The following is a 57083-nucleotide window of genomic DNA, read 5'->3' on the forward strand; positions in this document are numbered from 1 at the left end:
TCCTGATCGGCACCTGCTGGATGGAGGGAGAGGCACCGGGCAGACCAGACTCCCAGGGGAGGTGAGGGGCGGGGGCAACAGGAGGTACTCAGCCCTGGAAGAGCTCCTTGATAATAGCCAAGCCCCTCCTCTGGGACCTGAGGAAGATGAGTGCTTATGCTCCCTCCACAGTCACTCACCAGATGTGTTTGCAGCTGGGAGGGGCGCCGTGGCTTAAAGCTCTTATCCTCTGTCTCCTTAGGTGTCTCTCGGTCTCCAGTTGATTCTTCTGGAGCTGGGCTTTGGTTCCTGCCCTCTGGACTCTGCCTCTGCCTGAAACAAACACCATGGGGACACACGGCAGGAAAAAGTCATGCTCGCTGCTGCTGGTGCTGGCTACAGTGGCCCTGGTCTCCTCTCCAGGTAAGAGTGCCTGATTCTATGGTTAAGTCATTACTACCACTTAGGCGGCAATTCCTCTGCATTGCTGAGGCCATTTTCTTGCTGAATTATTCCCATCTGTGAATCTTACCTGACCTGTGGAGTTGGGAGGAGAGGAAATGGATCCTGGTTATGTTGAAGATGAAGAAAAATGGCCCAGAGAAGCTGAATGGTTTACCCTGTGTCAGAAAGCACAATGCGGCAAAGCCAGATCTCCATGCCAACCATTGGAGCTGTGACCTCTAGAACAACACTGCTCAGTGTGGTAGGCATCACCAAGTGTCACCCCTGAGCTAACATGTTATTTAAATGAAAATGATGCATTTGGCTGTACTTGCCTCATGGCCAGTGTTCAGTGGACACCTTGGACACCCCAGGCCATAGGACACTTCCAGCATATCCAGATGTTTTTCCCTGTAGAATGCTCCAGGGTCCCGGACCCAAGGAGTTAACAGGTACTTCATAGAATCCTGAGAGACTTTCTTGAGGTAACCTGGATGGGAGGGGCAGAAAGGGACCAGATGAGGCCGAGCAGAGTTGCTGACAAAGGGTCCCATCTCCATGGTAATCTCTGTACTCAGATCATAAATGAGAAACAGCTGGCAGAAGGCAGAGAAGGGAGCAAGCAGAGCTGGAGAGTTCGTGCCCAGGAGCTGGGTGTCTCCAGGGCTTGTGCTGAGGGACCAGCTAGCTACTGTTTGGCTGAACCCCAAACCCAGATCAACAGGAGTTTCTTTATCCCCAAGAACTCCATGGGAAAAGGGGCACTCATCCCGCAGTCCTGGAATCTAGACCCCACCCTGGAGTTTTGCCCACAACCCTTCAAGACACAGCCATGCCTTTTAGATCTTTGTCTAGGCTGGCATGCTCAAAAGCTCTCACTGGGTCCCTGCTGCTCTGATTCACCCTGCACCCAGCTTGACAGGGGTGCTGAGGAGTTGGGCTCACTCCAAGACCTGGGGCCTAGTTATCTGCCCCCAGGGTCCTCCAGACCGGGGGAACTAAAACCAAGAGGTGGGAGCACCGCTCAGGCTACCCTGATCTAAATGGGTCAGAAGGCAGTTGCCAAAGGGCCAGGACCTGGGATGATGTCTCCCATGTGTGGCCCAGTCCTCGATCTACTCTTATCTGAGACCCAGAAAGTGCTTCTCTGTTCTTGGCTTGCTCACCTGATCCTAGAGAAGAGCTCTGGACCACTCACAGCCCAGGGCAAAGAGAGGCGTGGCATCTTGCTTCACACAGCATCTCTCTGGCTCTGTCCTCCCACTGCAACATATCTGATGTCTTTTCTGGGGAAAACAGTAAACAGGGGCAAAGAGTGAGGTCATGTGGGACAGGTGCTTTGCCCAGGACTTTGTGTCCGTGCATGGTCACCTGTGGGATGGGATATACGGGTATGTCCGTAGCTCTGGAGGGAAGTGTGGGCCATGTGACGTTGTCTGTGCACCAGGGGCTGTGGGGGGTGTGGGTGTGAATGAGGTGCAGCCTGTACCCTGATACCCTCCACTGCAGCCCCTTTCAAAAGCATTTTGTTTTTCATTCCCGGAACTTCTGCTGTCAAGTCTCTGGGGTGGAACCAGGGCCTCAGATGGTTCCAAAACCTGAAGTCAGAAATCATGGCCACTGTGGTTAAAAATGCTGGCTGCAAATGAGGCTGGATGAGGCAGATCTCCGGCCCCCCCTTGCTTTGAGGTGGGGCAAGTTGTTAAACCTTCCTAAGTCTCAGTCTTTGTTGGTGAGATAAGAATCACCCACCCCCCTTTTTAGAATTCAGAGTGTGGCATCAGGTGACAGTGAGCAGTTGGATTGGCAGCACTATTCTTATTGTGGCTTAATTATTACCAGTGAGTAGAGCTACTTGTGAATACATAACATACATATGGAATGAGCAAGCAGGGATGAGTTCCTGGAAGCTGCTATTGTGTAAGGTGGTTCCCAGCAGCCGGCCACCGGTCGCTGTCTCCACATCCTTCCGTTTTCTCCCTCTGGCCCTCCCTCTCCCCTCTCTGCAGGTGGTCCCAGCTGGGACTGGGTCCCCACCCTCCGCCTTCATCATTAACTCTGGATTAAGCTGGGCTTTCCAGGGGGAGATGATGCCGTTGCTGTCACACGCCACCTCTGAGGCCTCGGGCAGCGGCAAAGGAGAATGACAAGCACTTGGTGTGGGGTGGGGGTGGGCAGCACGGACAGGTCTCAGGAGAGGTCTTCCATAGACCACTCTGGAAGTCTACCTCATTCCTCAGACAGGGGGCTGCTTGACAGATGTCCCCACTCCCAAGAGGCCAGAGCTGGGCCTCAGCTGCAGCAGAGGGACCATGCTTAGAAGAGGGCTGGCAGCTGGATGTGCCCAGAAAGAAGCCACTAATTGGTTAATGGAGTTCCCTCCTCCCATCCCCCCCACCTGACAAGGAAGGTCTGAAATCAGCTGCATGAGAGATAGGAGCCAATTAATGGGCCTGGCTCCCATCTGATCCCACAGTGGCAGAGCCCCCACTGTGCTGATGCAGGTGCCAAGTACTGTCCAGCACCCCTCCACCTGCTGACCCTGTTCTAGTGAGATAGGACAATGGCATATACAGAGCAAGGTGGTGACTGAGATGGGGCTGGCAAATGTGAACCCCGTTTACTAAGCAACACTACCTGCCTGACCGGCTGTGTGGCCCATTGGGTCTTTTTTTTCCCTGAGATGTGACACAGTTTATAAAGTTGTCCCACTTGACCTGCTACCACACACCCAACATACAGCCTTCCATCTCCCCTGACCCCCATCCCCAGTTGGGTCTAATAGCCGGTGGCTGAGCTTGCTCGCTGTGCCCAGGCCCTCCTTATTTCCTCCTGCCATGGACCTGGGAAGTGAAGTCTTCCTCTTTGCGTGGGCAGACCCCAGATCAATACCTGGGGAAGGGGGCTAGAACTTGCCCAAGGAGGCCCAGCCCAGCCTCCAGATGAGCACTTTTCACTGGATACACTGCCCTAGGAGAGCACCGGACTCCAGGAACACACACCCTTTTCTGCATTTCCTGCTGGTGACTTCTCGTGTGCCACACCTGGGTGAGGTTCTCTCAGAGTCTCAGTCTTGTCCCTAATGCTCTCTGTGACGTGGCCCCCTGTGCTGTCTGCTCACGGTTTCCTTCCCTGTGCTGCAAGGTCCTTCAAGGTGAGGGAGCAGAGCATGTGTCTGATTCGTTTTCACAGCCTGGTGCCAGGTACAGAGCAAATGCTCACTATGTGACCGTAGGTAGGTGACAGACAGTGCATACATGGATTGATGGGACTTGCCCAGCTTATTTAAATTCATGAAAATTAAAATTAAATTTTGGTTCCTAAGTCACATTCCAGATCCTCAGTAGCCACGAATGGCCACCTACTGGACAATGCAGAAAGTGAGGCATCCCCACTAAGTTCTGCTGGACAACATGCCCTTAACATTGGACTTTGACCGTCTCATACCTTGAGCCTCTTGTGGTATCTCCTATTTGCAGGATGGAGTTTTGTCCAGGGAACCCCAGCAACCTTTGGACCTGTTTTCGAAGAGCAGCCTGTAGGCTTGCTGTTCCCAGAGGAATCCACAGAGGATCAGGTGACATTGGCATGTCGTGCCCGAGCTAGCCCGCCAGCTACCTATAGGTGAGCCACGATGCTGGGAAGACCTGGGTAGCCACACGGGTTCTCCTCACATCAGCCCCACCTGTTCAGGCCTGAGGTCCCACCCCAATGACACTCCTCCCTGCTACAGATGGAAGATGAATGGCACTGTTATGAACCTGGAACCCGGTTCCCGTTACCAGCTGATGGGGGGCAACCTGGTCATCATGAGCCCCACCAAGGCCCAGGATGCTGGTGTCTACCAGTGCCTGGCTTCAAACCCAGTGGGCACTGTCGTCAGCAAGGAGGCGGTCCTCCGCTTTGGCTGTGAGATCCGTGGGAGCCAAGATGTTGGGTGTGGGTAGATGGGGCTAGGGAAAGGTGCCCAGGAAGGACAGGTGGCAGCCCCAGGCTTTTCTGCCCACAAATGGCATGCTAGAAACTGCTTCTTTCCCATGGGAGGAGGAGCTGGGGAGTCCCAAGCTCGAAGACAGTGCCTGAGCCCTGTTCTCCTTCTCCAGTTCTGCAGGAATTCTCCAAGGAAGAGAGAGACCCAGTGAAAACCCACGAGGGCTGGGGGGTGATGCTGCCCTGTAACCCACCTGCCCACTACCCAGGTAAGTGGGGCTCCTGGGCCACAGCGGGGGGGGGGGGCGCCTGCATCAGAAAGGACATCTAGATGCTCAGGAGAGGAAAGACAGGACAGGAGATGGTAAGTCTCGACTTTAAAAGGTTCTGCTATTTGCTAGCCAGATTGTGTGCTCCCAGTACCTGAGGAAAGAGCTGAAGCCATCCCTTCCTTCTACATGTCTCCTCAGCCCCTGTTTAGAGCTACAAACTCTCCTGAGCAGGCAGAACATTCAGCATGTCAGGGTCCTGCCCAGATTGCCTGTAAACCTAGTCTCCTTACACTCCCTTCCTTTCTAGGTTTGTCCTACCGCTGGCTCCTCAATGAGTTCCCCAACTTCATCCCAACGGATGGGCGTCACTTCGTGTCCCAGACCACAGGAAACCTGTACATTGCTCGGACCAATGCCTCAGACCTAGGCAACTACTCTTGTCTGGCCACCAGCCACATGGACTTCTCCACCAAGAGTGTCTTCAGCAAGTTCGCGCAGCTCAACCTGGCGGCTGAAGGTCAGGACCATGTGTGGGCTGTGAGCCTGGGCTGAGAGAGGCAGTAGGCTTTGGGAGTTCCCTTGAGCCCACGAAGAACAGCTCCGAGGGCCTGGGGCCCTGCTGTCAGAGACCCAAGCACTGGTTGGGCAGCTGATCTTCCTGGGGTGCCCCGCCCAGGCCCCCAGGGGAAAGGGAATGTTTACAGATTCCAAACATTTGTGTTTGGAGATTTGTGGTCTTTGGAAGGCATAGCCCCTAAACACAGACCACCTCCCTGGAGTCCTTTGTGTGTGACTTCCATGTCTCTCTCCCCAGATCCCCGACTCTTTGCTCCCAGCATCAAAGCCAGGTTCCCCCCAGAGACCTATGCACTGGTCGGGCAGCAGGTCACCCTGGAGTGCTTTGCCTTTGGGAAGTAAGTACCATAGGAGGGACAAGAGTGCCCTGGGACTGGTCAGAGTTTCATTTCAAAGCCCCTCAGGAGCAGGAGGGATCCTGGGATGAGAGAGGGCAAAGTCAGCAGGCTAGCAGAGTGCTGGTCACTCAACAAGCATCACCCACCACCAAACGAAATCAGTTCTGCTAGGAGAACATTACATACGAAGGCTTTATAGGCATGAGCAAATCCTGGTCTTCCTGACAGTAAATGTAGTCCTAGGCAGTTTGAGGAGCACCCAGGGCTAGAGGTAGAAAGCACAGCGTGCAAACCCCATCCTGCTGGTTCAAAGCCCCGTTTCACCGCTTACTGACTCAGAGACCTCTGGCAAACGACCTAACATCTCAGCCTGGGCTCCCTGGCTGGTGGGTGGTCATGGTAACAGTGCCTGCCCTGTAAGATTGTTACCAAGATTAGATGAGTTAATGGATGCCAGGCCCTGAGAATGACGCTTGGCATTTACAAGTGCCGCATGAATGTTACATTAGGTCTTTTAAAAATTACAACGGAAAGCCTCTCTCTTGCTCTCCCAGAAAAAGGATCCATGAGAGCAGGGCTCCTTGGCCACTGCTATGTGGGAAATGATTGGGCCTCCAGAAAACATGTGTAAGGAGCATTTGGCGGGGCAATGTGTTGATTTCTCTAGAGTCAATGGCTCCCTAGCCCATTTTAGTATACAAATTACTAATAAAGTGTCTTGGGAAAATGGGGCGATGGGAAAGGGGACCTGTAAAGACCCCGGTCATAGGCCACTGTTGACCGCTGTGGTGTGAGGGCAAACTGGCTTCAGAGTACAGACCACATGGAAAATCAGCTGCACTGGCTTCCTGCTGTGGTTGGGAACAGGGGCCTACGATAGGGGAGCCCTCTTCTTGGCCCTTCCTTGTGGATGCTCCTAGTCTTGTTTGTGCCCACTTTCCCTCTGTCTCCTCCCAAGCGAGGCCCCGTCACCTTGCCCAGCTCTTCAGGAGGACCCGTGAGTGTGAGTGTAGGCTCTGGGGACACATGAGACGTGCACCCAGCTCAGCTCACCCCCTTTGGCTCTTTCTCCCCTGTCAGCCCTGTTCCCAGGATCAAGTGGCGTAAAGTGGATGGTTCTTTGTCCCCGCAGTGGGCCACAGCAGAGCCCACCCTGCAGATCCCCAGCGTGAGCTTTGAAGATGAGGGCACCTATGAATGTGAGGCAGAGAATTCTAAGGGCCGTGACACCGTCCAGGGACGCATCATTGTGCAGGGTACAGAGCTGGAGACACCTCCCTTCTCTTTGAGGAAACAGCATGAAAAAATCAAGAAACTGGAAGGCCCTTGCCAGAAGCCCTTGCCAGGGCTGCTAAGCATAGTGGGAGAGGCCATTGCAGAGCTCAGCAGGGGCATACAAAAAGCACACATCTTTCAAGAGATTTAGTTGCTAAAGCAGTCACTGGCACAACCATAGAGTGCCAGTTTTTTTCTGCCCCCAAGTCTTTGTCTCTCCATCCCAGAATACCAACAGCGCCCTCTGCTGTCGCTTACAAATACTGCAACCTTCTAATTCCCTATTTAATGAGCCTAAGGCTCCTCCCAGCCAGTCCAGGTTTTTTTCTCTCTTACTTCCCCCACAGCTCAGCCTGAGTGGCTCAAGGTGATCTCAGACACAGAAGCCGACATTGGTTCCAACCTGCGTTGGGCCTGTGCAGCAGCAGGCAAGCCTCGGCCCATGGTGCGCTGGCTGAGAAATGGGGAGCCTCTGGCCTCCCAGGTAGGAAACCGGGGCTCCCTCTCACACCACCACCCTCTTCTGCTTGCCTGGCCCTCTTACTGGCTGGGCCAACCAGGAGGTCTTGGGATGTTTTGTTGCTTCTTCCCATCTCAGAGTCACGTGGCCACAGGTGGGTCACCTGTGCACAGAGATCTGGGATCCCACCAAACGGGGGGCGTGATCCTAAGTCTGGCTCCCAGGAGGCCTAAGATACTAGGGAGGCCTGCGCTCATGAACCCCCAACCTGATGCTGGCCTACAGCCTCTGCCCCACCCCTCCTGCCCCTTCCGTACCCCCAACAGTCCTGATCTCCCTGCTCTGCCTTGGTTCTTCTGCACAGAACCGAGTGGAGGTCTTGGCTGGGGACCTGCGATTCTCTAGGCTGAGCCTGGAGGACTCTGGCATGTACCAGTGTGTGGCGGAAAATAAGCACGGTGCTATCTATGCCAGCGCTGAGCTAGCTGTGCAAGGTAAAGGAGTGGTCCTGGGACATGCAGGTTGTGCTGGGTGGTGTGAGCCTTTGCTTCCCCAAAGACACACTTGCACGCATACATCTGAGCGTGCGCGCGCGCACACACACACACACACACACACACACACACACACACACACATGAGTTTTCTTTGGTTTTTCAATAGCCCCTGAGCAGCACTAGTTTTAAGATACTAGATTCAGAGTTCTCCAAGGATATGGCTGGACAAAGCGTGCTCGCCACAGTGAGTGGTGATCTTACAGCTCTGTGGCCTGTGGCAAGTCACCTGATTAGCCGCCTCAGCGTCCAGATTTCAGAAATGCTTTCCTGCGGGTGGTGGTGGGGCACGCCTTTAATCCCAGCGCTTGGGAGGCAGAGGCAGGCGGATCTTTGTGAGTTCAAGGTCAACCTGGTCCACAGAGCAAAGTCCTGGACGCCAGGGCTGTTACACAGAGAAACGACGTCTCGCAAAACAAAACAAAGAAATGCTTCATACCACCCTTGACCACCGCTCTGAGGAGAACTGAGACGCAAAGGGCGAACTGTGAAAGGCCTGATCTTCGTTTGACAGGGGCCGAGGAATGTGAGCCTCTTGAGCTTGCTATGCAGGCTTTTTCTGCTGTAAGATGGATATGAGGATCCTTTATTAAGTTTTTAATAGGCTCAACAAAGACCTTTTTTAAATTTTATTTGTATAAATGCTAATATTTGTATGTGTATCACATGCCCCTAAAAGTCAGAAGAAAGTGTTGATTCTCCTGGAACGGGAGTTACACATGTTGTGAGCCACCATATGGGCATTGGTTCACTGAACTCAGGTCCTCTGTGAGAGCAACCATGCTCTAAACCACTGAGCCATCTCTTCAGTTCCAAGACTCATTCTTTCTTTCATTCATTTATTCAACATCTTCTGAGAAATTAACAAAAAATATTACTCTCTGCCATCAAGTACTGTCCAATCCAACTGAGGGAGAGGAATAAGTAAACATGAGGTTCATCCAGATAACTCTAAGAATGTGGTATAAGGAAATCCAGCAGAGCAGTGGTCCTGGGGTGATCCAATGAGATGGGTGGTCAGGGAAGACTCTCTGAGGAAGCCATGTTTGGACGTGACCTGAAGGAGCCAGCCTTGGAAAGATCCGGGGAAGCACAAAGATCCTGAAGCAAGAAAGGCTTGGCAACTTCAGAGGATTAGAAAGGAAAGCTGAGGGTCGGGGTGGGAGTGTGGGGGGCTGAGACCTGGCTTGACAGGATGCTGGCTGCTCTTGCAGAAGACCCAGGTTCTATTACAAGTACCCACATGGTGGCTCACAAATATCTGTAATTCAAGTTCCAGAGAATCTGATAACCTTCTTCAGGCCTCCTCATGAAGGTGTTACGTAGACATGCATGCAGGCAAAACACCCATGCACATAAAAGAAAGATAAACAGATCTTTCAAAGGAAAAGGAAAAAAAACTGAAGGCAAGACAGACGGTGGGAGCACGTGTGGAGGGAGAGAGTGGGGAGAGACGTGATAGTGCAGGGGTGGACTTGCGCCCTAGAGACGCTGCTGCCACTTGAGAGGCTGGTCTCCAGTGGCACCTGACGGTCCTTAGCACATGGCCAGGTGACATCTTAATGGGGGTGGCTGTGGATATCACAGGGTGAGTGTGTAAGTAGCCCCTCTCCTACAGCCCTGGCCCCCGACTTCAGGCAGAACCCTGTGAGACGGCTGATCCCCGCAGCTCGTGGGGGAGAAGTCAGCATCCCCTGCCAGCCGCGCGCAGCCCCAAAGGCTACTGTGCTTTGGAGCAAGGGCACTGAGATTTTGGGGAACAGTTCCAGGTAGGTTCTGGGTGCCACAGCTGAGACGGCTTCTTGTTGGTCAGTCCCCTTTCCATGGCCACGGTGTACCTATCCCTGGGGTGACTAGATCTTCTGTGTCCTTGCTGCAGAGTGACTGTAACCTCAGATGGCACCTTGATTATCAGAAACATAAGTCGATCGGATGAAGGCAAATACACCTGCTTTGCTGAGAATTTCATGGGCAAAGCTAACAGTACTGGGATCCTGTCTGTGCGCGGTAAGGACTGTGGTCTGTTCAGATCCTTGGTCCGTTGTCAGGGTGCTCTTCTGCCAGCCATCTGCTCCTGGCTCCGTATATTTCTGCTTCCAAGGCTACCTCAGAACTCAGTTTCTCTTGGGACCACCCTTGGCCAGTCTCCAGAAACTGGTTGCTTATGAATTTTCTTCTTGGGGTACAGGACAGAGCCTCTCCCCTGCCTGGGGCCTTTCCATCCTTTTACACCAAAGAGCCTTATTTTGTTGTTGCTGTCTTTCTTTGTAGACGCAACCAAGATCACTCTAGCGCCTTCGAGTGCTGACATCAACGTGGGTGATAACCTGACCCTCCAGTGCCATGCCTCCCATGACCCCACAATGGACCTCACCTTCACCTGGACCCTGGATGACTTTCCCATTGACTTTGATAAGCCTGGAAGTCACTACCGGAGGGCCAGTGTGGTAAGGCCAGAGGTCTCATAACTCTCCCTTCTTCCAGATAAGACAGGGGACCTGATATATCCTCAGTCATCACCACCTTCAAGCCCTCGAAAATTCTCCCTAATGCCCGAGGCAGCGCCCAGCAAGCCCATCCTGGGACTGACGGCCACCATTCCTAAATCCCCCCAATGCCTATTCTTCTGAGTTAGAATCAGCTTTAGCATTCTGAGTGACCTAAGAGAAGCTCTCTGCTACTACTGTCCCTCTTCCCCGGTACAAATGTCATCACTAACTTGGCCCATGCAGGCTGTTTTATGTGTCACATTTTATTGTTCAATGGTACCAAGTAGTTGATTCTTCCCATTGAACAGATAGGGAAACTGAGGCACAGTGGGCATACATGCCATACAGCCAGAGAACCCGGGTTCTGTTGATACTAGTCAGGGCTTCCTTCTGACTTATCATACCTTGCTGTTCCCTGTGCACAGAAGGAAACTGTTGGGGACCTGACTATCCTGAATGCCCAGCTACGCCACGGAGGGAAGTACATGTGCATGGCCCAGACAGTGGTGGACGGTGCATCCAAGGAGGCCACAGTCCTGGTCCGAGGTGACGGGAGTCAGCTACCCCAGTTCCCTGAGAGGTTCTAGGCCGCTTCACTCTCCCCACCTCCCGTCCCTCCCTGAAAGCTGACAGAAGCCACAGAGATGGACACATCTGTTTAGTTCTTCTGTGGTTCTTTGTGGATCCTAAATGAATGGAATGTTTCTTCTGAAGCCATACTCAAGAAAGAAAATGTCTCCTAAATGCCCCCACAAGACTCTACCAAGTCCAGGAGTTCCAGATTTGGTGCTGGGAAATCTATACATCCCCTTATGGACAGTCTGTGATCCTCCAAGCCTGAGACATGTCCCTACCCACCATTCTCCTCTGTCCCTAATTCCTGGCTTCCCACCCAATCTTTCCTGCCCTCTGATGTTCCATCTAGATATCGAGCCAGGCCGAGCTGGGTCCGGAGAAAACCCACTCACATTGGGAGCCGTCCACGTCTGACCCAGTGTACTCTGCTTCTCGGTACAGGTCCTCCAGGTCCCCCGGGAGGTGTGGTAGTGAGAGACATCGGAGACACCACTGTCCAGGTTAGCTGGAGTCGTGGCTTTGACAATCACAGCCCCATTGCCAAGTACACGCTGCAAGCTCGCACTCCTCCTGCTGGGAAGTGGAAGCAGGTTCGGACCAGTAAGTGTGAGGCCCCACCTGGAGCAGTATCAATAAATCACCGACTGGGTGCACAGCAGGAGACGGGACAGAGGGTCAAGAGCTGAGCCCAAAGCTTCAGAGAGAATCAAGTTTTGTTCTCTATCTCCAGGGAGCACCTAGGCAGGCAGGGAAGCAGTCATAACCAATGGGAAAGTAAGGAGAGGATGAAGGAGGCACTTGGTCTGTGCCCTTGATGCCTTCAAAAGATCGTTGCTGGAGATGCCAGCATGCTCAACATATGTGGAATGAGGGAGCACACAGCATTAGCAAAGGCCCTGAGGCATCCGAGCTCAGCAGCTTTTCAGTCAGAGTGATTGAAAGCTTAGCATGTGGTAGTACATGATAAGAACAGAATACGAAGGTCACACAGGCCCAGAACCTGCCCTCATCCTGGCCACAAATGGGTGCTAGCCACTGACACCTGGGGCCTTGCAGATCCTGTGAACATCGAGGGCAATGCCGAGTCTGCCCAGGTATTGGGTCTCATGCCTTGGATGGACTACGAGTTTCGGGTTTCAGCTAGCAACATCTTGGGCACAGGGGAGCCCAGCGGGCCATCCAGCCGAATCCGGACCAAGGAAGCAGGTTAGTGTCTGGAGTTTCAGCAGAGGGTGCCCTAGCAGAGCTGGAACGAAGTCCCAATCTGCTCACCAGCCCTGGGCTCTGATGTGAAGTTAGAGGCTGCTGCATGGACAAATGGCCTGATCCAAACTCCTTTCTGGAAAATACACCTGCCGGTGGCAGATCTATAATCATTGTTTCAGCCGAGTCAGGAAAACTGATTTGAGCAAGGGAAGAAAGGTCACACCGGGAAAGCCTGATCTTGGACCTAGGACAAGAACCTTGAGCCATTTTTAAAGGTTACACAAACTGCAGAAATCAGCTAATGAGGAAGATGTCTGTGAGCATGTGTACACTGTGTGGGAGTGTACACACGTGCTGGGGGGGGGGGGAGGAACAGGGGAGCCGTCAGATTCCAGGCCCGTTTTAGCTGGTATCTGTGGAGCGGAAGGGATAAATGGGGATGTCCCATCTAAGATGCTCTCTAGGCACATGCTGGGAGATTTCCTCGCTAACTGCCCGCTAACATAACACATCTGTGTTCCTTGGCCCTAACAGTTCCCTCAGTGGCACCATCAGGACTCAGCGGAGGGGGCGGAGCCCCTGGAGAGCTCATTATCAACTGGACTGTAAGTGGGCGGGGACAGAGCAGCAGGCAGGCATCTTACCTCTCGGGAGTCATTCTCCTTTCGTTCCCTTCCTTTCAGCAAGCAGAAAGGACCACTGAGTCTCTCTTGGAGGCTGGCGGCTTCCCTCCCTCCCTTCTCCCCTTGCACCCGTAGCCTCTCACGGAACTCTTGAGAAGGCACAAGCATCCCAGGGCCACTCCTCTGGGTGAAGACTGGGCGGAGCCAGATGAATGGGCAGGGCCACATACCCATGACCCCTGGCCCATACCGTGCTCTTGCCCCCAGCCCATGTCACGGGAGTACCAGAATGGAGATGGCTTCGGCTACCTGCTGTCCTTCCGCAGGCAAGGCAGCTCCAGTTGGCAGACTGCCCGGGTGCCCGGTGCTGATGCCCAGTACTTCGTCTACAGCAATGACAGCATCCATCCCTACACACCCTTTGAGGTCAAGATCCGAAGCTACAACCGCCGGGGGGATGGGCCTGAGAGCCTCACTGCGCTTGTGTATTCAGCAGAGGAAGGTAGGCTGGTGGGCCTGGGAAGAAGGGATGCCCTATGGGAGGAGAAGCAAGCCTAGGGTATGCCTGGGGTCCCTGGGATCCCCCAAATCCTAAGCAGGTGTAGTCCTAGTCAGGGCAACTCTGTGGGACACTGAGGTGTCTTGGGAATGTATGCCCATTCTTTATTGGTCCCCAGAGCCCAGGGTGGCCCCTGCCAAGGTCTGGGCCAAGGGGTCCTCATCCTCAGAGATGAACGTGAGCTGGGAACCTGTGCAGCAGGACATGAATGGCATTCTCCTGGGGTACGAGGTGAGCACCAACTGGGGCTGCGAAGAGGTAAGGCTGGACTCTCCAGAGTGGGCGGGAACATCGGCCAGCTTACTAGTCATTCCTCTTGGGATCGCTAATTCCTCAGCAAGAGGATCATTTCCCCGCCAGCCACCCACTTCCTCTTTCACCCCATACACTTGGACTGGACACTCGGTTGAGTACCCACAGATGCAGGGCCTCATAGCCACGTGACCCTGCTTTCCGGGTCTGCTGACCTAGAGTGCCGGTTATCAAGCTAGAGTCTACCACAGGACCAGCCTGGGTGGCGGAGAAGTCTGAGGACTGGGTCGCCAAAAGCTTCGCCGTACACGTTAGCATAACTTGCCTGTTTTAGATCCGCTACTGGAAAGCCGGAGACAAAGAAGCAGCCGCTGATCGTGTGAGGACCGCGGGGCTAGACACTAGCGCCCGAGTCACTGGCTTGTACCCCAACACCAAGTACCACGTAACTGTGAGGGCCTACAACCGCGCTGGCACTGGACCAGCCAGCCCTTCAGCCGATGCCATGACCATGAAGCCCCGTGAGTGTCTGCCAGGGTTAAGGAAAGTCGTGTGCCATGTGGTAGGGACTTGTAGGGGCTTTGTTTATCTAGTAAGCCACTCGCTATTCCTGCCACGTGGTCTGCACCAGGCAGAAGCATGTCAGGGGACCTACTGAAATATGGAAGTAAAATCACGGCTTCTGGGGCCTCTTTCCCGTCTTACACTTCTGGAATTTCATGGTGACAGCTTGTTCTAAGAATTTCTGCTATATGGGCAGGCATCTGAAAGGGGTTGGCTAGTGGGAAGGGGTGGTGGCCATGGAAGCATATGGCAGTGTCTCCCATCTCCCCTCCCCTGGCAGCACCACGACGACCTCCTGGCAACATCTCCTGGACTTTCTCAAGCTCCAGTCTCAGCCTGAAGTGGGACCCTGTGGTCCCCCTCCGAAATGAATCCACGGTCACTGGCTACAAGGTGAGGCAAGAACCACAGAGCTGCCGTCAGGAAGTAGTCATAGCTGCAATCCCTAGCAAGAAGGTCTGAGAAACAGGAGTGTGCCATTTGGGGTTAGGAAGCCATGAAACACGGGCGCTCTGGGTGGAGGTTATAAAAACAGGCGCAAGGTACAGCGGCGGAAGGGGCAGGACAGTGATGGGCTGGGAGTCTGAGAGTTTAGCTGCTTGCACGCTTGCCTTCCACCAATGAGAAGCCTGGCTAGTGGGAAACTGAAGGGGGCAAAAAGGCAAAACCTCGAGGATCCGGGAAGCGGTACCTGGAAACTTCTATCCTGCAGATGCTGTATCAGAATGACTTCCACCCAACTCCTACGCTCCACCTCACCAGCAAGAACTGGATAGAAATCCCAGTGCCTGAAGACATAGGACACGCCCTGGTACAGATTCGAACCACAGGGCCGGGAGGGGATGGGATCCCAGCAGAAGTCCACATCGTGAGAAATGGAGGTACTGCCCCTCTCCTCTCCCTCTACCCCTCAGCAGTCCTGGTCCCCCAGATACTGGTGAAGTGATTGTCTCCAGGAGCCAACTCTAATGTAGACTCCCAAAGAGAAAGGGAAAGGCAGGCAAGAATGAGTAGTCACTGTCCCGTCCCCTCCTCAGGACCACCCACAAGGCACAGAAGGGAGTGTACCTCTTTTATGGAATGAAAGGGGGCTGGGAACCAAGAGCAAAGGCCTGGGCCAGTGCTGCATGTATGGGTAAAGCCAAGAACACCGCTGGTGTTCAGCTCTTCACCTCTGCGTGCTCCTCAAGAGTGCTCTCGGTCCTACTGCGAGGGTAGGGCTGGGGGCTCCTCAAGAGTGCTCTCGGTCCTACTGCGAGGGTAGGGCTGCGTGTTCCTCAAGAGTGCTCTCGGTCCTACTGCGAGGGTAGGGCTGCGTGCTCCTCAAGAGTGCTCTCGGTCCTACTGCGAGGGTAGGGCTGGGGGCTCCTCAAGAGTGCTCTCGGTCCTACTGCGAGGGTAGGGCTGGGGGCAAGGGGCTCCACCCCACAGTTTTCACTGCTGGTTTCAGGCACAAGCATGATGGTGGAGAATTCTGCAGTCCGCCCCGCCAGTCCTGGCCCCTTGCTCTCCGGCGTGGTGACACTCATGCTCACTGGCCTCCGGAAGCTCTGATCTTATCACTGCCTGCCACACCCAAGCTGGACACCCGCCCTAACGGACACAGCCCCCCCCCTCCGACGCCAAGGTGGTCCAACACTGTGCCTGAGAGTGGTTGGCTTAGACCCAACAGTACCCTTTATGTAGGAGGTAGGGTGTCTCTATTCTGCCACAGGATAGAAACCATGCAAGGAATTTTTTTTTGAATCAGGAGGCACTGGGCAGCGACTTCCATGATAACACTGGGCCCAATGCCTGGACCCCTTGGGGTCCTGGACAGAATGAACAGGCCTTTGGACAGAAGGCATTTGATATACATCTTCAGATCAAGCGGATGGCCCTCTGGGGTCACACGTGGGCACTGCCATCTGAGACAAAGGTTCCAGGCCCAGCAGGAACATAGACAGCAGCAGGCTGAAAACATGGTCTATCAGTTTCCCTCTCTGAAGCAGAGGGAACTGGCTTCTAGTCCTCGCTGGAGAAGCAGCACAGCTGCTCCCGGCCTGGTCTTCCATGGCTCCCTGGCAGTCCTTCCAGGTTACTGGGGAGAGGAGCTCAAAAGGGTTGAGAGGCTACAGCACCTGATGGAAAAGGTACCAGCCTGGGGCCAAGGTCTATTCATCATGCAGGTGGCCCTGCCCTCTCAGCCAGCACTGCCAACCCAACCCTGTCACCCTCCAGACTGGATGATGGAGTGACAGAGCCACTCTAGGTGGCTAGGGGACTAAAGGGCTTGTCTTGCGGTATTGCCTTGCCCCATCGAGATGCCTCCTTCCTGGCCCCTCCAGGGTATGGGCAGGTGCCCAGCTGAATGCCACTCTTCCCTTCAGCTCTGCCACAGACGTATGCCTGCCTCCACCTCCCGTAATTGCAGGCCCTGTAAACCAACCCTCAACACAGCATCCATCCTCCGTCCTGGGATGGAAAGGCCTCTGAGATGGGCCAGCATTAATGTGGCCATGCCTGCTTCCAGGAGTACCCTCCACCACCTGGCCACAAATGCTCCCTAAGCTGCCTAAGATTACTCTCTCAATTCCCCAGAAGAAAAGGGGGTTAATAAAGGGGGCAGCCTACCTTGAGTTCGGGGTACATTACCAGTGACAGACCAGACTACCAGAACTGAGGAGGCCTTATAGCTCGGCTGGCCCACACTCCGTACTTAACAGATGAGGAAATGGAGGTTCAGAGGGGGTTAGGGATTTCCTACGGTCCCATGACCTGTAAGTGACAAGACTTGGTCAAGCAGCAGAGTCTCCTGCCTACCTGTGGGAGGCACTGTGGAGGAAGGAGGCGTGGGGCTGAGCGTGGGTCACTAAGGTGGCCGAGGCCCCCGGAGGATGAGCCCTCTGCTTTGAGAGGTCCCAGCTGTGAGATCGGCGTGGATGAGCCAGTCCGGACAGGAGTCGTCGGCCAACTGAGGCAGACTTCTGCTGGGAACTCAGGAAGTGGTGCTGGCCAGAAGCTTCTCAGGCCCTACAAGAAGAGAGGCCAACGCAAGGACAGAGTTCCCGAGACCAGGACCCTGCGGCAGCTTGGCCAGGAAACCCCAGTGTCCACACCTAGGCCCACAGGAACTGCAGGGCAGGCATCTCGAGAGGCAGCTGCCTTGTTGCTCCACGGCCCGTTTCTGTAGTTTACAGTTAGAGCTCTATTTTGTTATGGGTTTTTAAACTTTAAGCCTTGCTCTGTTTTCCTGGGCAGGTTTATGTTAGGATTTACCCACTACAATTTTTTAAAGACGTACACTCACACACCTCCTCCCTGCTGCCCCCAATCCAACCCCTAGCTAGGGACTGCTTTCCTGGAACTGATCAAATTCCCCTCTCCTGCTCCCGGCACCTCACATACAAGGGTGCTAGGGGCTCAGCCATGTGATCATTCTCCCTCACCAGGACCCCAAAGTTAGTGTAGCATCCTTCTCTACCCCATGCTGGCTAAGATTTGGCTTGGGCCTAGCCCTGGAAAGGGGAACGGAAAGAAACCTTCCAAGGTTTATCTATTTCCCACTGCCTTAGGCTGCAGGAGGGGTGCTAGAGAAGGTAGCCAATGGCTGGGCACTTAGGATTGTAGAGAAGCGGGTATCTAGAGCAAGCTGGTTTGGCGCTGGACCTAGCTCGGGAGGTGGGAGGAGGCTGCCCCTTTTCTTCTGACAAGGTCCATGAAAAGCAGGCAGGCTGCTGGGAGACCCGAGAAGACTTAGCCCTGGGCAAGCAAAATTTATTTGGGGGGGATGCGGAGCAGTGCCAGCCGTCTGGGGTAGTCTGGGGCTCCAAGACAGTGTCACAAGACCAGAGGTGACTCACTTGTAAATAGAAAGACTCTTGTTGAGGAAACTTGGACCCTAACTGGCTTAGAAAAGAGGGCTAGATTAAATGGCTTCTCAGAGACTTCCCGGCCGGGCTTGGGAGGCTGGTGGGCTTGCTCCCGCTGTGGTCATGACTGTTAGGCTACATCCATTCACATTAAACCACAAGAGGTAAAAAGGGACAGCCACAGATAAGTACTGTGCCTGGGCTTAGTGGGCAAGAAGTGCCCCAAGGGCTAGGGACGGAACTACCTGCAGATGTCTCTTGAGGGACAGGGAGGTGCTCTCTGTTCTGTCCATAAGGGGACTCAGGCCTCCACTGAGCTGTCTGCTCCTTGCCATGTGATGGTGTCTGATAAAAAGAGTGGTTCTGCCATCCCGGGTGGCAGGTGACTCCCGACAGCAGGGGAACAGCAAGGCTATGGAGCTTGACAAAGGACAGGAGAGGACAAAGCCAAGGGTGGAAGAGCCTGAAGGAATGAGGAAGGGGCTTCTTTTGAGTAAGCTGAGGAATTCTGAGTGCTCTTGCAGGATCTTGGATGGGTGAAGTCCTGACTGAAGGGGTGGGAGGTGCTGAGTCCTTCTGGAGCTGAGATCTTAAGAATCAAAATGCCCAACACAGGAAAGCCTTAGCGGTGCCATCTGCTATGGTCCCCACAGCTTAACAAAGCCATCAAAGGGACTCATCCACCACAGAGCAGTCCTTACCCACTAGTGCCTTCCCCCATGGGCATTGCCTCTCCGCAGTCCCCAAAGCCATCCTTGCCTGTGCTCTGGCCAAGAGCTCAATGTGGCTAGCGAGGTTTTCCTCCCCTCATGTCTTTCCCAGAGGGCACCTTTCTTTTCCTAGTGTCGAATAGCCAATAGGACTCCTGCATGCCAAGGGACAGCGGTGTGCTCATACCTGTTACTAGTTCAAGTGTGGTGTACTGTTGACCAAACCTGGCGAGGGGTCTCTGGGTTCGGGATTAAGTGGGGCCCTAAAGGATGTCAAGAAGCTCACCGGAAACAGTGCTGGGAGCTGGGAATGGGGTTGTACCTCTTGAACCTGTACATATGATCACAGGCTCTGGGAAAGCAGGGCTTTAAAGGAAAACTGTAGAGGAACAAAACAGGCCAGCCAGCTTTGTCCAGAGTCCAGGAAGCCCCAGATGCCTACGGCCTACAGTTTCCGTAGAGGAGACTCCACCTGCCTTGGCACCAGATGCCTCCAAGTCAGCCCCCGCTTCAGAGCCTGGTCAGCTCTGATCTCAGGGCTCCGCTGGCCCATGGATGACAGTTCCTGTTCAGATGCAACCCCTCCACCCCAGCCCGCTGTTCACTCTTGTAATAGTTATTTATTGACTCTGGTAGCAAGCGGTTCTTAAATAAAGGTGTTTTCTCAACCTGCCCAGGCAGCTGGCAGTGGCTGTGGTCCTCATCACCTCACTAGAGCGTCCCTGGCCTGTTCTGCAACTCGTACATCCGCCTTTCGCATGGCCAACTCTGAGGACGCTGTACATAGTACAGATCGCTTCCTCTATCCTGGAGGAAGACATGCCAGGTGGCTGGCGGTCGGCTAACCTGAGCAGGTCTCACCTAACGGTGGTCAACATACTGAGGGGACAGAGCCACTTTCGGGTCCCCTGACTTCAATACATTTGACGTGTTGACTCTCTTGTCCTAAAGGAAGTCCCATCCACGAAGAGATTAATGACCCCAACTGGTAAGGAGGTGACTGTTGCTTCTGATCAATCAGGGTGGCTCCAAGAAGTGGAACTCCTAGGCTTGACATAGCAGATGCCATTACAGGCGAGCACCTGCAGGAATACACTCAGGCAGTCCACCTTCAAACATCACTGGTGTCAAGTGAGTAGGACGCCATGCTGGGTCCCAGTTGTTTTGAGGAAGGAAAGGAAGATGGATGAAGATCCCTCCACTCGATGTTTAGCTTTCTGACCAGGGTCTTTCCGGCATGACAGGTACTCCACAGACCTCCTGTCTTTTGTCAGCCTCTCCGTCACCTTCCCAGGGCAGTGAGACACATAGAACCTAGGGAACTAAATTGGCAGGAGACTTGCTGCAGAAAGCACAACTGTGCAGATGCAAGTAGGATCGTGCTAAGTTGCCCAGGCTGGCCCTGAACGTCCTGTGTAGCCTAGACTAGCCTTGAACTTGGAATTCTGCCCCAGTCTCCTGAATAGCTAAGATTACAGGAATGTAACCATGTCCAGTTAGAACTAAGTTATCATCTCTACAAAACCCATCTGAAAGTCTTTTGTTCTCTTCTCTGCTCAATTGCTTCAAATTCTGAGTTGAAATTCAAGAGCCCAAGGCATGCAGAGAAGGCTATGAACCGAGCTATACTATCCACCTCATGCCTGACTACTGGCCTGCCAACAGACTGCAGGGAACGTGTTAATGTCTGGTCCTAAGGGGTTTCTATCTACACAGTGTGAAGCAGGACCCTTCAGCTGTGTGTTACTGAGTTTACTGGAATGAAATCCTTCCGGGTCTTCTTTAGAGTGAGCTATCCTTGAATGTTTCCGCAAACTGCCTAGGACTGAATGACATTCCCCATATCCAGGACTTCACTTTACAAAACAGCTTCCCTCGGGGGAGCTCCCTGGGCCTCCACAAACACCTGTGTCAAAGCTGAGACTGCTTTTGTTGTATGGCTGACAACAGAGCAGGGACAGAACCAGGTCTTCTGAAGCCCATCCTTTCTGGGGTGACAGACAGGTGTGACATCTTAGCCTCCTGGTGTGACACAGTATGTACCTGTGTAGGGCTCTTCTCAGAATGTTGGAGTCACTGCTCATGAAGCTAATTGCAAGGGCATGGCAAGTCCAGGCTGTGGGACAGCATGCAGACTACTGGGCAAGCCTGGTTCTCCAGTGCACCAATCTTAAGGAACAACAGAAGGGATTCGCTAGGAGACTGCAGAGACAAACACCAAATGTAGCACATGCATCTCTGGTACTGGATTAAGATTACACCAAAAAGCTTTAAGGTTTTGAAAATGAAAAATGGACAGAAGCCGGATGGAGGACCAGCAACTGCTCAGTTGGCAAAGCGACTGCTGCACACGCACAAGGCCCTGAGGACATGAAGAGCTGGGTACGGGGACGCACACTGGGAATCCCGGCACTGTGGAGGTACAGGGACGCACACTGGAAATCCCAGCACTGTGGAGGTATGGGGACGCACACTGGGAATCCCGGCACTGTGGAGGTACAGGGACGCACACTGGGAATTCCGGCACTGTGGAGGTACAGGGACGCACACTGGGAATCCCGGCACTGGGGAGGTATGGGGACGCACACTGGGAATCCCGGCACTGTGGAGATACGGTGACATACACTGGGAATTCCGGCACTGGGGAGGCACGGGGACGCACAATGGGAATCCCGGCACTGGGGAGGTATGGGGACGCACACTGGGAATCCCGGCACTGTGGAGATACGGTGACATACACTGGGAATTCCGGCACTGGGGAGGCACGGGGACGCACAATGGGAATCCCGGCATTGGGGAGGTATGGGGACGCACCCTGGGAATCCGGCACTAGGGACGTATGGGTATGCACATTGATAATCCCAGCACTGGGGAGGTATGGGGACGCACACTGGGAATCCTGGCACTGGGGAGGAATAGGGATGCACACTGGTAATCCCGGCACTAGGGAGGTATGGGGATGCACACGGGGAATCCCGGCACTGGGGAGGCAGAGACAGGTGGATCCCTATGGCCCAGTGGTCAGCCAGCATCGCCTCATCTGTGAGCCCCGTGTCTCAGCAAAAGAACTTGTCTCAAAAATAAACAACAAAACAACAACAAAAGAAACAAAAAGCCACAGTGGATGCCATCTTTAGAACAACCAAGGTTGACCTCTGGCCTCTTTACCATGTGTACACACACAGAAGCAAGAAATAATCATCTGTGTGTCTAGTTTTCAAATGATTCTACAACATCAATATACATTTTGGACTCTTATGAAAAAAGGTTAAGAACCGATGAATCTGGGCAGTCTAGGGGTGGTGTGTAGGTTTGAATGAGCCGTCTTCCTTAAGTCTCCAACACCTCAGTACTCAGTGGCTGTTTGGGAAGGACAGGTGTGACCTTGAAGGAGGAAGTATGTCACTGGGGGTGGGCTTTGAGCTCTCTCTCTCTCTCTCTCTCTCTCTCTCTCCTCTCTCTCTCTCCTCTCTGCTGCTTGAGGCTTGAGACATGAGCTCTCAGCTGCTGTTTTAGCCCCCTGCTGCAGTTACTTCTGCCATCGGGACTCTGTCCCATTGGACTGTAAACTCCAAATCAACTTTTTCTCTAAGTTGCCCTTTTTGCGGTGTTTAGCACAGCAACATAAATGTAACTAATGTAAGCAGTCACTAAACCCTGTAAAGTTACAAGTAAACATCAGTCGCCCTTTGCTCATAATTTGAACTGAATTAGCGTCCCAGGGCCGGGGCTGAGGAATGTTTACAGAATGTTTAGTGTTCAGAGCCGTCCAGGCGACTCTGGCACAGCTACCTAAGAGAGCAGGGCCTCAGGACTCTGCCACTCCTGCAGCTAGACAAAGGGGAGAAGAAATGTCATCTCGCTCTCAGCTGGCCCCCTAAGCCAATTATCTCAGACTCTGTCTAAATGATCCTCAAGGGCCTTAAGACTGGATTTCCTAAGGGGAAAACGAAGCAATAGTCCTCCCTTGGGGATCTCGGTGTCTGTAAGAAACCAGTACACTTGGCCTTTCCAAGAACACAAACCCTAGGTATAGATAGTGCAAAGAGGAGGAGCAAGACAAAGGATTGCCGCAATGATCAGGACATTCAATTTGATACTGAGTTCAGAGGGCCATCTAGGGAGGACAGGGAGGGCAGAGAACCTATTAACACTAAGACTGACTATCAGCTGGGTCAGGTGTCATTGTTCACCTTTACAACACACAGGCAGCCAATACAAAGCAATCTGTCCCAAGCATGCTGTAGGAAACCCAAGGAAAATGAGAGCCAGGCCAACTGTGGGACAGTTTCTACATGTGAGAAACTTTAAATAAAATAACAAAGGGTTAGGCTGCCATACAGTTACTGTGAATTGTTTTTATTGAACAAAAATAAAAAGTTTCCACCCAATCTGCTAATATTACATTCTGGTTCATACACTGTTCAGAGGTGGAGTGGAGGTGACGGCACACACACCGTGAGGTGTGGAGAGGAAAGCAAGCTTGGAAGACACAGCTCCCCTAGGAACAGAAGCAAAACCTGCAGTGGGTCTCCTGAGTAGCCAGTATGAGAAAACCTGAACACGGTAACTGATAATGCTGCCCTGCACAGTGGCATGTGGAGGAGGCCGCATCCGCCAAGCCTCCTAGCCAACCTTTGGCTCTGAGAGGCCTCTCTTGCCACACTCACGTCTAAGCTGGCTGAAAGGTTATAGGCTGCTAAGGCTGTTGTGGTCATCAATCCTCTTCAGCACGCTGTGGACAGCAATGCTCACTAGCACGCCGCCAACCACTCCACAAGCAATCCCTATGCCCAAGGCCGAAGCCACCTTCTTTTGCCACTTTGGGAGGTGGGGCTTAGAATGGTTGTCCAGATTAACTTCCCAGCCGTCATCGACTAACTTCTGGTCCTCAGTAAGGGACTGATGGAAATTCAGGTTTACCAGCTTTGGAGGGAGGACCCTCAGCCCAAAGTAGAGCCTCTTGACAAATCTCAAGTTTCTGAGCAGCTGCACATCACATCGGTATGTCCCTGAGTCGTACTCATAGGCGGGATGAAACCGCAGAAAGTGAGAGTTGGCTCGGAAGGGTTTAAAAACCTCATCATTAGTAGAGATGATGCCCCGAGCAAGCTTCCAGGTAAAGCGGAAAGCTTCCTGTCCCACCTCCAGGATGTCTGGGCTGAGACAGCTCAGCTCAAACTCCTCCCCGTGGACAATGGTGAAATGGAGCATGCCACAGATCCAGTTGGCCAGACACTCCAAACGCTGGGACTGGCACTTCCTCCTCACTCCATCGGGACCCACCTCGCAGACAGTCTCCTCCTTGTAGCCAAGGCCACAGGTAACAGTGCAGGCTGTGGCATTGACAATGACTCTCCCCACAGCTTGCTGTAGCTTCTCAGGGATGGCGAGCGTTTTAGGTGATGTCAACATCAAAGGCAGGTGGATTATCAATACCAGACTCCCAAGGACAAGACGAGGGGCCCCAGTCTTCATGTCTCAGTAGGCAAGTTACCAGCAGGCATTCCAAACAAACATTGCACTGTAACACAGGTCCTCCAGCTTGGAATAACCCTTAGCATTGAGAGATTATGATGCATTGCTGTCAGCAAAACAGACACATGCATGTGTGTGCACAGAAGTGCAGCCCTTCTTCCCAGGTGAGCACAGGCAGAGGGAAAGACTTACACTACTGATGTCTGACTATGCTTGCCAGGGCCATCCTCACAGGCGCCATCCTCGTCACGCCCTCCTAATGAATTTACACCCACAGGCTTGAGAACAAAAGAGGGAAAAGACCTCAGGAGCTGAAGTCCACCTCCACATTACCCCTCCCTCCCAAACCATGGGAGAGTTTCAAAGTCCCACGCTAAATCTGACCAAACACAGAAACAAAAAACCAGTCTTAAGGGAGGGGTGAGGTGGGGCTGGGCTGCAATGTTCATCTGAATACCTTGAACCCTCTATTGCGAATGTCCCTAAACCACAGCTGCTGAAAAGATTACTCTGGACTGGAGTCACTTGACTCCCCAAATTTCTATTTTTATTTCTTTGTAAGCTAAGATCGCCCGGTCCAGTCAGGGGCAGGGCTGCTGGCAGATTCAAGGTCAGCCTGGGCTACGAGGAGACCTCTCTCAGAAGCAAAGAAGCAGCTCAACAGAGTGCTGGCAGAGTGCCCAGCGTGCAGGAAACTCTAGGTTTGATTCCAAGCACCACACAAACTGGATGTGGCAACATACTCCATATCCCAGCACCCACCAAGATTGGAAGTTCCAGGCATTTTCAGCTACAGAGGAGTTAGAGATACTAAAGGGTGTGTGTGTGTGTGTGTGTGTGTGTGTGTGTGTGTGTGTGTGTGTGTGTGTGAGAGAGAGAGAGAGAGAGAGAGAGAGAGAGAGAGAGAGAGAAAATTTAACCTAACACACCCTTCCAAGGGAGCAAGTGAGGCTGCGGCAGAGGTAGCCCAGAGGCAGCCGTCTTGTTCCAGGTACTAAGGGAACCAGGATGTTGAAGCTGCTTGACTCTAGAATGCTCTATTTACCTTGTAGAACAGAGGAGCTCACTGTTTACATCAATGAAGGTTGCTATGAAACAACTATGATGATAAAGATGGGTTCTTAGCGGCAAGACAGGATGATTAGTAAGTAGACTGATTTGGTACTCGTTAGAACAGTACCCCCAGAGCAGTGGTTCTCAACCTGTGGGTCACAACTCCTTCGGGTACTGAACGACCCTTTCACAGGGTCACTTACCACGATTCATAACAGTAGCAAAGTAACAGTTATAAAGTAGCAACAAAAACAATTTAAAGGCGGAGGGGGGTCACCACAACATGATGAACTGTATTAAAGGTTTGCAACCTTAAGAAGCTTGAGACCCAGGGCACTAGAGTTCTGAGACATTCTTATGAGACAGTGAATATTCAATATGGATTTTAAAGTTACTTAATCAAGAGAAAATGACTATCAAGAAAGATTGTAACTATACTTAGGCTAACAAAGACCTTGGAAGGCTAGACTCTCTAGGACATGTTACTGTAACCTGTCAGAATGCACTGTGGCCTCTTCAAAGCTTGTACTGAGTTAAAGAATATGAAAAGAAATTCCTACATGACCTTTTTTTATTAATTAACATCAGCTTTTAGCTCAAATCATTTATTTCTAGTTTGTACAAAGGAAGAAATCCAAACTGCCTGACCTTTCCAGACCCAAATGACCACAGAGAAAGATCTAAACTCCACACTTAAATTCTGTAAGCCACAAAATGAAGTGGCTGCTGAGCTCCAGAAGCAGGCAGCTTACAAACATCTGTACTTGTGGTTTAATAAACATCCCATTTTATTTACAAAGCATTAAAGCTTTAGCGAGAAGTACCCGAGGTTAAGTCTCATCTTGTACAAAACTACAGACTATTTTAAGAAACAAAATGGAGAGGCAGGGAAACAACAAAAAGGAAAAGAGAATATACATATATTACACAAATAAAAAATCCTAGCTTGAAGTAGACAGGTTTTTGAAATGACAAAAAATTCCAAAAGCATAAATAATGATTAGGAGCTGCTGTCAGAGACAATGTGGCAGGGCCTGAGCTGATTTTCTCAGTAGGCAGGTAATGGAAACAGATGCAGCACTGGCATCCAGATGGAGGAAACCAAGCCACCTCACACAGGGAAGGCAGAAATCCCTGTATCGGTCGGCACACTACTGCGGGGTGCGGTACAGAGAGACATGATATGGAGATAATATCTACAAATAAAAACGTGTCCTGTGAGCCACTTACCAATCACAACCATTGGTCTCACTCACACTGGAGGAGGCAGCACCAGCAATGACTCTGGGGACTTCCTGCTGTGTCCACTGTCACTTCTACCCCACAATATAAAGTAATCAACGGGTTTGGCTATCTGAGGGAGCCTTCACCAACTGATAGAGATTTCACAATTAGCATAGTATTTAACCCCCTTTCAATGCTGAGAAAGTATGACCCATGGCAAGCCAAAAGCTTACTAACTAACCCTTTCCACACTTGGCTTCCTGACTTTGGATTTTTAGAAAAATTTCAAACACTTATTGTACACATCCATCCAATTTGCTATTTTTATTAAAAGAACAGCAAATGCAGAGAGAGCCAGGGTGAGAAAGAGAAGGGTAAAAAGCTAAGCAACCTTTCACAGAAAGGAAGTGAGTGAAACACGGGGCCTGGCTCCAGGAGGAGACACGATGGCTGGGGGCAGGTTCTCCACAGGCAATGATCTAACAAATGAGCCTCATCTTTGATTTGAAGCAAGCTGCTGCTGCTTTGATTTTGGGGGTTTCCACGTCAGTCCTCGCACAGGTGCCCCACCCCCATGATACAGAAGCTTGTGGAGAAAAATACCTTGCTTTGTTTCTAACTCTGGAAGTCAACACAGGTAAAGTAATACACAAACCACTGTTGATTCTTAGCTGGAGATGGATAAAACTAATCCTATCCAAAAGCCATGATTATTCAGACAGATCTGATACTGGAAAACATGCAATGCAAGGGAAGCCCCGGATTCTCTAGAGCCCAGCCCCCTGAGCAAAAGGTGGTAAGCCACAACAACAGGGCCTTCTAGCTTCCTTCCTTTTCTGCCAATTTAAAATCTTTCAAGCACTCGCTTCTCTGTACAACCTTTATACACAATATAGAAATACAGGAAGCATCTGGGAGGTGAAGTTATGAAAGCAACAGAAAAATGCATCAGTTTTCCTAGGATACTGGTAGCAAAATTTCAGAAAAGAACAAGTCACTCAAGGACATGCACTGAGGATGGAAGGCAACAGGAGATGGGAAATGACATGTCCAAAGGATGTGACTTCAATAGTTAGGTGAACAAAACATGGGCATTTTCACCAGCAACACAACCAAGTGTGAAGTTGAAGTGAGTCAGATCTGGCGTCTTCACGCATCCTCATTCCTGAGAGCCTATTTGGACTTATGCTTGAAAGGGAAGGCACGGACCTGTGCTCTTCTTCCATAATTCACTTCTTCATTCAAACATAAAATCCACTCCCCCCACCTCCTGGGCGGGAGGAGAGGCCTTTGTTTTCAATTCAAGCCAATCTCAAATGACTGGCCACACTGTCCAAAGGCTACCTGACGACAAAGTGAGGAGAACGCAGTTTCTCCGTCTTCATAGCAGTTCTGAGATTGCTCCTCCTGCTAAAGAGAGGAGACAGGAGAGATTTCCTTTAGTGTCACAGGCACACATGGGCAAGAATGTCCCATAACCCAGTTCCCAGTCACTCTTCATAGAAGCAACTGTCACTCTAAAGCCAATAGTGTTTCAGTACTGTCCCGATGTGTGTGCAGAGAGTGTGAGTGCATGAGCCTCTACGTAACTGCTGCTAACCAGGCTCTCGGGCGGGCGATCATAGCAGACAAACCCCAGGGTACCGACCCTTTCAATCTTTCATATAGTAGACTAATTAACCAGTTACTAAAGATTAACAGTGAACAAGACTTCCCTGATGACTCCATAGAAGCTGCTCAACTTGTGAGGGACATCTTTAAATGGGCTGCTGTGAAATATGAACTAGGAAGTATAAAAGAGAACAAGATGAAGAAAGCCTCCTGGATGTAATTTAAGTGAGGGGTTACATGATGCTTGGAGTTGTAAAATGGTGAAAATTAACTGCATAAGTAATGAAAGAAAAGTACTCATTCACAAAGTTGCTTTGAATGTTATTTTTAAAATGAAATTCTAATGAAAATAAAAACTGGTAATAAAACATACTCACATTTGCTGAGTACAGACTGAAATGAGCAAAGATATGAGCTTCTCTACTGAATGCTATACTGTGAGAAGGAAAGCTGTAATTTCCAGAGATGTTTGTATTTGACAAACATACTTTTCAAATCTCCTTCAATATAAAATATAAAGAATTTCCTGAGCTGATTTAAAACTATAGATAACAGAACAAAGCACCACTATTTTAACCATTAATCATGATGGAGAAAAGTGGTTTTATCATAAATAGACACCTTTAATAGGCACTCAAGACAACAAACGAGCCCCTTCTACTGTACAAAACAGTTTCTACACTACCCCCATTCTCATGTAAGGCGTGCGTGCATATTTACACATACAGGCTTACTCAGGCATTAGGCAACAAACTAAAATCAAAGCAAGCAATACTATTAGCAAGGTAATGTATGAGAAAACAGCTCGACAAAGGCCTGCAGCGTCTGCCCATGGAAACAATATTTAGTTACATCATACAGGAAATCTCCAGCAGAAATTATTAAGCAGAAAAATATTAAGAAAAATTCAGCTTAAGATAAACAACTATTTTTGGTCTCTCCCAGTAGGAGACTAATTCAGGATGGCCAAAGAGAACATTCTACATGGTTTCCAATCCTTCGCTGTCAGTGAGGAGGGGCCCACAGAATGAGATAGCAGGATCCTTAGGTTAGCCTCTGCGTGACCATTCCTAAGAGAGAAGGGTGAGAAGGAGGAGAGCAAATGTACAGTCCGCTCACTACTGGGCAGCCAAGACCAAGGCTGCTGTAAGGGATTGGAGGCAGAGCTCCAGAAGGCAAGCGCTGCTGCAGAGTGGTCCAAGGTAGGGCCAATCTACATGGTGCCCAATGCTATAAAAGCAGCTCTTCTGCCCACCTTGGCCTTGTCACCTCCCACAGATCCAGGTATACATCAAGGCACTGGTGTCTACCACAGGGGCAAGGGGATATTGTATTATGTGATAAACCAGTCCTTTGTGGCATTTTGCTGATGAGGTTTACTGCTGAGGAACCTTAGGTCTTGGGTAGCAAGGAAAACGGAGCTTGTGTTCTCACCTCAAGCATAGAAAGAATTAAGGTAACAGAAACAGATATTAGACGATGGCACCAGCAGGCCTGTCCCTAAGGAGTCCCCAACTCAGGATTACCCTTACCGGGCTTCCACACACACACACACACACACACACACACACACACACACACACACAAACACACACACCTCTGAGTGCCGGCCCTCCTATGCCAGCCAACACTAATGAGCTGTGTGAAATCAAAGAATTTTCAGTAGCCCCAGATTCTAGATTAAGAGTGGTTCTATTTGCCTTCCCGTGTCTCTTTAAATCTGTAATCTGTTCTAACATACAATAGATAATGGCAGTTTCTTGTTAGAACAATTAAGGTTTACAAAATGGATTCTGCAGTAATTGGTCAGTTGCACATATTAATAAACAGCTGTCATTTATCCAGCTTGAGCAAAACACAGCTTAACCCTAAAATTCTGCCTTCAAAAATATGACTCTAATGCAAAAGCTGTCTAGTTACAGGGAGTCCACAGAAGTGAACCTTGAACACAATCTCCAGTGTAGACTGGTTTGTTTCTACAGTGCTGAGAGCAGAACCCAGGGCCCTGAACATACTAGACAAATCCTAACACCGACCTATATCCCTAAACCATGGGCTAATTTTCAGAGATCTCTGCTATAAGCAATCTAAATGAGTTTTATTTCTTAATATCTGGTGGAAAACAACGGCTACCCACTATCTTACTGAAAATCTCTGGCACATCAAATAAATGAGTTACTTGTGAAAATTCCAGTTTTCCTAAGAAGTCCCTGGAGGGCCACAAGCAAATCAACAGCAGGTCCAGGTTTTACTTGCTCAGGATCCTCCAAAAACCACCATGTTATTGAATGAAGCCCTTACCTCAACCAAAGAATCTCACACAGAAAACATGATAGTTTATCCTGAGAGTGACATTTCTAGGATTATCTGGGACATCCAGTGTCACCACTCACAAATTTGCATCCCCAGAAGGTTCCAAACTGTACTGTCAGGCAACCCTCTGAAAGTCTTGGAACCATGCCTCAAGATCCCTGCTGAGGTTTTGCTAACAATGCTGATCCTTAGCACTGTGGTATTTAATCTGCTCTGGAGATTTCCATTCAGGAAAAGATCAATGAACCAAGGCCAGAGAAGAAAGGAGAACATGGGAAGAAGGACACATAGTTGCATGGAGAAGCACACACTGCATGCAATCCTGAGGCGCTGCAGGACTGGAGGGGACTGGAGGGGACTGGAGGGGACTGGAGCTGCTCTGACCCTTATGTATCCTTCCCCTCACCCCTCCAGGGACAAGTTCTCTAGTCCTCCTTAAGGATAAAGCTGTTAAAACAGTTGCCTCCCATTAAGGCTGACCCACTTCAGTGCTCAACAAGAGTAATTAGAAAACAAAAAGGCAACATGAAGTACCCTGTCACTAAAGACACAGTTCTACCTTTAATGCTTCAGTACTTCCTTCCACTTGAGGCTAAACAAAGTGACAATGGGTCATCTCCAAAAACACCCAGGCAGAAGTACCTACTCTTAATAGAATAGGCTGTAATGCTAGCCAGCATGCATAACCAGTATGCACTTCACATACAGTTCAAAGTTTTACTACAAATCCTTTTGTGTTACTAAAATAATAACACTAATGAATTTGAGGAATAAAACGGCATTCTCCAGGACTGGGAAAACTTTCCAACATTTTGATCTTGGGTCTCATTTAGACATTTAGTTACTGTGGCTACTAGTGAACATATTGATTAAAACTGAAATTTTAAGTCTATTATTGAGAAAGATAATTTTAAAATTTGTAGTGGTTTATACCATTTACTATATATACTTCCTATTGAAAAACACAAGATTAATTTTAACTAACAGTGTTTTATTTTGTTTTTCTGGTGATACAGCTCAAACACAGGCCCTTGCATAAGCTAGGCAAATGCTGCTCCACTGAGCCATATCACAGAGCTCCCAAGTCTTTATAGGATGGTTCTGAAGAATGGGGGGGGGGGGCAGAAGAGTCAGTCAGGTGTGCTTGCTCACACCTTTAATCCCAGAACTCTGGAAACAGACAGGAGGATCTCTGTGAGTTTGAGGCCAGCCTACTCTATGCAGAAGCATGGAGACTATGTCCTAAAGTGTTTTAATTAATTTTATATATCTGGCCACATTTTAAATCACACAACTGGACTTTTTGTGGCAGGAAAATCTACTCAAACTTCAGACTGGGTTTCTTCTGAGCTGACACCAGCATGTGCACGCGGCCACAGAAAGGCCGTCAACAACTGCTGATGTCAGCAGACTGCTCATCTGCAGTCAACTGCTGACCTGGGGTCCTTGTTCCTGAGTCCTTTATCCACACACAGCTCAGGACTCAGTATGGAGGTGGAACGGCTTACCAGGTGCTATACCCACTGCTGCTGGGGACTCCCCTACTCAGTGGCACGGTATTGCAACATGAAAAATGCAAGTCCTGATCTAGTGAACTTAGGGGACTAATGACTCAGTCTGTTTTTAAGTTTCTCTATAGAAAATAATTTCTATTTATAGGCAACAATTAACTAGCATAAGGTACAAACTGAACAGGGAATTCTGCCTTGCATTCTACTATTTATCATTGTGGATCAACACATTTAAACTAATCTTAAAGTAAAGGAGAAAAAACTAAATATAACGACTGACATTTTATCTATCCTGCGTCGAATAGCCACAAAAAAGAGAATATTCTATTAACAAAAGTACTTCTTTTATGTGTGTCCATGTGTGTATGTGTGTGTCTATCTAATGAATATATACAGGCTTGCATGTGCGCATGCGTGCGTGTGCGTGTCTAATGGATACATACAGACTTTCAAATCCCAGGGACATCTGAGTGGAGAGGAGCTCTAACTTGATCATTGTTTTTTGAACAAACACCACTTAACTGGTTCCCAGGTATTTTCTAGGAATTTCCATTCCTTGATAAAACTCCCTCAATCATGTATCATGTGTTGGGGGCTGATGTGGGTCAGATGTTAAGGGCTAAGGCTCATGATCAAAAGGACACTTAGATGTTAGGAAGCTATACTGTATCTTTTTTTGCAATCTCCTCCTATTTTCAGATACTGGGGGAACCCTCAAAGCCTTTATGGTACTGTTACAAACTTCTCCTTTCTCTGGACTGTCGAGAAAGAACACCACACCTTGGAACACCTGAGCAATATGAAGATGCTGAAGTTTAATAGTAAGGTGCTACATTAAACCAGCTTAGCTTTTATTTCTGGCTACTGAACCATCCACAAATGAAAACTTAAAAAACAAACACTTAGGGCAGATACAGTCTACAACATGTATTGGCTAGAGGCTCGTATCTTTTTGGGTCAGAGATTTTCCTCTAAGAATCTAATGGAAAGTAGGGGTTCCTCCCCAGAAATACTCACATAATACTTTGTATGTCTCTGAAGGAAGTAGAGCCCTTGTAGTCTATTTATGGACCTAAGGTTGACAGCCAGTGAATTAAGTAAATTTTGGTTTAGCTTGCCTTTAACAGCTTAAAATCCAAAGACTACTTGATGCTGGGGAAAAGGAAGGAAGAAAGGGAGGGAAATCCCATTGCAGTTAAAGGAAGTCAGGAGCTGTACAAAGCAAGGCCACAAAGCAAGCCAGACAGTGCTCCCAATGTGTCCTTACCTGCCAAGGGCTGGCTGAGTTCCGCCTGCACTTTACCCTTCGTTGATCCTTCCAGAGGTAAACCTCTGTCCCCTTTGTAGAGTTTCGGTTTAAATGGAGAATCTTTCTCTTTACCTTTTGATCCTTTAGGCCGGCCTGCTTGCTTCTTCTTGGATTTGCCATCCCCCTTCACACCCAGTAGTGGATGGACTTCTGCAGGAGGACAGACACCCATGAGAAACAGTCCATACCACAACGGTCCCACATCTCAACCAGACCTTTTGAGTGCAAAGAGCATTGCTTTTTATGGCCAACATCACTCATGGAAGGGAAAAAAACGCATTGTTTTTAAAACTACAGAAGAATGGCTACTACACTGACAAATACTTTTAGACCAAAAGGTGTACATAGTCTATATTACATGGTTTATACCAAACCACAGCAGCTCCAAAATGAAAAACAGTTAAAATACCCACTCATTCTAAGTCAATCAAACCCAAACAGGAGTGTGTGGATACAGCACCCAGTACGGGCATAAGCGATCAGAAAACAAATGGGCAGACCAGGGCCAGAGTCCTGACTCCACCATTTTCTGTGAGAACTTGGACAAGTTATAGAGTTCAGCTCAACTTCTCTCTTTTATAAGCAAGAATAATAAAAGACATGCAGGGTTGACGTAACTATGAGCAGTGGTTCAGAAACTGGACAGACACTGCTGCCTGCACTAGAGTATACAATCAGAGGTTACACCGCTGTATGATTAATTTCATCTATTGCTAGGTGTAAGAGAAAAGAATGGAAGGTGCTGATGCTAACACCACCCCGTCCCTAGCAAAACCACTGCAAACACACAGTAACACAAGCTCCTGACCCCACTGTAAAAGTGGAAAGGGAGAAACGACCCGTGCAGGTCTGACTGGCACTTAGCAGGCAGTGAAACACCTCTATGGGAAAGAAAAAAAAAGATGAGCAGTTCAAGGAAACAAATTCTAAGTCATGTATCAGAAGACAAAGTATGTCATCTTAGGCAAGGTACTGGGGAGCAGAACATCCCCATTTTAAATGTGAACACAAATGCAAACATCACAGAACTGTGAAGCAATATAGAAAAGGTCTCATGGGAAAACTCCTCTAAAGTAAAAATGGCTCAAAAGGAAATTACTCATTTGTGCCCAAGAATATAAATCAATGTATCTATAGGCACCGGAATAAAGAGGCGGCTCTTACCATCATTCGGCACTCCTTGGAGTTCTATATTGGTTGTTTTAGGTTTCTTCTTTGGTGGCTGGGACCCATCTGCTGAAGACTGCCTCTTCTTCTCTGAACTAGCCCCTTCGTCCATCAAGGAGGTTGGGACTGCATCCGGTGGGGGGCCATACGGATTTTCTTCAGGGTCTTCTACCTCAGGGGCAATGGGTAAATACAACAGAGCCTTTGAATCCTCCAGCTCTTCATCACTATTCGGAACAGGATCAGACAAGGCATTGGAAAAAAAGAGGAGATAGTTGCTTAAACCACAGCCCTTCAGCCTTTCCTCTAGTGCCTACATTTAATACACACACAGTTATAGATCTAGACTTTAAGAAAGACAAGACAAAGGAAAGAAACTGGGTAAGAGAACCATATCCATAAATCATAACCATAAATAGACTAAGCTCATTACTGCAGTTTCTTTTCTTTTTTGCCCGAGACAGGGTTTCTCTCTATAGTCCTGGCTGTTATGGACTCACTCTGTAGACCAGGCTGGCCTCAAGCTCAAGAGATTCACCTGCCTCTACCTCCAAGTGCTGGGATTAAAGGTGAGGCCCCCATGCCTGGTTTTATTTCAGTTTCTTAAATCTACATCACATTTTTGTTCAGCAAAGAACTATTTGCTAGTCACACTACTAAGCATCTGAAAGTGAAAGGACAGTCGGGGGAACTGGGCAGTGCACAGGACACAGGAATGACACCCAGCCTTGCAAGGCACTCACCTGCTACAGAAGGCAGCGATGGGATCCACGCTGGTGACATCTACTTCCTCATCTTCAGCAGCATCAGCCCCTGTAGGACAGAAAATTGGAGAAGTTTGAAAAGAAATGGAAAACTGCTTTTTGCCTGAGAATAATCCTTGCTCACTTTACTCGATTACTTAACAATAGGGGCTGAATTCCTACTAGATATTAATACTGGAAATAGCTGACAACCAAGAAAGTTGGGAAAGGCTCTACAGTAAATGTCTCAGACTACCCAGGAAACAGATCATTTCAGCATAAAACAATAAATGCTGCAGTAAAATAATACACAATGGGGAGACAGGAAGAGGGGCTGGTTAATGTGGACACCTAAAAAGGTTCACAAAACATAACCCAAGACCACCAGAACCATCTGCAATGCTCTGCATCCCTGGAGGTATTCCCAAAACACGAGAGGGAGCAGTTTCCAAGCTGGAGCCGTCTAACTGCAACCTCTGTTCTCTAATTCCTACACCATGAAGTGCTCCAGGTGCCAAAGATCTGGGGGCACACGCACGCACACACACACACACACACAATGTGCAAAGTTCTATGCTAGAAATCACGAAGATAAGTCAAATCTCAAGACAGTGGCAATGCACCCATGTAATCTCAGCACTGGGAAGATCGGTAAGAAAGATTAGAAGTTTGTGCTACATAATGAGACTCTTGTCTTCAAACTTGTAACAAAAAAAGTCAGATCTTTATTTTCAAGAAGTTCCTATTCAGAAATTTGGAAGATGAAATTAAAAATGGCAATGACTAAGGTCATAATAGTGAAAGACTTTGGGGTTCTTCTTACAGGCTGGACATACACTCAGTGCTTTATATGAATTATTCCATTTATCCTCTTCAATGTGAAGACATGGGTGCTACCATTACTTCACTCCCGAGATGAAGGATTCAAGCTTAAGTATTTTCCCCAAAGCTGTCTGGTACCAGAGCCCATGCTCTTGACCCTTCCCCAACTGACAAAGCTGTAACAGAAGACACGACACAAGCCGAGCCTGAGCACATCTCTGTGCTTCTCAGGGTGCTGTATGCAAATCCTGACTTAACCAGCTGTGACTCATCAGGAAATACAAATGAAAAGTCAAGAGCTGCCTGAGCACTGGTGATGCCCATGTGAACCCTTAACTAGAATTAAACTAAGGCTCCTCAAGCACTGAGAGAACTACATATGCTTAAGGAAAGAGGTGACAGATAAAACGCTATCACAGTTACAGCAGCATTACCTGTTTGCTCAGGCTCACTCTTATCTTCATCTTCAATATCAAACTCTGATTCTCTTTCCTCATATTCTACATTTTCATCCAATTCTTTGAAATCTGGGGCAAATGCACTCCAATTTTCCTAAGACAAAACAGATAAGTCACCACATGAAAAATCAGTAACAATGTAAGTTCTAGCAACTTATATTCAACATGAAACAGATTCTAAGATTAACTTGGGGTTAAGAGATAAAAATCTTAGGTATCTTAGTGTTTGGCCATCGTGATGTATTTTCTATATAAACATTTCAAGTTATTAACTACATTTCTCCCTAAATAACTCCATCTTTAATCTTTTTAAGTGTACTTCACAAAAGTAGTTTAAAAGTGTTCATCAATATACATAAACTGAGCTGGAAATAAGAAAAGCAAAATCAATGTTAAAAGGTTGCAGAAAGTGTGGTACACATGGAAACAAGGTGGAAACCAGCTCAGAACTAAGACTGTCCCTTTGACGTGAAGTGAAAATAAATAAAGTGGTAGTTAGCTTTACTCTGTATAAAGAATTTTTGATAAAAAAACAAATATTTATTTTCAAAGAAAATCAACCAGAAAAATACTTACTACTTGATTTTGGGCCCAAATGGACACTACTCCACTAGAAATAGAAGCTATGATGGGTCGAACCTGGATGCCACTAAATCGTAATTTAAGAGAGAGAAGAATTGTCTATCAGCACAGATTAAGTCATTCGAGAGTGTGTGCACAACCAAAGCAATACACTGCTCTCTCTACTCACAGCCCACGTCCAGCAGGAGCTCCCCTCTGGTTCCGTGCAATATCTTCACTAGGTTGCCAATGCTCTTCTCCCAGATATACAGGGCATGCTGCCGAGCAGAGCCCGCTACTATATACTCCCCATCCCCCAGAGAAGCAACATTTTTTCCATGGGGTCCTAAAAGACAACGAACATCCCCAAGAGAAACTGGAACAGGAGCCCAGGGAAGGTCAGTCACGTCCTCTCCTGGCAACAATACCTACCTATTCACCAAGTCCTGCAGTTTCTGCATAGGCTCGGGCTCTCCATCCCTGCCACACCGTTAAAAGTCTCTCTGCCGTCATAAACTCTGATTATTCGATCTGCTGTGTTAATTAAAAAAGCAACTATAGAAAGGAGAGAGATTATTGACTAGTCAGACATCTGTCCCTGTTAAAAACTTCTATATTCCTTAGACCAGCACCACGGACCACCTAGCTACCTGGAGTGAAATTAAGAATGGCCAAGATTCAATGCTTATATATCTTCTTGCCACTCCAAACCAATGAAGTGAAAATATGTGTATTTTGTCCTGTATATTCCCAAACCTCATGTTAATACTGTCTGGACTTAACTGAGATCTAAGACCTCTGAACTGAAGCCAGCCCGCTCAATTCACAAGTTCGCAATGTGCAAGTAATTAAATACTGCATTTATCTGGCCTGTTTCAAACATTGTAAGATTATTAATGAGTCAGTAAGCTAAATGTGTATTTTCTAAATTATGTTTATTTGTTTGGGGAGGGGAAGCACATGCCATAGCACACTTATGGAGGAGAGAAGACAACTTGGAAGTCATCCTGGGGATCCAACCAGATCACCAGGTTTGGTAGCCAGCTTCTTTACCTGCTGAGCTAGTTCTCTGGCCTTAAATATGTTCTTTTAAAAAGGCTAACTTTTATTGTAACAAAGGAAATTTGTTTAAAAATATGTTTTTCATCATTTTCTTACGGTCTCTATTAACTATTTTGTTTGTTTTGGGTTTTTTTCGAGACAGGGTTTCTCTGTGTAACAGCCCTGGCTGTCCTGGAACTCACTCTGTAGACAAGGCTGGCCTCAAACTCAGAGATCCACCTGCCTCTGCCCTCTGTCTCCAAGAGCTGAGATTAAAGGTATGCATCACCCGCCAGCCAGCTCTTTTTTTGAAATTATAATTACATCATTTTCCCCTGTCCCTTTTCTCTCCCCCTTAACCCCTTCCATGTAACCCTCTCTCCCTTTTCTCTCAAATGCATGGCTTCTTTTTCTTTGTCTTCACATGACTTAATTATTCTTGACTCCAGAGCAATCTGAGTGACTGGGCTATGGCTCAGTGGTGGAGTGTTTGCCTAGCATGCATGAGACTCCAAGTTCAATCCCCAGATTCACCAAGCACTTTGAAGGTGAACGTACCCCAAACACTGAATGTTCCTAAAAAGAGAATGAGTGCTGCTGCCGACTGACAAGCAGTTGTTCTTGTTTCTGTCAGTCCATCTACACCTTACAAACTCAGGGGAACGTCTGGAATTAAACCAGGTAGCACATTTTAAGTGCATGCTCAATTGGGATATAAATTCTGTGACACCAGTCCAGGTTACGTGCTGGCTAGTTTTATGTCAACTTGACACAAGCTAGAGTCATCTGAAAGAAGGGAATCTCAACTGAGAAAATTCCTCCATAACATCTGGCTGTAGAGTATCTTCTTAATTACTGATTGATGGGGGAGGGCCCAGCCCTTTGTAGGTGGTGCCATTCATGGGTTCTAGAAGAAAGCAGCTGAATAAGTCATGGGGAGCAAGCCAGTTCGCAGCACCCCTCCATGGCCTTTGCATCAGCTCCTGCCTCCAGGTTTCTGCCCTGCTTGGGTTTGTGCACTCACTGCTTTTAATGATGAGTTGTTATATGGAACTATGAGCAAAAGAAACCCTTCCTCCTCGAGTTGCTTTTGGTCATGGTGTTTCATTACAGAACAGTAACCGTAACTAAGACAGGTTATAAGCATATTTGGGACTGGGGATGTACCTCAGTTTTAGAGCACTTGTCTAGCATGAGGGAGGCCCTGGGGTTCTGCCCCTAGCACTGCTAAAGATAAGTACATGAAATATTTAAAATTTTCACTCAGTGCTACATGCCAGGCATTTTGATTCTAACCAACAAACACTTAAACACCTTTTCTGTAAAGGGAACTGCCTGGCAACCTCCCAACAACAAAGATGTGACTACTAGTTCAATAAGGGAAATTTTATGAACCTAAGAGCCAGACAGTGAGAGATTCAACAGCTTTAATAAATCCAATAAATTATCACACATGGCAAATATTATTATTTGCATTCCACTCACTTAAGAAAAAAAAACTAAGAAAATCAAAGACATCATCACTGGCTGTGGTAGTGCCGTTCCATAATCTTTGCACTCAAGAGGCTGAGGTAGGAGGACCACAGATCTGGGCCAGCCTGAGCTATGTAGTGAAATTCTGTTACAAAAATAAAAACTCCATACACACAGGAAGACAAGGCCTCACTCACCTCCCTTTCCGGGCAAACTCAATTGACTTAATGGCTGTAGTATTGCTTGTTCCTGTTGTTACTCGGAAGGAAGCAACAAGATCCTGAGAGTCTGTTTTCAGGACCAAGATCTGAAGTTTACAGAATAAAAATAAAAAAGTAAATATTCTGATGACTACTAGTAATCAGATTTGACTTGTTTTTAAATTGCGCAAAGATGTAGCAAAACTCAAGCATCTCGAGACCTATCTATCCCATCTCATTAGCTGATAACATGTTCTACTTCTCCCAATAAACTACAGAGTCTTAGCCATCTCCTTTAAAACATGATGATTAACATTCACAGCAGGCAACAAGTGGAGACAACCCTAGAATCCACTGACAGAGAATAGGTAAAATATGGCATATACATACAATACGATTAAACTTTGAAGAGGAGGGAAATCTGACACACAGTATAACACAGCTACCTTGATGACACAATGCTGTACAAGATATACCAGCTGCAAACGGGGAAATACAGTATTATCCCATTCCTATAAGTGCTTACAGTGGTCAAATTCAGCAGGAAACGGCCTGACAGCCGCCAGGGACTGGGACAGCCCTCTCTGACAGCCGTTCAGAGTCTGCAGAGGCTGCTGAGTACCACCATGCACCGAGTACTGCTGAGCTTAACACTGTAAATGTTTACGAGGAGTTTATAAGTTTGTGTGCATCGTCGTCAGTTCTTCACGCACAGAGGCAAGCACTCTACAGCTGTTAATATTTATCTTAACCACAATTTTTAAAAAAACTGCTACCGGAACAAACACCTATAATGTACTACCCCCAAAAAGTCTACACTTTCAAACACCCCAAAGGACAAATTTAACATGGAAAAAAAGATAGTCTCAGTACTCTAGTTAAATTGGCCTGAATTATACCATATTTCTTTGTGTGAATGTGCACGTGTGCATGTTTATACAGGGTTTTTTATACAATTAGATATTAAGCCATTTTTATCAGCATGCTCTAGATGATGACTTTTAAATATTATTCTCTTCATTACTACGACCAGTCAAGACCCTTCCGTCCTTTTCTGTTTTCTTTGACATAGACAGCAAGCACTTTACAGCTAAGTTACAACCCCAGCTTTCTCTTCTGTTCCTTCTCTTAGCGTCTTGAGATGAAGTCTTGCTGTGTAGTCCAAAACTAGCCTGGAGCTCACCATTTAATTCAGACTGTTCTCGAACTTGGGAGTGATCCTCCTGTCTCTGCTTCCCAAGTGCTGGAAGAATTTTATAAAATAAGCTGCCACCACTGTCTCAATTCCTTATCTAAATCAAATAATCTACTCTAATTCAAAGCAAGGAAATTATTACTAAGGCATGGAAGAAAAACTTAGCTACATTTCAGTCCAGGGATTACTCCAGGGAGAAAAGAGCCTGAAAGTAGAAGTAAATACGAGCCAAGGCAGATGCCCAGTCTTTCTTCACTAACCTCACAGCTTACCTTGCCTTTTGCATTTCCTGTATAAATATATTCCCCTCGCCTATCAAAAGAAGCCACCACGTTCAAATCGGAGTCATCGTCTACCGGCAGAACAACATGTTGGAATCTGAAAGGGTCAACATGACAGGAGCAGATTTCATGGACACACGAGAACCTTGTTCCTGTTTAAAAATATGAACACATATTGGCTATTGCTATGGTATCAACAGACTGAGTCCCTGTCCTTTTCCCTGGTCCCTGACCACTTCCTCACTGGCTCTCCCAGCTCCAGCAAATGGTGAAATGGTGAAATCACATAAAGTCTACACACCTAGTAACAGGGTCAGACTCAAAGATAAGAGCCTATCCCGACAAATAAAAATGTGATTAAAAACATTTAGTAAACCAGTAATATACTAATTAAAGTAAAAACAAAATACTGATTTTTAATTACATTAACAAATATATGTATATCAAATATGGCCTGGGCTTGAGGCACATATAATGGATCATCATACTTACAGAGAAGTAGATAATGAGAGATCCCAAGAAGTGAAAAGCTGTGTGTGAGTAATGGAAATACTAGGCAACTTTTCCTTAAGTGTGGTCTAATAGTAAACTGTTCCTTCATACTAAGGATTCTAAAGAATCAAAGCCAGGGCCCACTCATTACATCATTCCCCACCTTTGGTCATTTCAAAGTCTTAATACTGATCAGTTACAATCTCCTTACAATATATTCAGTAGGACTAACCTAAGCAGAAAAATTACTTTACATAGGTTTGAAATGGTGTTGAGTTTGCCTCTTAAAACCTCAATCTGAAGTTGTCAGAGCCCAAGCTAATCCACTCAGAACGAGACCCCGCCCTAGGAAAGGAATATCTTAAACATACTGATCTCGAGGATGATATTGGACTTTTAGGATGGGTGAAGGGAACGAAACCTCTGGTCGCAATCGCCCTGAAAGAACATCCCACTGCGACACTATGTTATCTGTAGAAGCACTCACAAGCTTATGACCATCTCGGCTCCAACTATGGGGAAAACAGAGGTGAATTTAGCACACAGCACAAGGTAAAATATATATAACACTACTATGGATAAAACAGTGACCTAATTGCACAGGTCAACATTTTTTAAAGTATAGCCAAATCTATAACAAACTTTCTTATTACATACCCAGGCTGACCCTGAACTCACAACTTCCTGCCTCCATTTCCTAAGTGCTAGGAATATAGGTATGTGCCACCATGCCTGGCTCTTGCACTGTTTATATATAGTAATGGCACTATTTCAAAATAACACTACAGTTAGCACCCAAAAATAACAAACTTGAGTGTCTTAGTTAAGTTCCCAAATCAGTTGACCTTTAGAACGTGTGAAACATAAAAATGACCTGAGGAGTTTCAGGGATAAAGAACAAGTGAGTTTCCTACAGTACTCCATCACAGCACCAACAAGACAAAAGAGACAAAACATGCTATCTCAAAATAATGGCCTGCAATCCTAGCACTCAGGAGGTGGGGGGAAGGAGGATCATGAATTCCAGGACAGTCTGAGCTACAGACTGACTATTTCAAAAGCAAAACCAATAAAAATTAAAATAAATAGTCATATCTTAAATGCAGCTAAGCATACTAGACATTCCTTAAACAAAGACTGAAAGGTAGACTGACTAGTTAGTGGCAGCAGAGCCCAGTGAATGACTCAAGACTAAACTCCCTGGATTTTCTTCCTGCCTCACATATCGGAACTAGGTAAAGAAGTCAACAACTGGATAATGCCAACAGTTACACACAATCCTCCCTTTCTTTCCCCACCCAGACAAGTCCTAGAGAAAAAACCTGCACCCACTCGTCCTCATCAGCATGGTCTGGACAGACAGCTAGACTTCCACCCTGACCGCACTCTAATAAGGCCTCTATGACTTATCACACATGCTGTGCCGATGGCTGAGTGGAAACGGCTTCATTAGTGAGGATCTCACCATCACAGGGCCTGTGAAGGCCAAACAGAAAGAAAGAAGGCTCAGGGCCTTCTGTCCTTCCCAAACAGGATGATGTCAGCAGAGACCAACCCCACCAGCAGCCTCTGTAAAGAGAACTCTAACTGAAAGTAATAACTCAAAGTAAAAATTCAGTAGTTAGCAGAATCCAGCAGTCAATGGAGGTGGAGAAAAGATAAGAAACAGTTAACTGAAAGAATAAAAATTATTCAACATGGATAATAGATTAAAAAATTTTAAGTGGGTGGGAAGAACACAATCTCAGGGATCAGACAACAACAAATAACTTAATATCCATGTCATCAGAGTCCCTACAAGAACAGAGTGTGGCTTCAAAGTATTGAAAGAAATAACAGCTAAATTTCTCCAAATATAACAAAAAAAAAAAAAAAAAAAAAAAAAACACCTACCAACTAAAAACAGGTGACTGAAATCAAACAATATAAGCCAAAGAAACCATTCCAGGAGTTGGGGACATAGCTTAGTCGACAGAGATCTTGCTTAGCATTCCTAACACTGCACAAAACCAGGCACAGGGATACACACTTGTAATCTTGGCACTTAGGAGATAAAAGGAGGAGCAGAAGTTCAAGATCATCCATAACTAACTTAAGACCAGCCTAAATACACAAGGCCATCAATAGTAGGCATGAGAAACTCTCTTTTGAGTTGTTGGTTAGAGCTGCCCAAAAGACTCCCATTAAGGAAATTTCTCTCCGCAACAGATGAAGACCATTACAGAAAACTGCAACCAATCACAATGCAGAGTAGTGGAGGCCAGTCCTAACTGGTACATCTACAACACAACTCCTGCATGTAAGGCTGGTGAAGCATTATAGAAGACGGGGTAGAGAGATCCTAAGAACCAGAGGAACGGGAAGTTCGCTGTGAGATTGTGTCTCCTAGGAATATCATGAAGCTACACCCATAAAGCCTCAGCAACATAATGGCCCACACCAGATGAACGAAGACAACAGACATGCCAGCGTGGATGGGGAACAGCTTACAGGCCTCAACCATAGACAGTGAAACTACAGGCACTAAGGAGGGTTGAGAACAAAAATCTTCCTCAGGAAAGAGCACAAAAAATGATTATCAAATATCAAATGGCCAGCCCCGAAAACATACACATTCAAATAACATATGTATTGAGCAGGTTGTATTCACATGTTTATGAGTATGTGTGTATGTGTGTGTGTACACAGACACACACACCAAAAATTAAAGAAAAAAAAGCTATGAATTTTAAAGAGAGCAAGGGGTGTGGTACATGGAAGGGTTTGAAGGGAGGAACAGGAGGGGGTAAATTATGTAACTATAATTATAACATCACAAAACTTAATAAAACAAAAATAAAAAATTCCAAAACACAAGCATATGTTGAATGTAGAAACATTCATCCTCAATCTTAAGTCTTAAAAGTGGTAATAGGAAAGTGGCATCTCATCTATATAAAAATAGTAACACAAAGATAACAATTTCTCATTAAAAAAAAAACTACAGAGACCAGGAGTCAGACATGGTGGCACACCCCTTTAATCCCAGCACTCCTGAGACAGAGGCAGGAGAATCTCTCTGAGCTGAAAACCAGCCTGGTCTATATAGAGAGGGGCAGCCAGGGCTATGTAGAACCCTGTCTCAAAAACAAAACAAAAAACAAAACAAACCCACAATAACAAAGAGGCTCTAAACCAAGTTCTCTAAACGGAAAGAAAAAGATAAAATGGAATCTTGGAACACTACAGGTTTGCCTTGTGCTGGTTACAATGTATGCAGAGGAAATGTGTAAGAAAATTACATTTTATACAAACTAGGCATCAAGGGAAAGAAGGCAAGAGCTCTATACCTTATCTGAACTGTTGCAAAGTCAACCCAGGGGCATTTTAGACTGTGGTTAATCAGGTGTGTAACACTGTATCTAGTAACCACTAGAAGGTACACAAAGAAACACTAAATCAATATAAAACCCTATATTTATTCAAGTCCCACACAAGGCAGGAATCAGAGAAATACAGAAGGAACATAAAGGAAAGCAAATTAATATGAACCCAAATATGAAAAATGCTTTTTATTGAAGAACTTAGCAGCCAATGCAAGAAGAATAGAAGCTCACAACCTAAACATTACTTAACCTTATAGCTGTGTGATCTTAGAGAATTGTATTGTTTTTCTGGGCTTCAATTTCTCATCTATGATAGGAAGGATAAAGTCTTTACTTATAGAGGACTACTGAAAGAATTAGAGTATATATATATATATATATATATATATATATATATATATATATATTTCTTAATCCAATGCTTGGCATAAAGGAGTGTTCAGAAAATATTCATGATCATTTGTATCAGAGATGAAGCAAATGCATTCCTAGACTCTGGGGACAAATGATGGCAAAAATAAGCTAAGGATTTAACTATGAGAGACTAAGTTTAAGTCTGCACACAGAAAGACTGGGGTGCCTTTCCTACCAGATCTACAATACCTGCAATTAACCCTGGCCTCCATATGCATACACACATACACGAGGCCACACATATGCAAACATACCTATACACATTTAAAAAAAGAAAAACATCATGGGTCTGAGGTATTTATTTAACTCAGTAGTCGTGTTAGCCCAGAATGTATGCGGTCCTGGGCTCAATCTTCAATACCACAAAAAATAAAGTAAATAAAATCAAAATTCCTTACCACAAAGAACAGACTGGATGGATGTGTGCACTAATTATTTTAGCAATGCCTCTTGTCAAGAAATCCCAAATAACAATTCGGCCATCGTTACAGCCAACTGCAAGCAGTGTGCCCCACCTGTTAAAGGTGCACGTCAGGGCCATGCTGATGCAGTCCAAAGTTCCATCAGCTTCCTACAAGACAAATGCAAAACACACACAAAGGCCGTCATAAAAGGCAATGCATGCAAAAAATGATCTCTGCAAGTGTGCTTACACCTTTTAAATCGATTTCAAAAATAAACAAATAATTATAAGCGCTAACCAAAACCTTTGGAAACAGTGATGATCAATCTCTCACACAAATTTCTCGAGGTCAATGAGCAAAGTATTACAGGAGTAACTGGAAGAGTTCTTTGGTTCCAGGACAATGTAAACGCTATGAAACAGCCTGTGTGATTGACATTTTAAAAATTACATTATTTTACATCTATGTCAAGCTTTATAAAGTAACCACAATGAAGCACAGGAAATGTTACAAATGCTAATTACACATAGTGATTATTATTACTATATAAATACATTCATCAAAACTTGTAAAGTACACAAAAAAGTATAAATGATGGAAGTATTTGTTTAAAAAAGCCCTTTAATTAAAGTTGTGAATATTTTTTTTCCTTTTAGTTTAAAAAAAAATGAACCTTGTCAGGCAGTGGTGGTGCACACCTTTAATACCAGCATTCGGAAGGCAGAGGCAGGCAGATCACTGGGTTTGAGGACAGCCTGGTCTATAAAGTGAGTTCCAGGAAAGCCATAACTACATAGTGAAACCTTGTCTCAAAACAACAAACAAAAAAAAACCAGGCAGTGATGGCATGCATGTTTAATCCCAGCAGTCAGGAGACAAAGGCAGTTGGATCTCTGTGAGTTCGAGGCCAGGCTGGTCTACAGAGAGAGTTCCAGGACAGGTTCCAAAGCTACAGAGAAACCCTATCTCAGGAAAGCAAAAAACAAAAACAAAAACAGAACCTTAAGATTTAAAAAATTACTGAAATTTTTCAGCCAAAATTGCATATTACCTGTTGCTCAAAGTTAAACATTTTTCTTTTTCTTTTCTTTTTTTCTTTCTTTCTTTTTTTTTTTTTTGAGACAGCGTTTCTCTGTGGCTTTGGAGCCTGTCCAGGAACTCACTCTTGTAGACCATGTTGGCCTCGAATTCATAGAGATCCACCAGCCTCTGCCTCCCAAGTGCTGGGATTAAAGGCAGTGTGTCACCACTGGAGGGCTGGAGAGATGGCTCAGTGGTTAAGAGCACTGCCTGCTCTTCCAAAGGTCCTGAGTTCAATTCCCAGCAGCCACATGGTGGCTCACAACCATCTGTAATGAGAGCCGGTGCCCTCTTCTGGCCTGCAAGAATACATGCAGACAGAACACTGTAAATAATATGTATGTGTATGACACATTTAATTATTTAATCATCAAATAAAAGGCAATCACTGTTTACCACACATTAACAACAAAACTAAACTCACCTCTGGATAGTTCTGCCCAAAGGACTCTGCAAGAAGGCAAGAAAGAAAGTGGATGACACACAAATCACACACAAGGACCCACAAGCCCACGAACAGTACACAGCTCACTGGTCAAGTGGGAGGGCTGACACCTTTTCAGGCCTCCATGAGGTCACACTGCTCATCACCACAGGCATTTCTCAAACTCTTGTACTTTCATAAGCATACAGGAAAGTATTCCAAAGCGGATGAGTACGGAAGCAGATGTGAATCCAACCAGCTTCTATTTAGGTAACACTAAAGAGATTTGTCAAAATGCAAGATTCCTCTCACTCATATTTGTTTGTTTTCAAAAACCCCAGGAAGTGGAAAGTCAGGGATCCTAACTCTGAGTTGTAAACACTCACCTGGTGCAGCTTGGAGGTGTCCTGAGAGGGCAGACAGACTACAGAGTGAAGAACACCAGCCCTAGAGGCTGGCGTCGAGAGAGCCAAGGGCGCAGCCCAGAAGCCGCTGTGTGCTGCTGTGCTGGCAAGCTGAGCCAAGAGCCATAAGCTTCCGCTTAAGCTCTAAAGCAACAAGACTCTAGCTCTACAACTCTGGAGCCATAAGTCTAGTTCTCCAGCAGTAGAATATAAAACTGTGAGTTTGGAACAGTCCGTGAGCCTCTAGAATGCAGGGTCACCAACTGTCCTCACTGCCTATCCAGGAGTCCTATCTTACAAAACCAAGAACTGCTTGTAACACATTCGATTATGAAAGGGACTGAAAGCAAATGCTGAAATATATCAAGAGCAGTGTTTCTGAAAACTGTTTTTAAAGTTACTCAAGTAGAACAAGTGTTACATAGAAATGCTTATCTGGGCCTGGAGAGCTGGCTCGGCTAGAGTGCTTGACGGGAGGCACTGAACACTTGAGTTTGTATCCATAGCACCCACCTGAAAAGGGGGAGTGAGGAGCCAGGGGCCAGCAAGATGGCTTGGGCGGCAGGGGAATAAAAGCACTTGCCATGCAAGCTTGGTGACCAAGCTCAATCACGGAACCCACAGACGGGGAAAGCCAGCTCCTGGGAGTCCCCTGATTTCCTCAAGAGCACCATGGCAAGCACATTTTGGTGCGCACACACATGCATACATACGTAAGAAATGTGCAATCAAAAGGTAACAGCCTTCAAAACACTTGACAAAGTAAAAACTTACATATTACATATTACATAAACATTTGCTCAAAGTTTTTTAAATAAAATACTATACATATTACAAGGTGACATGTTTGTTTCATTTACTGATCCAGCCAGTGCGTCTTCCCAATCATCGGACTATATTCACATGGTTGAGAAGTAAACAAACACGCGTACTCACTTAAATACTAAAAACAAAAATCAGGATCAGGAAGATGGCTGAGCCGGTAAAGGCGCTGAATGCCAAGCCTGCAGTCCTGAGTTTAATCCTCAGGACCCATAAAGTAAAAGGAGAACCAACGCCCACAGGTCGTTCTTTGACCTCCACATGCACCACACATACACACACATGTATTTTTAATGTACAATTTTAAAAAATCATTTGTCTAGAGATAGGACTCCAGAGCCTCAAAACCTATGTAAAGGGTCAAGGTCAGGGAATGTGCAGGGGAAGAGGACAGGCAAATGCCCTGGAGCTCACTGGTCAGACACTCTAGCCAATCAGAGACCTCTGGGTTCAGTGGCAGACCCCGTCTGAAGACAGGAAGACACCCAATATCAGCCTCTGGCCTCTCCACATATAAGCAAACACGTGCACCTGCACAAATGGACACACACAAATAGGTATCCACACCATATACACACAAAATATTTAATCAAAGAACAAACATTGAAAAATCAAGAAAGGCATTGTTATGAATACCTTTATGTAATCCTAGCACTCAGGAGACTGAGGCAGCACTGAGTCTACTACTAAACAGGCATTTCCACACTTCAATACTATAGGTGAAGAGAGCTAGTCACGAAGGGTAAGTCCTGCAGGTAAGAACTGGCCTACTCTCGCCTGCCTCAGTCAACCCTTCAGAAAACCTGCAGGTCTAACTTCTTCCACCACAACTGCAGAACAGCACTCACCCACTTAAAACCCTTCTCTGCTGGACAAAATGAACAAAACTCTTAAGTATAATCTTGAAAAGCAATCTCAGCTTGGCCCTGGCCAGCACTTTTCATTTTGTCTTTTGTCTTGTGTGAACAGCATCTGTGCCAGAGCTTCAATTAACCATGCCGAGTACCAGCTGCAAAACACACCATTTCCTGCACCCTCACTCATTCATGCCTAAGAACATTTGCTTCTACAGTTTTCTCCACTGGAAGGTTAACCCTACAGAAAGCTCTTGTTCTGGCTTTTCATTGGTTGCTTGGTTTGGCATCTCCATCTCAGTATTTTCAGTTGAACAGTACCTCTGTAAAATTCCCCCAAATTCTACATCAATCCCACCAACAGTGCAGAACTAGCTGCTTTCATATGGATTCCCCACAGTTACTAAGATACTGCAGCTGTGTATTACACAGAGTTACTTGTTTCTCTTCTGGTTGTGTTTTTATCCAGGACAAAAGCAGCATCTTATTCTGTTTTCAGCTGGTATAATTTAACCCACCCCCAAATGAATAAATCATCATAGTACATTAGGACAAGATTTTAATAAATTAGTGCAGGAAATATCAGAGAATAATAAACCAAGAAATAAAGTATAATTACAAGAGCTTCTAGAACCCGAGAGATGGCTCAGTGGTTAAAAGCACTTGCTGCAAAGCATGAGGCCTGGAGTTCAGATCCCAGAACCCACGAGGTCCAGCACAGTCCTGCACATGCTTGTAACTCAAGCACTGAAGGGGGCTGGTTACCAGTTCAGCCGAAAAACATGAGCTCCTCATTGATAGAAAAGACTGTGCCTCAAAGGAAAAGGACAGAGAATGACAAAGGAAGTCACATGATTCCTCTGTATATGTGACTTCTCTGGCTCACACACATGTGCACTCACACAAACATAGGCATAGATCACACAGACACACCCATGCCAAAAATATTCTAATCACATACGTGCATACATAGCGGTTGGGATCGTTTATCCCTTGGGCCAGTGAGACGGCTAAGGAGACTTGTTGTCAAGTCTAAGGAGCTGAGTTAGACCTCTAGAACTTCCCACATGGTGAAAGGAGAGAAATGACTGCCCAGTGCTGTCTTCTGATCTGCATATACGCTGCTGCCTGCACCCCCCCACTAAATAAAAAAGTTTAAAATTAGCTGGCAGTGGTGGTGCACGCCTTTAATACCAGCACTAGGGGGGCAGAGGCAGGTGAATCTCTGTGAGTTCAAGGTCAAGCCTGGTCTGCAAGAGCTAGTTCCATGACAGCTAGGACTGTTACACAGAGAAACCCTGTCTCAAAACAAAAGAAAGAAAGGAAGGAAGGAAGGAAGGAAGGAAGGAAGGAAGGAAGGAAGGAAGGAAGGAAGGAAAGAAAGAGAAAAAAGAAAGTTTAAAATTAATTTTAAAAAACAAAGTATTTCTTAATATGACATAGAAAAAAATGAGTTTGAAAACCTATCTTAGGGGCTGGAGAGATGGCTCAGTGGTTAAGAGCATTGCCTGCTCTTCCAAAGGGTCCTGAGTTCAATTCCCAGCAACCACATGGTGGCTCACAACCATCTGTAATGAGGTCTGGTGCCCTCTTCTGGCCTGCAGACATACACACAGACAGAATGTTGTATACATAATAAATAAATAAATATTTAAAAAAAAAGAAAGAAAACCTATCTTAGGCTGGTGATGTGGCACTTCCTAAATGCACATGCCTGGGACGGAAGAGAGGCTGTCCTGGTAATTTTGCACCTCCAGCACAGGCCACCTGTTACACAGCAACATCTCAAGAAGTGGTCAGATAAGTCACAGAAGTAAAATTAGTCTCCAGTCTAGGATCCACCTGAGTGGACACATCCCACGACCTATCATCCTTCCTTCATTTCCTTATCTGACCAGATGTCCTTCATGGTGTTCCCACAATCATATCACTTCTGTTCCTTTCTCCTCTTATATACAATCAGTAACTCTCTCACAGCAAGACTCAGTCATTTCTACAGAGATGTTTATCTTTTGGAGACCCAGACCTCTTTTTAATTGTCAGAAATGCTAAATATTCCTAAGTTTCCCCCTTAGGAACCTTCTGTATCATTCGAAAGAACTTTCCCCAGGACCTGCAAACCCCTTCAAAGGACTATTGTAACATCTTTTCTCTCATAAACAAGGATAGGCTCTCGGTCTCCACTTCTCCCACACTTTCCTAAAAATCACTGTAATCAACCTTCATCTTAGACTGTTAAGGAATGCAAGTTGCCCAGGGACAAAATGGAACAGCATTTTCTCAGTTTTCAGTACCAACTGCTCTGCAATTAGTGTCTATGGAAAAGAGCTATTAATCCATATCCTCTTCTAGCGGCTGTACATAGGAAGATATATGGAAGGAACCTGAAAATGTGCCTAGCTCATGGAAGAACTGCATATTTTATATAATTTATAAACACTTGCTCATTCTTTTTCCCCCAAATATAAGTAACAGAAGATCTTGTCCCTGGCGATCTTCATCTCTTACCCTCTCATTGTTTCTCTTCCACCTATCCACAGGGTTTCATTAAAACCACAATGAATGCTGATCAGAAGTCAAAACTTGTTTCCCAAGCTCTCAGCCTACACTCAACATATCCAAGCTCCCTCTCAAATGCCCTTCCATCTTACCAGTGTTGTTGTTGTTGTTATTATTATTATTAATATTATTATTAATATTATTATTATTATTATTTTGGTTCATCTTCTCAGAGCACTATACTCAAAATTCTGCCAACACTGCCTCTTTGTTTTTCTTTCCATGTCCTAGCTCCCACATTCCTTATCACTCATACCCTGAAGCTTCCAAATTAGTGTTATATTGTTTCAACTACACATTACTGTCAGATAAACTTAGAAATCTGTGCTCCAACTGAGCTGTCAGTGGCTCTGCCCTACCTTCCTTACAAAGCAAACTGTCCAACCTGTTGCCCCGGAGCCTCCACAAAATAGTACCAGTCCAAACTCTTGATCATCTCTTTCTCACAATATACATATTTTGGACAAGCAGGAAAAAAAAATCTCTCACTGGGGATAATGGAGGTAATCAGAGGTTAAGAGCACTGGCTGCTTTTCTAAAAGTTTCAAGTTTGATTCCCAGCACCCACATGGTAGCTCACTACCAACTGTAATTCCAGTTCCAGGGGCTCTGGTTCGCTCTTCTGGCCTCTGTGGGCACCCCACTGGTGCACAGACATACATACAGACAAAATGTCCAGACACATAAAATAATAAATTAAAAAAAAACCTCTCACCGATGGCTTATTTCAGACACATCTTCCACATTTTCATACTTAGTCTGTCAGCATTATATCCACATGCATCCATGCACACTCCAAAAAGCTACCTGAAGAGAAAGAACACTTTAAAAGTGATCTTTGTAACCCTCTGTCCCTTACCATTAAGGGCAGCCAAGTCATATAGGAGCTCTTGAAAACAGACATCGCCAAGCTGCAATATTTAAAACCACCTCATAGAAGGCCACAAGAAAATACCACTGTGGACAAGGAGTTGGAGTCAATGACTTAAAGACACAGCCAGAATAACGGTAATCCACACCTCCCTACAGTTAAGGACCTTAAACTGGAAGTCAAGATAATCAGATTCTATGTGCCAACCACGTCACTTAGTGCTCAGTCATAACAGTCTTACTTCTTTTTTAAAAAAAAATAAAATATGATGAAATAACACATTTCTAGTAAGAGTTACTCTATCTAGGTACCCGATTCCGTGACAGGTCTTCACAATTTCACCCTAGGTCACTCTGCCTCAGACTGCATCTCCAAAAACTCTGATCCTGCCTGCTGTTACTTCAGCACCTGCGATCCTCGAAATCACAGCTCAGTCAAAAAGTGCGCCTATGACTCCACAACTGATCTGAAAGCGGCTTCAGAAGGATAATGCATTCTTCCCGGACAGTAGCTGGATTTCCTGCTGCTGCTGCAACTCCACACCATGAGTATTCAATGAATCATCTAAGAAGAGTGTCCCTAAGGTTGCAGCCTGCGATCCTTCCCGCCCGGTTCCTTCCTTTCCAGTACCAAAGGGTTAGCTAACGCGCAGCCACAGCCCTCCTCACCCAGCAACTCGAGGTTCATCCCTGCGGACGCTGGCCGCCTGGTCTCCGCGCTGGCAACAGTTCTTTCTCCCCCACCCGCTCAGAAGCTCCGCGTCTAAGTGGGGGGCGCAGCGAAGATCCTGGCGCAAGCTCCGGAGACTTTCGGATTTAGAAGGCCCCGCGGCTTCCGCTTTCCTCCCCCGCTTTCCTTGGTCGTTTTAAGTAGCTGTCTACATTTATCCCTAATTTTTAAAAAAGATTAAACGCTTTTTGGAAACAACCAATTATAATATTTTTGAAATAGAAAAATGTTTTCGTCGGTCAGAACTCCAAAAAGTGCAAGAAAATACAAGACTTTTCTCTCCGGGACCATGTAAGCGAGCAAGAGATTTCAGGCATATCACTAACCCACTAACGCTTACTGTGCTGTGTGTTCCTTAGATTGTCCCGGCGGCGGCCTGTGACTCCGCAAGGAAGGTTCCGGATGATTCTTCCTAAGGCAGGAAAGCGGGAAAGGTCGGCCCCTAGTGTTTGAGTGTTGGAGCTCTTTGGCGTGGTCAAAGCGCGCGCTGGCTTGGCCCACCCTATAGTTACCATGTGTCGGACTTAATTTCGTGAAGATTATTTCACGTCTCTAAAAAGTATGTCATACGCCACGTCAAGGAGTACGATAGCATTTCTTTGGTCTTTTCCTACGGTTTTACTGTGGACAGAACGTCGATTAGGACACGGAAAAAGAATTGTCAAGAGAGAGATGGCCCAAGTTCCCCAGTTGTCAGACTTGACACAGAGCAATCGGAGAAGACCAGCTGATGGTAAACAATGGGCGCGGGACAGGAAGTGTTTATCCGACTCTAGATGTGGTGGGCATCAAAAAAAAAAAAAAGCAAAGAATGGCAAAGGCCTCCTGCACTAAAAAGGAGGTAAGCGACATTCCCCTATGTCGATATAATGGCAGTAATCTAGAGGTACTCCTAACCCCACCCCTTACAGGTATTTAATCCTCTGTGCCTCCGTTTCCTCGTGAGTAAAATGGGAGTAATAATACTATTACTTACAGGATTATGAGGATCGAATGGGTTAGCATGCAAGCACCTAAAATAGCAGGTGACAGCCATTATTCACCAGTTATCTTACCCTAAATATGTCACTTTCTTGTAGCCATTTAACCCAACAACAGTAACTGAGTCTCAGAGATATTAGACAATTTTCACTCTTTTGCATATCGGTTTTCCCAAAATGCTACCCAAAACTATACTTACCAGGATGTCATTCTGCACCCCTCACAATGACTTATTATCAAGTATCTTCAGCTACACCCACTGTGGATAAGTGAAAAAAAAATCATTGTTTCACTTGCTTAGTAATAGTGATGAACTTTTTATATGTATACATCTTTATTTTCCTCTTTTGTAAGGCAGTTGTTTGGTGTCTTTTGCCAATTTTTTAAATGGGACATGCATTTTATAAAATTTTCAAGGAAGAAATAATATGATCAATTTGATATTTAAGAAATAAAACTCCTGGGACTGGAGAGATGGCTCAGAGGTTAAGAGAACAGACTGCTCTTCCAGTGGTCTGAGCTCAATTCCCAGTAACCACATGGTGGCTCACAACCATCTGTAATGAGACCTGGTGCCCTCTTCTGGCGCAGTGTGCAGGCATACATGTAACCAGTAAAACTAAATAAATAAATAAATAAATAAGCAAATAAACAAACAAACCAGAGAGGGGAGGGAAAGAAACTCCTCGTGGGAAGTGGTGATGGCAGGCCTTTAATCCCAGCACTTGAGAGGCAGAGGCAGGCAGATCCCAGTGAGTTTGAGGCCAGCCTGGTCTGTAAAGTGAGTTTCAGGACAGCCAGAACTGTTACACAGAGAAAGCCTGTCTCGAAAGACCAAAAAAGAAAGGAAGGAAGGAGGGACAGAGGGAAGGGGAGAGAGAGAGAGAGAGAGAGAGAGAGAGAGAGAGAGAGAGAGAGAGGACTCCTACCCAGCTCTGTAGCAGAGAGAGAGAGAGAGAGAGAGAGAGAGAGAGAGAGAGAGAGAGAGAGAGAGAGAGGGAGGGAGGGAGGGAGAGAGAGAGAGAGAGAGAGAGAGAGAGAGAGGGAGAGAGAGAGAGAGAGAAGACTCCTAACCAGCTCTGTAGCACATACCCGTGACCTCAACACTCAGGAGCCTGGGCTATATAGTGGTCTTGGTGTGAGAGGGAAGAAGGAAAGAAAGTTTCAAGGGCTGTGTGTGTGTGTGTGTGTGTGTGTGTGTGTGTGTGTGGTGTGTGTGCGCGCGTGCACGTGCGCACGTGTATACGTGGTGTGTTTTCTGGTGCTAGTGACTGAACCTAGAGCCTACCCACAGGTCCTACCCGCTAGCTATAGCGTAGCCCTAAAAATAAAACTCTTAAGAACACTGGTCAATAGAAATTCACTTAGGGCTGGAAACTCCCCACAAGTTTATTGTGATGACCCTGTGGAAAGATGAGGATGATTCAAATCACATTTATAATAGAGGAAAACAAGCAATGAGTTTGAGAGCGGTTAGGAGAAAGAATTGGAAACAGTAGAATAGGAAAGGTTTTGTATGTGGGAGATAAGGGAGGTAATATGTCTGACACAAGCCGTGTCTTGACTTTGGGGGCTCTGTTTGCTAGTGTATAGGACACCAAAAGAAACAGCTCAGACAAGGTAGATGGATGAGCACAGCTTCAGAGACACTGGGTTTAAGAAGTATATGAGGAAGCCACAGACCATAAAGCATAAGATGTGCTGCTGTGTTTTGTCAGTTTTATAATACGCATACTTTTCTATTTTAACATCTCTGAATCAGGGGTCTGGCATATGTGTGACTACCCTCATGATGGATTAGCAGTGGTTTTGTTTCATAGTACTCTATACACTGAATGTCTTCTAATTCATTGGATTCTACTTTGATGAAAAACTGTACTGGTGGGTTGTGCTTTGTGAGGGTTAGTTAGCGCTTATTATTACTATTAACTGCCAGAATGGGGTATCTGAATTTCTGTGCTGAAGGGGCCTGGAGCCGTTTGCACCTGTTATTGTGATTTTTTGTAAAAAGAACTTGGTTCTTAGCCAGGCTGAATTTTCCTCTCATTAAGGTATTTTATGGTCGAGTGGCGGTGGCTCACACCTTTAATCCCAGCCCTCGGGAGGCAGAGGCAGGCAGATCTCTGTGAGTTCGAGGCCAGGCTGCTCTATGAGAGCTAGTTCCAGGACAGGCTCCAAAGCAACACCGAGAAACCCTGTCACAAAAAACAAAAGAAAACAAAACAAAAAAAAGATATTTTATGTCCTCCATGCATTAGGCCAGCTAGTATTTACCTCTCTTCCAAATTAAAAATCAGAAATTCTGGACTGGTGTATAGTTCACTTGCCCCCTGAAGCACCATTGGGGAAGATAGGGGTTGGGGGATCTCTGCCTGGAATGCTTCTGCTTCACAATCAATCATGAAATCCTCCGGGCAGCGGGCTTAGATAACATGAGTGTATTTGAAAGCTCCTATGTGATTCCAGCATACAGTCAGTGTGGAGAACTGCAGCAGAGGGCTGTGGATGCGCTGAGACAGGGATTAAAGTCACTCTCAGAAGCGGTATGCAATTGCAGGCCATGTTTACTGTCAGTAGAACTACAGAG

The 57083-nt window shown here is 46.9% G+C and overlaps 3 protein-coding genes across 3 annotated transcripts; 1 reads left to right on the forward strand and 2 right to left on the reverse strand.

Annotated features, from left to right (window-relative positions):
* Positions 1-326: 326 nt before the first annotated feature.
* Positions 327-15650, forward strand: Cntn2 (contactin 2). The gene is made up of 22 exons (XM_038348734.1): positions 327-402; positions 3903-4047; positions 4157-4332; positions 4527-4622; positions 4933-5142; positions 5440-5539; positions 6620-6795; positions 7162-7298; positions 7639-7768; positions 9446-9596; positions 9707-9834; positions 10099-10274; positions 10742-10862; positions 11334-11492; positions 11949-12098; positions 12633-12703; positions 12989-13223; positions 13399-13511; positions 13867-14053; positions 14377-14489; positions 14809-14977; positions 15547-15650. Exons 1-22 carry the CDS (start codon positions 327-329, stop codon positions 15648-15650), a joined length of 3123 nt encoding a protein of 1040 aa, XP_038204662.1.
* A 7345-nt stretch (positions 15651-22995) lies between these two features.
* Tmem81 (transmembrane protein 81) lies at positions 22996-26576 on the reverse strand. Its single transcript, XM_038348735.1, has one exon. It carries the CDS (start codon positions 24133-24135, stop codon positions 23347-23349), a length of 789 nt encoding a protein of 262 aa, XP_038204663.1. The 5' UTR covers positions 24136-26576; the 3' UTR covers positions 22996-23346.
* A 145-nt stretch (positions 26577-26721) lies between these two features.
* On the reverse strand, positions 26722-53632 carry Rbbp5 (RB binding protein 5, histone lysine methyltransferase complex subunit). Its single transcript, XM_038348736.1, is given in 18 exon segments — positions 26722-27822; positions 33115-33306; positions 34321-34550; positions 35067-35136; positions 36323-36440; positions 36923-36995; positions 37094-37224; positions 37226-37253; positions 37340-37395; positions 37398-37458; positions 39616-39728; positions 41089-41189; positions 41192-41227; positions 41230-41249; positions 41961-42101; positions 45767-45939; positions 47277-47302; positions 53455-53632. Coding segments are annotated over 18 exon segments (1617 nt in total). The 5' UTR covers positions 53474-53632; the 3' UTR covers positions 26722-27793.
* Positions 53633-57083: the final 3451 nt, after the last annotated feature.

Source organism: Arvicola amphibius, chromosome 12, assembly GCF_903992535.2.
Source record: "Arvicola amphibius chromosome 12, mArvAmp1.2, whole genome shotgun sequence".
NCBI classification, from domain to species: Eukaryota; Metazoa; Chordata; class Mammalia; order Rodentia; family Cricetidae; genus Arvicola; species Arvicola amphibius.

Excerpts from the sequence above, each read along its gene's own strand:
- Cntn2 (XM_038348734.1), top strand. The coding sequence starts at position 327 with ATGGGGACACACGGCAGGAAAAAGTCATGCTCGCTGCTGCTGGTGCTG. Across the intron at positions 4,623-4,932 it reads CCCACCTGCCCACTACCCAG|GTTTGTCCTACCGCTGGCTC; the intron begins GTAAGTGGGGCT and ends CTTCCTTTCTAG. Across the intron at positions 14,490-14,808 it reads CCACGGTCACTGGCTACAAG|ATGCTGTATCAGAATGACTT; the intron begins GTGAGGCAAGAA and ends TCTATCCTGCAG.
- Tmem81 (XM_038348735.1), bottom strand. The coding sequence starts at position 24,135 with ATGAAGACTGGGGCCCCTCGTCTTGTCCTTGGGAGTCTGGTATTGATA.